Genomic DNA, 72,089 nt, shown 5'->3' on the forward strand with positions numbered 1-72,089 from the left:
CAAAGTCTTCATCTTAAAACTATCTTTCCGGTGCTTCTTTCGGATTAGAAAAATACCTCCGTATGCAAAAGTTATGGCCAAAAAACAAAGGTAGCTCCAAAATGACCCTAGGAGAGGTGCAAGGCAGGGTCTGATGACATCATGCTGATGTCATGATGACGTTAGCAATCCGTTAGCTTAAATTTGATGGCTAAACTGTTGTCGCAGCAAAAAAAGGTTCCACATGGTAGTGCCACATGGACGCCATGTGGCGAGTGGTTGACGTGGCAAGTGCCACATGGCAATGTGCCACGTGGCGCCCGTGCCACGTGTCAAGTGCAAAGATGTTGTGACTGTGTAGGAGTGTAGAGTTGGTGTTGCTGACTTGTCAGGCGGCAGACTAGACAGGTAGAGGTGGCCACAGTGGCAGAGATTGGGCGGCAAAAACTGGCGAACCGTTGGAGACAATGAACACAAGCGGAGACCTCAAGATGCACCGTCAGGAGAAGTGGCAGATGAGCTACAGAACCCGCGGCGGCGGTGGAAGGAGAAGCGTCGCTGGGCGGGTAGAGGTTACCGGGTGGAGCGTGAGCCGGGTGCAGGCGACCCCACAGTGGCCGCTGGGCGGTGCCATGGTGGTGCGCTTGTTAAAAAAAAAATTTAATTTTTCAGCTCAGAAATCATCTGTATGACCGTACGGCACTCTGTAGGGCTAAAAAAATTTTGCCTCCCAGAGCTTTGTCTCCAAAATTGAAAAGTTTTATATGAATCCTGACTGCAAATGGCCTTCTAGATCCAATGGTGATGTCTGCTTGGGCCCAAAGTGCTCCGAAAAATTGTTGATCCCCTAATTTGAAGAAAAAATGCATAAACAAACTAGGGTTTGTGACTTCAAATCACGGCTTCAAAATTTCTTCAACGAAGCTGCAGCAGGAAGGCTCTGATACCATATTGGAGTTGAGGAAAGCCAACTCTGAAGATGCCCAAGATCACCTGCATGCGAGAACCTATCAAAGAGAAGCCAAGAAGAGGAAGAGCATGGAGCAAGGAAAAACCCTAAACAGTCATGAGAGACAATATGTGCAAACACAAGAAGAAATGTATTTACAATATGCACAATGTCTTATGTGATGATAATACAATGAGAGAGAGGTCGCTTATAAAAATCTCAAGGAAGCTTGTAGAACAAGTTGGAAGGTGGTAGAAGATAAGGATGACAACTCAGCACATATTTACAAAAGGTGGAACATGCTAGAAGGGAATAAACTCTCCTGTTGTCATCAACTAACCACTACATGCATTAAATACAAAATATTAAATAATTGCATTTACCTAAGTAAGCTTAAGTAAATAGAATAAATAATTAACAATTAATTATTTACTCTAACATATATAGGCAAGTTTATATTTTTTTCACTTGTGTGTTTGTATCTATAGGCATATACATATATATAGATGCACTGATGTGTATATGTATATAGATGGATATGTATGTATGTATGTATGTATGTGCATGTGTGTGTGTGTGTGTGTGTGTGTGTGTGTGTGTGTGTGTGTGTGTGTATTTTTTATTTTATTTTTTTAATTTTTTTTTTCATTGGTTGATAATTTACGTGGTTATATATTAGGGTTATGGTTATATACATATAGCATATTATTACTATTATCTAAAAGGGATTTTGATCTCATTTCTTTAATCATTCTCTTTTTATTTCTTTTTATTTTTTGGTTATTTGTTTTATTTTTATATTTAGGTGAGTGTTTCTATATTTTTAGAACTTTGGGTAGTTATTTGACATGTGGTATTTTTTTTCTTAACTATTTCTTAACTTTATTTCTTCTTGTTGTTATACATACATATATATGTATGTATGTATGTATGTATAACAAGAAGAAGAAATAAAGTTAAGAATATATATATATATATATTGGTGTTCCTCCACTTTTCTTTAATTAGCTCTCTAGTTATTAATTTTGAGTTGTCCTTTAGTTCTTTTTCTTTATCCTTTTTTTCCTCTCCTCACTCCTTGACCTTGATCATTGAGCCCTTGGTCCTTCCCTTCTTTTTAACCCCCATTACCCCCACCAAGGTTTGCAATCTATTCTTACTCATCCTTCAGCTCTCTTTGTCCTAATGATGGATCACAGGGTATGATCTAAAATGTTGACACAAAAACTCTAACACAATCTCTTCTAGAAACTACTGCTATACATGATGGATTGTGGAAAATTGATGTGTTTAATTCTTTCCTTTGTCCTATCAACATTGTAAACTAGGTTACCAACTTCATATCACACAATAAAACCTTAGCAATGAAGTTTCCTTCACCTTCGCTCTACTTTGCTTATCTTCACATTTCGCTCTTCGTGCTTCTTGCAATCATTAATCCATTACATACATGATAAAATAAAATGTTCTTCCTTTATATTGAATTCATAAAACAATTCCCTGAGTAAGCTATTCCACCTTCTCAATTAATTATTATAGGACCTCATTAAGAACATGTTACACTTAGCGATAATATTAATTTTTTGCCTTGTAACTTGAACAAATTTTCATATGTGTAGCATTATGATTAGTGATCTTAGCTATGTCATCTCTATGATGTCTTCTTTACATCTTTAACTTTGACTTCTCAGAATAACAAATCTACTAAGAAATATAACAAGTTTATCATAACATGCCTTTGTAAACTCTATCTCAAAATAGTCTTCATCAAAACCTGGATAACTTCTTCCACAATTAATATCTTATGTTTCTGAAGTTAGCTGCATATACTAGACACTTAGTAGTATCTCCCTTTAACCTTTCTTAGTAAAAATGCTCAATTGTTTATCCATACCAACTTGTTCTTTACCAATGTTCTTCTGTCAAATACCATAGAAAATTGCTATGTTGACATCAATGACAAACACAGTCATGAATGTAATGTATCATCATGATAATGATATCATATTTTTTCTACAATACTCCCCCATAGAAGTATCATCAGCATTCATGCTTTGAAAAATCTCCCCCCTTGGCATTGATGGCAACATAGATGAAAAAGATCTAGTTCCAAAAATACCAATTGTAAAGACTGTTAACCTTTCTTTTCAAATCCTCTTCATCAATCAATCTCCCTCATTCATTGATATACCTCAGTGTGCTCTGTATCAAACTATTTTTCCATGCTTAAACTATTTTTCATCTTGTAAATTCTCTCCAATGATATCAATGTCAAAGGTTTTAGCAACCATTAATCTCTACAACAACTGTCTCTAACTTGCTCAAATGTCCAAAGACACTATTCAAAAAAACCATCCAACAAGTTTCCTAAATGACTTTGTCCATCACAGATACTCCCCCATGAGGAAGCATCAACATTCAGTCTAGACAAATGATAGTGCTCTATTACACTGGACTGATGCACTTTTGCATCATCTACTTTGATGTAGGAAGGGGCATAACCCCTAGCATACCGTGCAAATACTCAAAAGTCTCTTTGGGAAGAGGCTTAGTGAAAATATCTACAATCTTCTCTTTGGTGTTTACATACTCCAATCTAATTTCCTTTTCTACAACTTTCTCTCTCAACATGTGGTATTTGATAGAAATGTGCTTAGTCTTAGAATGCAACACTAGATTCTCAGACATATTCATTATGCTTGTGTTGTTACAATGTATGACAAAAGGTTCACTAAATTATATCCTTATAACCTTCATCATCTACTTCATCCAAACAACTTGATTACAATTATTTGTTGCTACAACATATTATACTTTTTTTGTACTTTGTGAGGTATAGTCTTGCTTCTTGCTTAGCCAAGAAACCAATCTTCCTCCAAGAAAGACGGCTCAACCACTAGTTCTCTTTTTATCATCCATACTGCTTGTCTAATTAGCATCAGTATAAGCATATAAAGTAAAATTATTAGATTTTCTAGACCACAATTTGAACTCTAGTGTTCCTTTTTGGTATCTAAATATTCTTTTAATTGTTGCATAATGTGCTTCTTTGGGATTAGCTTGAAATCTTCTAATAATTCTAATTGCATTTGTTATATCTGGCCTTGTGTGATTCAAATATTGCAATCCTTTGATCATAGGTCTATACTTCTTCTGCTCAATAGTAGGTTTCTCATACTTTGTAGATAACTTGTGTCCAGTTATCATAGGTGTTCCAATGGGTTTACATGTTTCCAAACCAAACCTTTTCAGTAGATCTTTCAAATACTTAGTTTAAGAAATAAAGATTCCTTCTTTGTCCTACAAAATTTGTAATCCTAGGAAATGTTTCATTTCTCCTATCATGCTCATTTCAAAGTCCTTCATTTCTTCTACAAACTTGTCACTTTCATCATCATTTCCTCCAAATATGATATTGTTAGATTGTGGTGACTAATCAGGAAAGTACTGTACATACTTCATAAATAGTGGGGTTTGGGGCATCGCCCCGAAAAAAAAAATTTGGGCAGTGGCCGACATGGTAGCCGACATATTATGGCCGACATATGGCCAATATGTTATAACCCTAAAGTGGTTTAATACTTGTATAAAAAGGGCTTAGGGTTGGGTATTTTTTTCATTATGTTGTGATGCGAAATTGGTTCTTGCGGTGGTATTGAGCTGTAAGGGATTACGGATTGTAATCAGGTTGTAATCACTGGATTGTAATAAGATCGGACTTGCTATTTGGTGGACGTAGCCTAGGGATTGGGTGAACCACATTAAATCTTTGTGCCTTGTGTTCATTTCTGTGTGATCTATTATTTTTTCTGTTATTGGTTATATTTGCATGTAGGTTTTTTATTTCTGTCTGTAGTTTATCCTAACAAGTGGTATCAGAGCAAGGTTGTCTTTCAGTTATCCTCTGCAGGAAAGTCTCACGGTTAAGTGGGAGTCTCACAGTTGAGTGGAAGCAATGGCAGATGAGGGTAAGTTGAGGGTTGACAGGTTTAATGGGCAGAACTTCCAGTTATGGAAGATGCAAATGGAAGACTATTTATATCAGAAGGATTTATGGAAGCCGTTGGAAGGAAAAGCCAAGAATCAAGGAACTATGTCAGAGGCTGAATGGGATCTTTTGGACAGAAAGGCACTCGGAAGCATTCTGATATGCTTGGCACCATTGGTGGCATTTAATATTACAAAAGCAAACGACAGAAGATTTGATGAAAACCCTAGTGACACTATGAAAAGCCCTCTGCTTCAAATAAGGTATTTCTCATGAAGCGTTTATTTAATATGAAAATGGCAGAAGCTAGATCTGTTGCAGATCATTTAAATGAGTTTAATACTATTACTAGTCAATTATCTTCTGTGGGTATCAATTTTGATGAAGAAATTAGGGCTCTCTTGATTTTGTGTTCTTTGCCTGAAAACTGGAATGGCTTGGTAATGGTGGTGAGTAATTCTGTTCCTGGATCTAGTACCCTAAAATATGATGATGTGATCGGTGTTATTTAAGTGAGGAAACTCATAGAAAATCCTCAGGTGGATCTACATCAGGAAGTGCTTTAAATGCACGAAGCAGGGTCAGAACAACTGAAAGAGGAAGTAACTCTGGAAATCGTGGGAAATCAAGAGGAAAGTCAAAGGGGAGGAGGTTTCAATCGAGAGGACCAAATGATTTCTGGTACTGTGGGAAACCAGGGCATAAAAAGAAAGATTGCTGAAATCGAAAGAAAAATGAAGGAGATAAATCAGATGGAGACAAGGAGGCAAATGTGGTAAGTAAAAAATCCGAAGAGGATGCTTTGCTTCTATCTTTAGAGAGTGTTGATGATTCATGGGTTTTAGATTCTAGTGCTTCATTTCATGCTACACCTCATAGAGGTTATTTCATTGATTATGTCCAAGGAGATTTTGGGCTTGTTTATTTGGGGGATAATGAACCCTGTCAGATTATTGGAAAGGGAAAAATTAAGATTAAGTTGTAGAATGGGAATCATTGGCTACTACGTGAGGTAAGACATGTTCCAAAACTAAGTAGGAATTTAATTTCAGCAGGGCAACTCGGTGATGAGGGTTGTGTAGTTACTTTTAATGATAAAAATTGGAAGGTTTCAAAAGGTTCCCTTGTAGTAGCAAAAGGTGTGAAAGTAGGCACCTTATATCTTTGTACAGGTCATATTGTTCCTTCTACTTTGATTGTTTCAGAGAAAAATGAATGTTCAGGAACAATTGATGCAGTTGAGCAGGGAGAACAAATAGCTGTTGTAGATTCTGATACAGCGTTGTGGCACAATAGACTTGGGCACATGAGTGAGAAAGGTATGAAAGTACTTCATTCAAAGAAAGCTTTACCAGGTCTGAAATGTGTGAATATGGATTTCTGTGAAAGTTGTGTGTATGGAAAACAAAAGAGAGTGAGTTTTGTAAAGACTGGGAAGGAAAACAAAAAGGATAAATTAGAGCTTGTGCATACAGATGTATGGGGACTGGCTCAGATATCTTCCCTTGGTGGCTCCCATTATTATGTTACATTTATTGATGATGCAACTAGAAAAGTATGGGTTTATTTCCTTAGACAGAAATCTGATGTATTTCAAATTTTTAAGAAATGAAAATGCTTGGTTGAAAATGAGACTGGTAAGAAATTAAAATGTCTCAGATCTGATAATGGTGGTGAGTATTGTAGTCATGAATTTGAAGATTATTGCTCCACTAATGGTATTCGTAGACAAAAAACTATTCCAAGGACTCCACAGGAAAATGGAGTGGTTGAACACATGAACAAGACTATAATGGAGCGCGCAAGGAGCATGAGGTTGCATGTTGGGTTGCCCTTACACATGTGGGCAAAGGCTATCAATACTATAGTATATTTGATTAATAGAGGTCCCTCTACTCCTTTGGGCTGTGGTATTCTAGAGGAAGCATGGACTGGGAAGAAGGTGAGTTATTCTTTTCTCAAGACCTTCGGTTGTGAAGCTTTTGCTCATATAGACTCTGAAAATAGAACCAAGCTCGAAGATAAATCAAAAAAATGTGTCTTTGTTGGATATGGCATTAATGAATTTGGTTATAGGCTTTGGAATTTTGAAAATCATAAAATTATAAGAAGTCGAGATGTCATATTCAATGAAAAAGTGTTGTACAAAGATCTGTTGCAGCAACATGAGAAGAAAGAAGATGATTATGTAGTGTTGGATGATACTACAAAAGCTGATGTTCCAGCCATTCCTCATGATGTGCAACAACCGCAACAACAAATACCACACACACCAGTGAATGTTAGACGGTCAACAAGGCAAATTAGACCTCCACAAAGGTTTTCTCCCTCTTTGTATTCTATTTTACTTACTGATGTTGGTGAACCTAAAAGTTATGATGAAGCTGTGCAGGTGGATACTAAGATTCAGTGGGAGTCTGCAATGAAAGATGAAATGGACTCTTTGCTGAAAAATAAGACATGGGATTTGTGCAAGTTGCCTGCAGGTAAAAAGGCTTTACAGAATAAGTGGGTTTACAGGTTGAAAGAAGAGGAAGGAGGTAAGAAAAGATTTAAGGCCAGGTTAGTTGTAAAAGGATTTGCACAGAAAAAGGGAATTGATTTTGATGAGATCTTTTCTCCTGTTGTTAAAATGACTTCTATTCGTACTGTTTTAAGTCTTGTGGCTACTGAAGATTTGCATTTAGAGCAGATGGATGTTAAAACAGCCTTTCTTCATGCTGATTTGGATGAAGAAATATATATGGCTCAGCCACAGGGTTTTGAGGTCAAAGGTAAGGAGAACTTAGTGTGCAAATTGACGAAAAGTTTATATGGCTTGAAGCAAGCACCTCAACAATGGTATCTAAAATTTGATAGTTTTATGCATGAGCATGGATATAATAGGTGTCATTCAGATTACTGTGTTTATTTTAAGAGGTTGGATGATGATAGCTACATTATTTTATGTTTATATGTTGATGATATGCTTGTAGCTGGGTCTAACATGGATCATATTAAGGGGCTAAAACGCCAATTAGCACATGCATTTTCTATGAAGGATTTGGGGGCAGCAAAACAAATCCTTGGTACGAAGATTTACAGAGATAGGAAGAACAAAATATTGACGCTATCTCAAGCTGATTATGTTGAGAAGGTGTTGCAACGTTTCTCTATGGAGAACGCTAAATCTGTCAGCACACCTTTACCTGGTCATTTTAAATTGACTAAGGAGATGTGTCCCAAGACACAAGAAGAGGAGGATAAGATGTCCAAGGTACCCTATGCTTCAGCTGTAGGAAGTTTGATGTATGCTATGGTATGCACTAGGCCAGATATTGCACATGCAGTGGGAGTCGTTAGCAGGTATATGAGTCATCCAAGATTTGAGCATTGGAATGTTGTCAAGTGGATTCTCAGATATTTGAGAGGAACATCCAATAAGTGTTTACACTTTGGGGGCTCTACTACTGATTTACAGGGCTATGTTGACTCAAATTTGGCAGGGGATATTGATACCAAGCATAGTACTATAGGTTATGTCTTTACTGTTGGTGGGGCAGCTGTGAGTTGGGTTCTAGGTTACAGAAGATTAATGCTTTATCCACTACAGAGGCAGAGTATGTTACTGCTACAGAGGCAGCCAAGGAGATGATATGGCTTCAATTCTTCTTGGAAGAATCGAGACATCCTCGGAAGGATAATTATTTTTTTACAGATAGTCAGAGTGCCATTCATATTGCTAAGAATTCAGCTCTGCATTCTAAGACCAAACACATACAGTTGCGGTACCATTTCATTCAGTCAGTTTTGGAGGATGGACAGATAAAGCTAGAGAAGATACATACCAATGACAATCCAGCAGATATGTTGACAAAGGTTGTAACAAGGGAGAAGCTGAACTCCTCTTCAGCTTCGGTTGGTCTTTTAGACTGAACATGAATAAAAGAACAGTAGAGTCTAGGATGGTTTGATCCAGTGGGAGCCCCATGTGGTAGTGGTATTGCTACAGGATTAGTCCCCAAGTGGAAGATTGTTGTTTAGTGTGGAGCCTGATCAGTCCCCAAGTGGGAGATTGTTAGATTGTGGTGACTGATCAAGAAAGTACTATACATACTTCATAAATAGTGGGGTTCAAAAAAAAATTTGGGCAGTGGCTGACATGGTACCCAACATATTATGGCCGACATGTTATAACCCTAAAGCGGTTTAATACTTGTATAAAAAGGGCTTAGGGTTGGGTATTTTTTTCATTATGTTGTGATGCGAAATTGGTTCTTGCGGCGGTATTGAGCTGTGAGGGATTACAGATAGTAATCAAGTTGTAATCATGGGATTGTAATAAGATCGAACTTTCTGTTTGGTGGACGTAGCCCAGGGATTGGGTGAACCACGTTAAATCTTGGTGCCTTGTGTTCATTTCTGTGTGATCTATTATTTTTTCTGTTATTGGTTATATTTGCATGTAGGTTTTTTATTTCTGTCCATAGTTTATCCTAACAGATATCATCAAATAATATCACCAAAATCATCAATCCTATTGGAAATATAGATAGAGTAACTGAGAGGGGGGGTGAATCAGTTACCACAAAAAAAAATTCATAGATCCCTCAAATGTCTTATAAACTTACTTACTATCGTCACTTAGTAGCCACATAGAAAAATGTTGTAACTTAGTAGATGTTAACTTATTACTGATTCTTTAAGCATTCATAGAAATTTAGCATGCATGCATAAAAGAAATAACATCAACACAAGAGACACCAAATTTAACATGGAAACCCAATATGGGAAAAACCACCAAGTAACTAGCTACCAATTTTCACTCTTCTGAAGTGAGCCCTGTTAGGAGCCAACCTTGTTAAAGGTTACAAAATACACTGTGAGGTGTGACCTTGTTAAAGGATTTAATCACCCTGCTAGGAGTGGCCTTGCTAAAGGACTTTAAAACAATTCAATGGGATTGTCCACCTTTTTAGAAGATTTACAAAATAGTTGTTAAACCAGCTCTATTAAGAGATTTAGGAATTATAGCTACAATGATGAGAAAGTAACAATAACTGACCTGAATGAGATGCAACTAATCTTTGTTGTTACAGATCTATGTTCTACTTCACTAGGTCCTCTCTGATCTAATGCACCTTTTCTACTCCTCAAGCATATCTAATCCTTCTTCTAAATTTTCTCACACTTTCCTCTTCACACACTTAACTCACTTGCATGCCCACTCATTACAACTTTGATTTCACAACTAGACCTTTTATTTATACCTTACAAATTGTTCAGTCAGCTCATTTACAAGTTATAATTACCAATAATCATTACATTAGTCAGCTACAAACATTACATGAAATAATTAAACTTTATTTCCCAAAATAATGAAATCCTTCATTGGCCGACCCTACTCGATAAACACTGCTCAAGAAATGATTTCCAATGTTAACAAACTGAAGCTCGGTAAACACTGAGAATTCTAAAAAATGCTTTGGAGACTGAGTGAACTTGGTAAACACTAACTTTCCTTCATTGACCTTGTGAGCTCGATAGAAATTGACTTTTGCTATAAAATTCTTCAACTCCTGAGTGAGCTTAGTACAAACTATCTCCATAGTGTAAGTACCAGGAATGCTCAGTAGACTCTGTAAATTACTTTGTTGACCATCTGAGCTCAATAGACTATGTCTAATAACTGATATGACATTTATGTAACATCAAATACAACACACAATTGAATAATTGTATCCAACAATCTCTCTCTTTATCATTGATGGCAACACAACATATCATAGCAGATGAAATTTGAGAACAAGTCTTTTTCTGACAGAATATTTCTCCCTCTTAGATTTTATTCTACAAACTTCTCAAATATAGTAATCTCCCTCTGTGAAAGAATTACATAGCTTCTTATCAAACATCAAACTCTCCACAAACAAATTCAAATTTTAGAAAGATATGACAATATACTCTCCCTCTTTCACAACACATGCCAAAGACAACACAAACCAAATGAGTAGCAATGCACCTTAAGTACTGATTCATATGCAATGTTCCCATTATGTTGCATCAACTGATAGATCTTCAACTTGATACCTATTGATGCATCACTAAAACTTCATTTTAGTGAGCTTTAGATAGGGGAATGACCCCTAACTTACCTCTTAGATACAAGAATTCATCCTTAGGTAGTGGTTGTGTGAATATGTCAGTAGTTTGTTCTTTTGTATGGACATATTCCAATCTAATCTCCTTATCTTGTACCAATTCTCTGACAAAGTGATGCTTTATTGCAATGTACTTGGTCTTTGAATGCATTACTGCATTCTTAGATATGTTGATTGCACTTGTATTGTCACAAAACATAACAATAGGTTCTTTAATTTCCACCTTCATGCCTTCTAATAATTGTTTGAACCAAATAATATTAGAATAGTTTATTGTTGTTGCAACACACTCTGCTTCTGCTATGGATTGGGATGTGCAATTTTTCTTTTTACTTGTCCAAGAAACCAACCTCTTTCCAAGAAAAAAGCTCCTCCACTTGTACTCTTTTTGTCATCAATGTTTCCTACCCAATCAACATCAGTAAACACTTTAAAATCTGGATTACCTCCAAATTTGTACCATAATCCGTAATCTTCAGTACCCTTCAAGTATCTCATGATCCTTTTAATTTCCATCATGTGATTTTCTCTTGGTTTTGCTGAAAATCTTGCTACAATACCAACTGCAAGAGCAATATCTGGCCTTGTATGAACTACATACTACAACTTTCCAATAATTGATCTATATAATGTCTGATCTACCTCCTTTGATTCATCATCCTTGGTAAGCTTTAGTCTAGTACATATAGGAGTTCCAACTGGTTTGCAATCTTCCATGCCAAACTTTTTGAGTATCTCTTTGATGTATTTAGACTAAGTGATGTAGATGTCATTCTTATTCTACTGAATTTGAAGACTAACAAAGAATTCAATCTCACCAAACATTGATATTTCAAATTCCTTGTTCATTTTCTTTGAAAATTCTTTGCATAGATCATCATTTCCTATAAACGAAGTGCCATCCACAAATATTTTTTCCAAAACAATCTTGTTATCTGGTCCTTCCTTGATATACAAGCTACTGTTATCATTAGTTCTTTGAAAACCAATCTGATTAAGATAGTTATGCAATCTTTCATACCATGCTTTAGGGGCTTGTTTCAAACCATACAATGCTTTTTATAATTTGCAGACCATGTCTGATGGGGACACAATCCAAGCACAGAATGGACACAACAGGAAAAGGGAAATTGTATTAACTATGAAAATAAGCTAGTACATTCAGTACAGAGAAAATAGACTTCAAAACATGCCCTAAGGGCTTACAATAGCACAAGATTGGAGATAATTTCTCCTTTTGGTACCTCCTCTCAAATTCCACTCCGAACTATCTTTTACAATGCCAAAAATGTCCTTAAATAGACCCCAGAGGGTTAAGGACTAGGAATACATTTTAGAAAGTGCTAGCAAGCATCCACCGACCAAGTAGAAGGCTCCAGAAGCCACGTTAGAAGTTGGTGCAAATCTAGAAGAATCCAAAAATGGTAATAACTTTTGAACTGTAGCTCCAATTGATGAACCGTTTACATTTCCAGAAAGCTCTTGAAGCGCTCTATAGCCTTATGGACCAACTTCACTTGTCCCCATTTTTTGGCCCTTTTCAAGGTCATTTAATGCCCCTAACCTGACTTTGAAGAATTCTTAGGAGGTCTCCAGAAACTGAAAAATTGCAATAACTTTCAAACCGTGGGGCCTTTTGACCTGATTCTTTTTCTGGAATGCTCTAAATTACAATTACATTTATCTGGCCATTTTACACCTCCTAGTTTACCAAAATGATGGCTCAATTACATACTCCTATTTTTTTTGCATTTACATGTATCCCAAGGTGTTCAAATACTCTATCCTAGAACACTAATAGTGGAACTATGAGAGTTGGAACCTTTATTTGACCCAAATAGGTATCCAAAAATGAAAACACATGAAATAGAAATTAAGTCTATGTACATTTTTTTGGGTGACACAGGATTGCCCTTATACTTCTCGATGCGCCTGCATCAATGTCCTTCTTGTCTGGGTCAACAAAACCTTCAAGTTATTCAATGTAGACTTCTTCATCCAAAATACCATTGAAAAATGTAGATTTGACATCCATTTGATATACCTTAAATTCTTTGTGTGCAGCATATGCAAGTAGGGTTCTGACACCTTCCAATCTTGCAATAGGAGCAAAAGTCTCTCTATAGTCTGTTTCTTCTTCTTGAGAGTATCCTTTACATACCAGTCTAGCTTTATTTTTTTGACACCTTACCATCTTCATTCAACTTATTTCTAAATACGCACTTAGTTCCAATCAAATTTTTATCTTTAGGTTGGTACAAGAGTCCATATTTTGTTCTTCTCTATTTATTCTATCTCTTCATTCATAGCCTCAATCCAACTTTCATTTTCTAATGCATCTTTGACATTTCTAGGTTCAAAATCAGCAAGTAAACAAGTACCTTTTAGCTTACTTATTGTCATAGTACCTTTAGATTTGTCTCCAATGACCTAATCTAGCGCATGATGTCTCCTGACATACTTGGCTAATATAGGTTCCTTGCCTTTTGAACAAATTGCATTGACATCCTCTTGCACTTCAACTTTAGGTTCTAGTTGTTCTAGCTGGTCTAACTGTTGCTCAGGTCCTTTAGACTTGGTAGGCATTGGTTTGATAGCATCTAAATGTGACTTGGGTTCTTGTAGCTCGATTTGAACTTCTTGTAACTCAGTGATTGAAGACTCGAGAGTAGAAGTTTCTTAATTGATAGATGTATTTGGCACTGTATCAAGTTCAATAAAAATAAATCTCCTATAATCTTCTGGTTTCTTTTTGCTTTCTTCTTCAGTCCTTTCTACAAACTCATCAACTTTCACATGTATGCTTTCTATGACTTTGTGAGTAAACAAATTCAAACATCTATATGCTTTACTCTTGCAAGAAAATCTCAAAAATATTCCTTCATCACCCTTCACATCAAATTTACCTTTTCTAGATTCTATCAAAATATAAAATTTACTTCCAAATACTTTTAGGTAACTTACATTAGGTTTATAGCCATACCATAAAAAATAGGTGGTTTTGAATGAGTCCTTCTTTAGCTGTACTTGATTCAAGGTATGAACTACAATACTGATAGCTTCCTTCTAGTATTTGATAGAAATATTTTTTTCAATCATTAAAGTTTTTGCATAGTCCACAATAGATCTATTCCTCCTTTTAGCTATTCCATTTTTCTTGAGAGTTCCAGGTGCTAATACCTGTCTTTTGATTCTCCTTTCAATGAAAAAGTTATTGAATTCATGGGAGATGAATTCACCACCTTTGTCTGACCTCAAGCATTTCAGTCTTTTCCTTATTTCCTTCTCTACTCTAGCCAAATACCATTTGAACTTCTCAAATGCTTTTGATTTCTCTTTCAAATACATGACAGTCATCATTCTAGAGTAATCATCAACAAAAAGAATGAAGAACTTTTTTCTAGTATATCTTTCAATTCCAATATGTCCACACAAATCAGTATGCATAATTTTCAAAACTTCTTCAGACTGATAGTTCTTACTTTTAAAGCTAGTCTTTCCCATCTTACTAATCTAACAATTCTTGCATAGACCAACATCAGGTTTCTTTATACTAGGAATACCTCTTATTTTCTTGAATTTTCTTATTTTCACCAAATTATCAAAGTTCACATGACATAACCTTCTGCGCCATAACCAACTTTCTTCAACTTGAGCAATAAAGCATGAACATTCACCAAGTTCAAGATAAAACAAGTTACCTTCTGTTTGTATGCCTTCTTTCCTTTGTCATCTAGCAATCTTCCTTTTCCATGCATGAATTCCACTTTGAATCCAATATTGAGTAGCTGTGCCACACTCAACAAATTATGTTTTAGACCTTCAACCCAAAAGGCATTATCACATATAAGATCTTTGGTTAGTGAGATTCTTCCTCTTCCTTTTATGCAACAAGGTTCATTATTTCCAAACCTCGCACTACCACCATCATAGCCTTGAAATTGTTCAAAGTTAGTTTTATCACTAGTCATATGATGAGAGCAACCACTATCTATGATCCATGTATCATTTTTGCTCATGTGAGAGATAAGTGCCATTTTATCTTCCTCATCATTATTAGATTCATCTTCACCATCATCAAAATCATTAGAATCCTTAGCAATGAAACATGTTTTCTTACCTTTGTGCTTGAATGATTTGAAGTCTTTCTTGCCATTGCACTTATGACCTTTCTTCCCATCCTTGTTTTTCTTGTTTGGGCACCTAGCAACAATATGACCAATTTTGTCACATGAAAAAAAAATTAGAGGAACCTTACCTTTGTATTTATCTTTACCTCTAGAATATTTTCTTGCCAGTAGAGCTTCAACCACCTCAAGATCACTGTCAAAACTTTGTTCTAATTCGTATTTACTTTCTGACTAAGATTCCTTTATCTTCTTGCCCTTCTCTTTAAGTGAAATCTTGGCTTCAAATGTTGATTCAATGTTCTTGGAAGCTGAAATATAGTTGTCATAGTTATCTAGCTCAAATGCAGTCAATCTTCCTACTATGTCCTCTAAATTTATCTTATGATTTTCTTCACATCTTCTTTCTTAAATTGCAGAAACTCTAATTGCATAAATGGGAAGTAATGTTCTAAGAACTTTACTGACAATTGTTTCCTCCTCAATGTCTCCCCTAGAAGCTTTGATTGCATTGATGACTACTTTAACTCTTTAAACATATTTGGCAATGTTTTCATCCTCTCTCATCCTCATCTGATCAAATTGTCCTCTTAGACTTTCTACTTTGGCTCTTCTCACATTATCATTGCCTCCATAGATATCTTTTAACTTGTTCCACATTTCAAAGGAAATTTTGCAGTCTTTTACATCATCAAATTCTTCATAGCTTAATGCAAATGCAATTTCTATCATCATGGCATTATGAGTCTTATTTTTAGCAATGTCATTGATAGATAGTGTACCAAAAGGACTTACATATTCTTCCTCAAGATATTTCAATCTTGTATCTCCAATGGAAGCTAGATGGAGTCTCATGAGACCTTGCCATGCAGAAAAGTTATCCCTATTAACCCTTGGAATTACCCTCTTGTAAGACATTCTGATCTTTAGCTTAGATCCTTTAAATCCTTCCTGTAAGCACCAAAAGCTTTGATACCAATTTTTGGAAATATAGATGGAGTAATTAAGAGGGGGGGTGAATCAGTTATCACAAAAACAAATCCACAGATCCTTTAGATATCTTATAAACTTAGTTACTATTGTCACTCGGTAGCCACACACAAAAATGTTGTAACTCGGTAGATGTTAACTTATTACTGATTTTTTAAGCATTCATACAAATTTAACATGCATGCATAAAATAAATAACATAAACACAAGAGACACCAGATTTAACGTGGAAACTCAATATGGGAAAAACCACCAAGTAACTAGCTACCAATTTTCACTCTTCTGAAGTGAGCCCTGTTAGGAGCCAACCTTGTTAAAGGTTACAAAACACACTATGAGGTGTGACCTTGTTAAAAGATTTAATCACCCTACTAGGAGTGGCCTTGCTAGAGGACTTTAGAACAATTCAATAGAACTATCCATCTTGTTAGAGGATTTACAAAATGGCTATTAAACCAATTCTATTAAGAGATTTAGGAATTACTGCTACAATGGTGAGAAAGTAACAATAAGTGACCTAAATGAGATGCAACTAATGTTTATTGTTACAGATCTTTGTTCTGCTTCACTAGGTCCTCTCTGATCAAATACACCTTTGCTACTCCTCAAGGATATCTAATCCTTCTTCTAAATTAGCTCACACTTTCCTCTTCACACACTTAACTCGCTTGCATGCTCACTCATTACAACTTAGATTTCACAACTAGACCTTTTTATTTATACCTTACAAATTGTTCAATCAGCTCATTTACAAGTTACAATTACCAATAATCATTACATCAGTTGGCTACAAACATTACATGAAACAATTAAACTTTATTTTCCAAAACAATGAAATCCTTCATTGGCCCACCCTGCTTGGTAAACACTGCTCCAGAAATGATTTCCAGTGTTAATCAACTAAAGCTTGGTAAACACTAAGAATTCTAAAAAATCCTTTGGAGACTGAGTGAACTTGGTAAGCACTTTCCTTCGCTGACTTTGTGAGCTCAGTAGAAACTGACTTCTGCCATAAAATTCTTCAATGCCTGAGTGAGCTCAGTAGAAACTATCTCCATAGTGTAAGTACCACGAATGCTCGGTAGACTCTATAAATCACTTTGATGACCATTTGAGCTCAGTAGACTCTATCTAATAATTGATATGACATTTGTGTAACATCAAAGACAACACACAATTGAAAAATTGTATCCAACACAATCCATCATCAATTTCATTCCAGTGTAGTTTACTTTCTTCCATACCTTTGCTAAATCCAATTTTTTTTAAATGTTTGTTCAACCTCGCATACCAAGTCCTAGGTGCTTGCTTTAAGCCATACAATGATTTCTTCAATCTACATATTATGTCCTTGTCATCTATTATAGGAAAACCTTTAGGTTGTTCTATGTATACCACTTCTTCAAGTTCTCCATTTAGAAATGTTGACTTGACATCCATCTGATGCACTTTGAATTTCTTATATGCTACATATGCTAAGAATAACCTTACTACTTCTATTCTTGCCATAGGAGCATAGGTTTTGTCATAGCCTATTCCTTCTTGTTGTGAGTAATCTTTACATACCAATCTTTCTTTGTTCCTTACAACTTCACCTTGTTCATTCATCTTGTCCCTGAATACCCATTTTGTTCCTATCACATTCTTATTTACTGGTTTGGGGACCAATTCTCATGTCTCATTCTTCACTATATGATCCAATTCTTCTTTCATAGCTTGTTTCTAGTAGTCATCTTTACATGCTTTATCTGCATTCTTTGGTTCAACTTGAGATATCAAACATATTTCTTCATTGATTTTGCTTCTTGTCATCACACCTTTGTCTCTATTTCCAGTGATGTATTCGGGTGGATGATTATTTTTCATATTATTACCAGAAGTAGGAGTTGTTATCTCAAATCTTAGCTCTATTTAAGGTTCGAAGCTTTGTTCCTACCTTACCTCTTCTTCATTCTGCAAATCATTATTAGTCTCAAAGAATACTTTATCATTCCTTGCTTTAGTAACAACATTTTCATCATCTGAATTGTAGTCAACTATTCTTTCTTGTATCCTAAATTTTTCTTCAACTCTTACATTTGAACTTTCAACAATAGTCACCAAAGTTGTATCTTCTATTACTTGCTCTTCATTTGTCAATCTAGGCTCATTATCACAGTCTTTCAAGAATCTTTCCATACTTGCTTTAAATTCTTCAACTTTATCAGAAAGTGAACTCTTTCTAGTTTTTCTTATTATCTTAGGACACCTAGTCAAAAAATGACCAAACTCTTTACATGTCCAAAAAACAAAAAATTTCATACCTTTTGGCTCTCTTTTTGTAAGTAGATCAATACCTTCCTTTATCTTTATTGTCTTCTTTAGATCTGGACTTATCTTTGCTTATGCTTCTATTCTTTTGTATACAACAAAAGGATTTTGGATCTGGAAACTCAATGCTTTGTACTTTACACAAATTTGATAACTCGCCAAGAATTTCTATCATCCAAGTGTCAAAATTTCCTCTATCAGATGTAGGACTATCTTTTTTTAATATGTTTGTCATGGATCTCCCAAAGTTGTTAAACTTTATCTTCAAGGACCTAATGCTCTAATACCAATTGTTAGAAACAATAGTCCACCAATATAACTAAGAGGGGGGGGGTGTGGAGGGGGTGAATCAGTTATATAATAATTATGAACCTTAAATAATCTTAACCATTTAATCAAAGTAAACAGCAACCATACTAAAATGCACATACACAAATACACCAAATTTGTTAACTAGGAAAACCCTTGATCAGAGGAAAAGCCCTAGTGGGAATGATGCCCATAAGATGATGTACTAATATAAATATTGATTGTTAGAGGATGAACCCTATTAAGAGTCTATTAAAACATTTAGTACATATGAGTCCCTGTTAGGAGAATTTGAATCCTTGTTAGAAGATTCCAACCTTGTTAGGAGTTATAGAAGGTAGAAGGACCCACTATCCAAATAGCTTTCGAGAAAGACCACTAAACTCACTGTTTGATTGATCTCTCAACTATTCCTTGCTAAATAACTATCTATACTATAATTTAACTTATTTCCTCTATCCTATCAACTAAACCAATCACCATCAGACCTTTTAGACTAGGTCATGAACCTTGAACCCAAATATCAAACTTTAGATCACACAATAAAACCTTGGCAATGAAGTTTATTTCACCTTTTCTCTTCTCTTCTTATCTTCACATTATTCTCTTCCTACTTCTTGCAATCATTAATCAATTACATACATGATAAATGAAAATGTCCTTCCTTTATACCAAATCCATAAAATAATTTCCTAAGTTGGCTATTACACCTTCTCAATTAATTATTATAGGACCTCATTAAGAATGTGTTACACTTAGAAATAACATTAATCTTTCTCCTTGTAACTTGAATAACTTTCCATATGTGTAACATTATGACAAGTGAGCTTAGCTATGTCATCTCCATAATTTTTTCTTCACGTCTTTAACTTCAGCTTCTCAAAATAACAACTCTGCTAGGAGATATAACAAGTTTACCATAACATGCCTCGATAAACTCTATCTAAGAATAGTCTTCACTAAAACTTGCAAAACTTCTTCCAGACTTAATATCTTATGCTTCTAAGGTTAGCCGCATATACTAGACACTTAGTAGTATCTCCCTTTAACCTCTCTTAGTGAAAATGCTCAACTATCTATCCATACCAACTTGTTCTTTACTGTTATTCTTCTGTCAAATACCACAAAAGAATTGCTATATTTACATCAATGACAAACATATTCATGAATGTAATATATCATCATGTTAATGATCTAATCATGTTTCTACAATACTCCCCCATAGAAGTATCATCAGTATTCATGCTTCCAACAAGGTATCCAATGTGGATATTTTATAATCAATCAAAACATTTTTTTTGTAATGGTATGCAATCATATCTTTGTAATATCTATTGTGCAAGCTTGGTATGCAGAGTTGTAAAGATCAGAGTAGAGATTGGTGCAGTTGAGGCATGGTGAGTTTACAGGGAACTGTATTTGGCAAGATAAGTTGTTGGTTGGACTGTCGTTGTTTCACATTGTATTATTCAAAAGGAAAAGCACTAAGGTTATTTGGAGAGTGGATTTAGTGGTCTTCCTTTCAACTCCTAACATGGTTGGCATAACTCCTGACATGGTTATAATCTCCTAACAAGGATTTAAAGTCTCCTAAAAAAGGCTTGTATGTCCTAATTTTATTTCATTAACTCTTAATAAGGTCCATCCTCTAACAAGAAACTTTTATATTAGTACATCATTTTGTGGGTACTATCCCCATCAAGGTTTTTCCTCTGATCAATGGTTTTCCTAGTTAACATATATGGTGTTATTTTGCATGTTTATCTTTCTATGGTTTTTTGCATCTACTTTTTACATATTTCAGAATTAATAAAGATATTGAGAGTTGTTTTAAGTACATAACTTATTCACCCCTTCCCCACCCCCTCTAAATTAAATTGGTGGACTATACTTTCTAACAAAAACTATGGAGAAAGTTATTAGTAGACTTTTGGATTTACATTTTGTACAAAAGTGTCTTTGAATTTGTAAATATTCAAAAAGATAATGAAGAATACATTCAGTTGTATGTCTCAAAAGCATTCATGATTTGTTATTACTAAGTTTTTGTATGTCAATTTGATAATCTATTTATGTAGTGATGAAATCCAGTAGTCCTTTTTATTTATGTAATTGATTTGGCAAAATGTATTCATCTCCTAGTATCTTTATGTGAATGTATTAGAATAGCTTATATTTTTGTATATCAAGTTTCATTATTCTTATTTTGTCACCACGGCACTTGTGATTAAATCCCTTTGTAATCATTATCATTTGTGAATCTCAACTAGTATTCATATGTATACTTTTTAGAAAGTTATTATTTCTTTAAGCTCTATTTTGTCTCCTTTTTGTACATCCAAGTGAAAATTACACTAAAACTAAAAATACCCCCATTATATGAGGGAGGTTCACATCTCAATGCATAGGAAGGTTTCAATTTGGTCATGATTGGATTCAATCTCTCTAATTTTTTGTGAAGTTTTCGCTACTCCTTAGGCTACTAGGGTCATTTTTAAGAAGTTGTCACAGTGACAACTCTATTTACTAACAAACTTATATTTCAATTTAAATGAAAGTTAACTAAGACTTTAATATTTTACACTCAATATTTATATAAATTAATTTGTATTGTGGGATTTCACATTACAAATATAGCTTATGTATTCACTTAGTCTAGTCAGAGTATTGGAAATTTTTGTCAATTAAACAGTACTAATATCGGTTTGTATTTTTCTATGAATAAAAATTATATTGGTAGAGATCTTTTATTGAAAAATTGGATGAATGTTGGTGAAACTAGTTAGATAATAATACTTTACAAAAAAATTCTTACAATGATGCATAGCCGAGCAGTTTGCATATGTGACACTTAAAAAGATGTACATTTAGTTTCACACGGTGTAGAAGAAGTTTCACTTTAGGGGGTGATAGCAGTTATCACATTCCACTTTATGCATTGTCTCCAAGTTTCGTACTTTATAATACCTAACATTGTTTCACATATGTGCACATACTTTATTACACAATGATATTTGGTGGACATGTGGTTCCACCTTGTTTGGGTGATAAGTTGTCTCTTAGTTATCATGTTCATGTATTGTCTTGCCTATATAAGAAAATGCATCTATATTGTCCACGATTCAGCAAATTGAATTATTACACCTTGATGAGAATACAATTTTTAAATGTATATTTGTTTCTCTCTTTTGTGTTATTCATTGGCTTCTACACCTTGGGTTGTTTCTATTGACAATTCTCACATAGTATCAGAACCATTAGAGCATTGTTTGAATTCATAGGAGAGCATTTTAGTGATTGACAAAATAGTGATCTTCAAAAGTGTCTTAGGCCTAATCAAAGCTCACTATTGCATCTCGGAGGTTGGTTCAATGATATTTTCACTAATAAAATTCCAATATTAGGTGAAAGCTAAATTTGGAGTAAAAATATTAAATTTTCCAAAATTCTCAATTTTTTTGACAATAGTACCAATCCAATCCTTGTTTTTGCAACTTTAAAGATTTTGTCCAAGCTCAAAGGCACATTTTCCAAGCCATTTTTTTAATGCGCATGATTTTTTCTCTACTTGTTTTTGTTATTAGATTGTAAATTTTGGAAGTGGACATATCACTTTCATAATTTGGTTTATTTTAGCCTATTTTGGCACATGTGTTTTCTTAGATCTCATAAACATCTTGTGTGTTTCATTTGAATTTTCCATAGCATATTTTGGCACTTGTATTGCTTAGATCTCATAAAATCTTTTGTGTTATTAATTTGAGTCTATTATAGCCTATTTTGGCACTTCTATTTTGTAGATCTCATACAAAATAGCAAGATTATTGGGTCATCTCAATTGGTTTAGAAACCACATGTTTCTCTGGATCACCATAGCGTACTTCTACATATCCACTAAGGGGCAAGTTTTTTTGTAATGGATGACCCTAAAACATCTTATGCATTATTCATTTGAGTCTGGTATAGCCTATATGTAGTAGTTGCAATCAATGGAAATAGAAGTCCACTTTGTCTTGTTTGCAAGTGGTGATTATACACATATACATTCTAAAATTATCATTTCGTAGAGCGGTTCTTTGATTAAGTAAATTGGGGGGAAGGTAAGGGTGTCTTATTTGAGTGTGTGTCTCTTTGTGCTTTTTATTTTTTGCATTATGGATTCTCCCGAGTTCCTTCATAGTAACTCCACATAGCTATGCATCATGGAAAATACATGTTTAGATTAAATTAATGGAGAAAGGACTAATTTATTACATTGATGGAACTAATACTATATACAATCATAAAGTTGACCCAAATGCTCAAGTTAAACAAATCACTTAAAATATGGCTCTTGGAACATTGAGAGTATATTTTAGTTGATCTCATTTTTTACATTGATAGTTGAAAAATATATAAAGAGGATTGAGGAAAATTTGTTAATTTGTATAGCAAGATCAATTAGGTTAGAGGCTACAAATTAGACAATAATCCCACAAGTTTAGATTCTAGAAACTTGACACTATCCAACACTATGTAACCAAAGAAAATGAGCTTAGAGCACAACTAAAGGATTGTGGAATTGACAACAACAAAAAGATGTGTAGTTAATTCCTAATTTTTTGGACAAGCTTCCATCAAAATATGTATCCTTTTTCTCTAGTTTCAAAACCCAAAATTTGACTAGTAGTACATACACTACACAATCTTTTGATACACTCATATAAATGTTGATGCTTAAACAAGATAAATTGCTCACCATGGGGGTTCTCAAGTCATGTAAAGTGCATTCTTTGGTGGTTACTCAAGGAAATAAAAGGAAAAGCAAGAACCAATACTCATCCAAGTCGAAGCCACAAAAGTACAGAGCACAATCTTATTGTCCTATCAAAAGGATTCTACATTCTCTTTGAAGGGAAACTCATCAAGGATCTTAAGTTGCACGAGTATTTAGTAAAAAATAAACCCCATTTTGGAGATTTTATATGTTCTACTGGGGCATTCACGCAACAAGCAGAAGATCTCTTAAAACAAGTTATTCAAGAAAATCTCTAACTTTGTATTATGATTGAAATAGTATAAAAGAGCTTAGTAATCATTTTGTAACATTTAACAAAGCATAATGATGAATTATTATATCCAATAGGATTTGAACCTATACCTAAGGTTTAGAAGACCTCTATCCTATCCATTAGACGATGAACACCTTATTTTCATTATTCCTTGAAATACTTTATTGATTGAAAATAAAAAGGTATGATTTTTTCTCCATTTACAACGAGATCCAAGAATGAAAAAGAAGAATGGATAGGTAACATAGACATGAAAAATTGAATAAGAATAAGAAATATGAATGAGCAGGTAGTGGGAATCAAACCCGCATCATTATCTTGGAAGGCTAGGGGTTATAGTCGACATTGATTGATGCCTCTAATTCATAACCGAACATGAAAGTTTCATTTTAGTCGGCTCCTCCATGAGAGGTCTAATAAAAAAATATTCGTTCACATAATACATCAATTATGTATGCTCTACTCCATAACATCTATGTTAGTTGTATTTGTAGTTCTTTCTTCTTAACTTCAGGTGAACAACCTTAAATAGAAAATACCTATTCACTTGATAGATGATCCCTATAGAAAGATAAGATTAAAAATTTCTTAATATTGGACTCAAAAATCTTTCTAATTACTTCATTCCCTATTTCTATTGATTATGATCATAGAGGAAATCAAATTTCACTAAGCTCAAACAAAATCACAGTGACTAAAGTAAACCAAAGTCATTGTTATCCAACTTTTTCTATTCTAGTAGTTGAACATTTAGTTTAGTTACGATGAAAAATAATATTTTGATATCCATGGATCTTTGATTGATCTAATTAGATAGATCAGTCTAATCCTTGAAAATATTCTACATTCTGTTTCACCATCTTGACTGGAAAATATGGTCATTTTATCATTCTAAATTCAAATTACAAGTATGTTCACAATTCCTTTCCTAACCCATGATATTCATAGGAGAGGTTTAGAACCTATATAGTAAATAGAGTTTTTAATATAAAATAATATAAACGAGAGTTGAAAGATCCTTCAACTCTGTTGAATATAATAATTGAACGAATCACACTTTTATCACTAAACTATACTCACCACAATTTCATTGTGTCATACAGATTGATTTTTTGTCCAATAGGGAAAAGAAAAAGTAATTTTTAGATTCTAATAAGAATCTAATGCAAGTTTCAATCATCATATTTTCCTATTCTTGAAAATTCAATAACAGATAGTTTATTTTCACTTCTTCCATCCCTTACCTTATTGTTTTGTTTTGACTCTTACAAGAAATATCCTTAATCAATATTATAGGGAATACTCCATGACTAAGAATATGATTTTATTTATTAAATAGTCTAATTATAGATAGTGTCTATGATTATTAACATGTTCTTCAGGATAATTCTATAAGGGAACTCAGGTGCGGAAATAGCTTCCTACACTAATCCCTTAAGGAAAGTATTGTGCAAATTTCTATTAAATCCTTACAATTTTAGATTTGATATTATGTAAACAATAATATTGTATTCAACCATGGATATAGAAAATAGATAGAGAAAGAAAACACATATACACAAAGATATGCCGGTGGGGAAAAACCTTTCAGTAAAACCATCCCACCCCTCCAAAACCTGCACAATGTATTAGCTTCAACATAGAAGGTTACAACACACTTGCAATGCAAGTTCTTTCAAGAGAACAACAACATAGAAGACCCATCCAGTAGCAACATATCATACCAACAATACACTTTCTCACTCTCCAATCTACAATGCTAAAAACACTTATATCATGTGCTTTCCCTTTTTAGGGCAACTTCCAAAGAACAACTATATTAGGGTTTTACCATTCTCTGGAAAAATAGGAACCCAAAAAAAATTTTGGGGTGATGTCGAACCCCATGCGAGTTGGAGACTTGAGTGTATAGTACTCAATGATCAATTGCCACATGTCTTCACGTCTTCACCTGTCATCGAATCTTCCAGAGATAGCTCTTACGCGTCATAGGAATTCGTCATAACCATTTTAGCCATGATCTCCTTACACACAATTCAAGATGCCGACAAATATAAGTGGAGTGACACATCAACATGCCAACTAGACATGTACACTCACACTTAATTACATTATTTGCAAAAAAATACATTTACAAAACTTATAATAAGAATAGGAATTATCCAAGGTTGAGAGACCTTATTCCAAAGAAATTCAAGTAATTTTGAATTAGTTTTTCTTTATGACAGATATAGAAAATAAAAATGATCCACTCTTAGTCTTTGAAATCTCTTTTTTACCCTTCAATATGTTCTATCCATTTTCAATCCAATCTAGAACATCTCATCCATATTATAATCTGAAATAGTTGGAATTGGAATTCAAATATATATATATATAGAAGTGCTTATCTATTATCTTATAATAATAGATAATAATATAATACATAAAAGGAAATATAAGAAATAATATCACAAGGTCAAATTTAGATAGCCCTTTTAATTATTGTTACTTTTATAACAATGATTTTTTAGCTTTTAGATTAGGTAGAGTATTGTATTCTTCATAATTTAGTCAATCAATTCCTCATCTAGGAGAGATAATGGCCTGGAGAGATACTAGCAAGGCTAGAGAAAGTGAAAAATTGTTTGGAATGGAATTGAAAAATAAAATTGAATTCTCACAAATGTTGGTGTTTATTTAGTGAAATGCTATATTCATTTTAGATCTCTCATCTAGGAGAAAGGGTTGAGCGAACTAAAGCAGTGGATTGCTAATCCATTGTATGAACTATTTGCACTGAGATGACTCTTCAAAACCTATGAGGGATTTTTACAAAATCTACTTTCTAAACTTTTTTTCTTTTCTTTAAGCCCAGGATTTCATTTTGGATCATTTGATAGGAATCCAAAGATAAAGAGAGAAAGAAAAAAATCACTACTATGTAAATGAACAGCTTAAGAGTAAGCATTATGTAACCTTCGAGATTCTTCTTATTAGAAAATGGAATAAATCATCAATTTTTTGTATCATATATTGGCATTGGCTGAGCAAAGAAAAAATAATTAGATTCAAGAATGAATCTATTCTATTTCTCTTTTCTTCTTTGCTCGGGATTGAATAGGATAAATAGGAATTCAAATACTAATTAAACTATCCTAAACTTGTTTAAGACTATCACAATCAATGAATTGACCATATCAACTGAACAATAGAAACAAGTACAATCTGTGTCTAAAATAGAAGAAAAATTGGAATAGATAAATTATCATCCTTACTCATTCTCTAAATATAATAAATATGTTATTATAAAATAACATATTCTAATCACTAGCTAATCACCCAAACTGCAATTGTGATTTAGTTGATATTGACTAAAGGTATTTTGATTTGCTGAGAATAGATGTATCACAAAACAAACATCAGAACAAGGAAAAAGTGTTACATCAATTTAGTTAATGAAAATGATCCAATTAGAAATAGTTAAATTGTAACAACTAACTAATAATAATAAAATGATAGAAAAAATATATATATGTTTTTTCCATATCAAGTGAATACAAACAAAAACCAATAAAAACTTAGATTATCATTATCAAAAACTCATGGCAGCTTGCCAAGAAAAGGCTAATAAAATGGATAATTGGCATTACATTAACAATTGGATCAAAAATTGCATAAGCTTCAGACAATTTGGCAAAAAAGGGATTATTCAAATGAAAAGCGACATCGTCTAGACAAATATGGAAGTTGAGGATAACTAACATTTTGATACTCCAATGAATAATGTAAAGATCTAAAAGTATTTGGCCAATCAATTGAATTGTTTGACAAGATTAGACTTTTAGTCTTCTATTTGGAAGGGATCATTTATTTGTACAACATGTTACCTATTCTGATAGGGAATGACCAATCAATGTATATTCTTGACTTTGTGCCATGGTCGAGACAAAATCTAAGACCCATTTCCTTTTCAAATGCCCCATATACTATGAGATTAGAGGGAGATTCTCTTGTTTGTTTAGAGAGTGCAAATATCTCTCAAACTTCTTCAAGTACACAGATCAACGTTGCCTTGCGCTCTATCTTTGTAAATCCATATAGCTTCATGACCACACTTTGCATCTATCTTTTCCCATGGGCCAAACCCAGGTACAACTTATCATGACCTTCTTCTTGCCCTTATCTCCTATTTGGGGTACAAAGCAACCATATAGTTTCCTTAACACCAACCACTCCAATTAGTAAAACCCCATGGTGTTCCTCTTCACCAACGACATTCCTCCCGCAACACTCAACAACAAAATAGAGCCCCTGGTTGCCCCCATCCATCTCATTCATTGTTTTCCTTCTTCCCTTCAAGGAAGGATCCCTAAGCCCTAATCTTTTCTGGGTTGACTTTTGCTCTCTTCTTCATCTTCTATTTTAGTTTTGTGCTTGCTCTTTTGTCAACACCATTTGGTGTTTCGTTTGTTACTATCTTCTTGGTTGTAAGCTTCCAATCCCATAGACCTGTGTTGTGGTCTCTTGTTGGACATTAATATTATATTATCTTATCTTATCTTATCTTATTTTGTTTCTTTTTATGTTCTCCTATAGTTAGATATCTCATTAACTCAAGAATCTATGCCCCTCTAGTTTTTCTATGCAAAATTGCATAGAGAATCAAATTATAATAATGCACTTTAGATTTAAATATATTTTATCATATAGGATCCTTTTTCTCAGAATTAGGCCCATAATTCATTTTCTTCAGCACAATTTTAGGAGATGAATTAAGAAACTATATTATGTTGATATCAAATATATATAGAAACTAATATTATTATTAAATATATTACATATTTTTAAAATAATCATAAAACTATATAGTATTTTGATGAAGTTGATGAAAGATCAACCACACTACTCTGAAAAATCACTTGCATTCAAACACCTGTCATAGAAAGAGGGAAGCAAAATCTATGGAGGATGAAATTCTCAAATCCATAGATGAAACATTCTTGATGAGCAAAAAGAGAAATTGCTATTATCAAAAGTGAATGAATGAATTACAAAGAGATCAATCCTTATAAAAGGAGATCAAAACCCTAACACGTAACTAGCCTAGGCTGCATGATAATAATTAATAAAAGAATTAATTATTATATATCCAAAGTTTAGCTTAAGTAACCTAGAGATAATAAGTGACTTAATAATTAAATCAATATGATTTTATTAATAAAAAAATACTTTATTACTCTAACATCCCCCTTAAGATAAACGTAAGGAGTAGCTAAAAATCTAAAAACTACTACTGAAAAAAAAAAATTGAGTCTTAGCAATGAAGCCTGATGAGGTACCCAAGCACAACCAAATATCTGAAAAGAGGAGAAATAGAGAAACTCGCATGGGAAAACCCTACTCCAAAAAGAGATAGAAATAATGTTGAAAGAACTAGTGAAGGATTGAAGAAGCCTCCAAACTAGGGGATGTTCCAGAAGATAGGAACAAAAGATGATCATGAAAAACACCACTGAAGTATGAAGCTACAAACATTGTCAAACTGTTGATCTAAAGATCCTCCACAGTATAGAACATGACCAGGTAGAGAAGACTAAGTCTAAAGAGCTGATCAATCAAAGATGAAAGGTATCTTTATGGCCTCCAAAAATAGGAATGAAAGAATGTTTATATGGTAAATGATCTATTTTACTGAAATGCATAGGTATCTAGCCACTGCAATTGTCTAGTACATAAGATCAAATATTGAATACATAGCTCACTCCATCAAACCAAGAAAGCAATAGAACCAACATAACCCCCCTATATTGTTGTGAGGTAAGACATGAACATTGAAACTAAATGCAATATCTCCTATAGAAAGAAGAACTAGGAACATCAAGAGTGTAAAAGAAGTACAAACACCTATAATGGCAAGTGTCATCGACACATCATGAGGTTAATGTAGTTGAAGGAGCACTCACTTGACAAAAGAAGATGGAAAATATGGCCAACATGAAACACCCCAAGGCACTTTATAATGTAGTGCAAATACAAAAAATCACAAAGATGTGCAAGATCCCAAAATGCAATAGAGTGGTACTTTATCTTACTGTGTTTGCAAAACGACTACAAAAGGATCTCAACAAATATCAAAAGAGACATAATTTTGATACAAGAGATAGTACAACCCATGAAAAATCACCTAAAGCAACAAAATTGATCCCTAGACTTGAAACAACCAAGATATCCACCAAAATGCAAAAAATCAAAAAACTAAACAGAATGTGCTTGGAGTAGAATCTGGAAAATAGAATGTCTCAAGTTATGTCTCCCGAAGTGCAAAATAGAACCTCTGACTTTTATTGCATAAACTAATAACCAAACATAATCAAAAGTTGAAATAAACTTTCCCATCACAATGGGCTCAGAATTAGCTTTTTGACGAAATCTCATTTGCGAAAAATAGTCTGGATGAACAAGTTACGACCAAAAAACCACAAGTAGGTTAAAAAAAGAGTCGAAACGGCAAAATAAAAAATCATTGCATTGGGAAGCATGCATATTAGTAGTAGAAATCACCTCGAGAAGCATGTCAGTTCATACTAGAAATTATCTCGCGAAGCATGTAGGTCTTGTACCAAAATTGCATCTATATATGCATCAGTTCATACTAAAATTACCTCAGGAAGCATGACAAAAAATCACATTTTTGTACCAGAAAACCTTGATCTGCGCCAAAAATCTCAATTTTCATGCCAAAAAATGTTGATTTTTGTGCCAAAATTTTTTATTTTCACAATGAAAAATGTTGATTTTTGTGCCAAAAATTTTGATTTTCACGATGAAAAATCTCGATTTTCATGCCAAAAAATGTTGAATTTTCAAAAAATAAAATAAAAAACCTCAAATTTTGTGCCGAAAATCATAAAATCATTGCCTTGAGAGATGTGCTCAATCTGAAAACAATATTTTTTTGCCTCAAAATCCAACTATCCAAATTGGACAAATTTTATATGAAAATAGGAGTTTTGGAGCGCTCTAAGCTCAATGGTGAGGTCCATTTGGGCTCAAAGTGCACCGAAAATGGTGACCCTAGATCTAGTACAAAAAAAATTTAAAAAATGGAACCCTTTGAAAGAAAAAGTATAGATCTGAAAGCCAAGTCAAACCTCTCATAAACATAACTAAGGCATGAAGATCTAGAGCTCTAATACCATGTTGCAATTGATGAAAGATCAACCCCACAGCTCCCAAGGATCACCTACATACAAACACCTTTCACGGAAAGAGAAACAAAAGCTATGGAGGCTGAAATTCTCATATCCATATATGAGAAGTTCTTGATGAGCCAAAAGAGAAATTGCTATTATCAAAAGTGAATGAATGAATTACAAAGTGATCAATCCTTATAAAAGGAGATCAAAACCCTAACATATAACTAACCTAAATTGCATGATAATAAATAATAAAAGAATTAATTATTATATGTTCAAAGTTCAGCTTAAGTAAACTAGAGATAATAAGTGACTTAATAATTAAATCAATATGATTTAAAATAATAAGAAAATACTTTATGACTCTAACATATATTTTAATACATTCATGTTATTTTTTATCATTATAATATATATTACTTTTCTACTCAAAATGAACTTTTATATATCTTACTTTTCTTAGATGTGATATCTTTAGAAAATAAATAAATATATAAACAATATCTATATAGTATATCGTAAAAAAATGAAACTACTTTACTTTCAACTTCATTAATCTATTTTAGACAAATGGACTTTTTAAATAAACATATTAATGAGAATACTATCATTCGTTTATTTACTATTTCACGAACATTTGTAAAAAAATTATTTTTTAAATGGAGAAAAATTATAACTAAAATAAATTCTAAATTATTTTTTTATGAAATGATGTAAAATATATTTTTCAACAATCATATCAAAAAAAATTAGTCTTTATGAGAGGAGCATTTAATAAATGTATTGATGTTTTATGTTGTAATTAATCTTTATTTATCATATATAATTCTTTAATCTATTTTTTAATTTGCTTAATCTAATATTAACTCATTATAATCATCCTTATAAATTTAACTTTCAATTAGTCTTATTAACTTCTTTTTTTTAATATTTTTTAGAATTTACTACATTAATGATAATGTTTATATTTTTTATTACATGTTGATTGCCTCTAACTCTATCACCTTACTAGTTTTGCATTAATCTAAAACATATCTTATAATTATTATTATTTTTTACAATGACTGAATTATCTGAAGCTTGGTGCTGATAGATAGCAATAGTTTGGAAACTTGTCAAATTATCTTCAGTGGTCAATATCTTAATCAAATTAAGATAGATTCATATTGAAGGCATTAAAATTATTATATATACAATTAAGATGATTTGTTAAGATATTTTAAAATTATTTTGGTATTATTATTATTATCATATTATTATCTTAGTTACCAGGGTTTGCCACTTTGCCCTCTAGATCATGTATTGGTTCGAATTACTATCTAGTTTGGGTCCCATTCACCAAAAATTCGGCCAAGGTTCCATTTTTGGGACCAGTGTTCAAACCTAGGCGAATTTCCCCAAGCCAGAAACAAACCCAGGTGAATTTTCCTTAAACAAGTCAAATTTCATGCGAACCCCATCGAGTTTTGCCCCGAAGTCGATATTTAAGTAAATTTTTTGAGCTTACTTTATTATTTTTTTAGTTCTACAACTCTAAAGAGTGAATGCAAATGGCTTATGTTGGCTTCTAACACTCATTTGTGGTGTGAAAAATAGGTTATTTTGTCTTGAGCAAGAGCAAATATGTGGTTGAGCAAGAGTTTGTTTGTGCAAGGAGTTGGAAGATTGGTTTGTGAGTTATCTTCAAGTGTTAGTTGTGCTTCATTCATGCACCTTTGCAAGCTTACAATGGTAGGAAGAGGTAAATTATTGTTCCATTTTCCTTTTGTTGTGTTTGAGTTTTTCATTTTTCCAAAAAAAATTCATTGCCAATAAGATCTTAGCCATTTTTTTCCCTAAAATTGTATTCTCAACATGTATACAATTTCTTGTCATAGGAAAAGGAACTTCAATGGGATCTACCTCTTTCTTAGTAGGCAATGTCAATACCCCACAAAGAATAGACTCCCCATTTGGTTCTCTTTTGTGTAAGTATGTGGATATTATATGTCCTCTTCTAAGAGGTGGTAGTTTCCGTTGTAAATGTTGAGGTTGTGATGTAGAAAGAAATAGTTCATATTATTGATTATTGTGTGGTGGGTCATTTGTGCAGATACCCTAGAAGAGGTGTGAAAAAATGTCTTGGTAAAAACAATACACTTGCCAAATTCATTAGTATTAAAATATATTCAAGAGCATGAGGAAGCAGAAGACAGATGAAAGGCAAAATACCATTAAGGGCAATAAAACTTTTTTTTTAAAGCAAAGGGAATGAAATCCACCCCAGATGTTGTGATAAAAGATCACCCCTTCTATACTACCTAAGTTGGCCCCAATTCTCAAAATCAAGCACCTCTTTGACACAAAAGAAAGGGATCACTAGAAACTGCATTTCAAAACCAGTGTAGCGAAATTGCTAACATTAATGCAGCAAGATGCTTGTATGCAAATGGGTTGTCTTTCAATCTCATTCACTTTTTATATTTCAAGAGAATGTTAAGTGATAATGAAGCACCTACATGGTATTCAGGTCCTAGTTTTGAGAGAGTATGAACCACCTTGTTAGATCAAGAGGCCAAGTTGATTAATGAACAATCGAAGTCCATCAAGGATTCATTGATTGAAACAGGGGTGACAATTGTTTCAGAAGGGTAGAAAGATGCTAGAAATCATCCATTGATCAATGTGTTGGCAATGTCCCCTAAAGGGGCAATGTTTTTTAAAGTAATGCATTGTGAGGGGCAAGTTTAAGAAGGGCAATTTATTGCTAGAATTTTAATCTCTATCATTGAAGAAGTAGGTGGTAGAAAAATTGTCCAAGTTGTAACGGACAATGCAAAGAATTGTAGAGTTGTTTTTTTGGTTGAAGAGAGACACAAACATATTTTTTAGAGACCTTGTGCAGTTCATTCACTCAATCTTATGCTACAAAAGATTGGTAAGAGCGTTGAGTGGGTCAAGAATGTGCATGCAAAAGCTGAGGACATCCAAATGTTCATCAGAAACCACCACATGACTCCAGGGATATTCATAATGTTCTTACATTCAAAGTTGCTAAACGTAAGTGAACTTGAACTGAAATTAGTTATTTACTTTTTTAAGTACCTTATAATTTCTAATATTGTTATCGTGTAATGTGTTTTCTTTTTTGTAAGTATGTATCTAATAGTTGTATTTCTTTTGCTCTATTTTATGTTATAGGTTGTTGAGACACATTTTGCATCAAAGTAATCATCTTGAGATGACTTGTGAAAGTGAAAGAGACACTTCCAATATGGTAACCAACAACAATTGGGCTAAATGGAGGCAAAGCAACAATGAGAGGGCATCTAACATGAAGCTTAGGATATTGGATGACTTATGGTGAGAACATGTGAAATATCTCATTAAGTTCACCAAGCTCTCATTATGATCATGCTTAGGTACAGAGACATGGATAGATCATGCCTTGGAGAGATGTATGATGGCATAAACTCAATGCTTGAGAAGATCAAACAAATTGTAAATTAAAAAGAGCAAGATCCTCAAGAGACCTTCAAACAATTGCTTGTCAAACAATTGCAAGCAATTGTTGTAGAAAGATCGAACATAATGACCACTCTACATTTGCTTGCCTATGCATTGACGCTCAAATACTATAGCACTTAATATATTGATCTACTAGGAAGGCTACTGCCCTATAGAGATTTATAAGTGTTTAATGAATACAAGGCAACATTTCAAATACTCTTTCCTTATGATGATATGCGAGATTTGATTATGGATGAGTTCATGCAATTTGTGGATGTAAAAACTCAAGTAATGATGGTCTTCATCATTTTTTTAAGAAGGATGCTCATAGTTGGTGGTACTTCTATGGCCAAAGATTCCAAACATTGTAGCCCCTTGCAATCAAAGTGATGTCACAAGTACATTTTCTTCTTTTTTTAATACTATTAGTTTACTTTGTCTTCATGAACTATTAGAAATTCTAAAATTCAAGTTATATTATTTAAATTTTATTTTACTTGTTTACCTGGTCATGTCTTCATAGGTTGCTAGTTTGTCTACTTCAAAAGGAAATTGGAGCGCATACTCTTTCATCCACTTAGTGAATCGCAATAGGTTGCAATCACAAAGAGTGGAGATCTTGGTATTTGTGCATTACAACTTTGTCTCCTCTCACACAAGACTAAATAATACAAAGGGGAGACAAAAGTGGGATGTAAATGTAGAGTTGGCAGACTTAAAATGCTTCTACATCCCGGCTTACAATTAAAGATTTTGAAGATTTTGATCCCCGTACTATTATTGTTATTGTTGATCCCATTGGCCTTAGCTCTATTGTGAGTCAACTAATGTCGAAGAACTAAGAGTAGATGATGATGGTGATGAATATTAATCAATGCATTAGTTGAAACTTGAACTTGTTGTTATGATTCATTAAACAATGATACTTTAAACTATTGTTATGATTCATCAATCATGATATAATTTTAATATTTTGAATCTTTGATGTTGAACTTGAAATATATTATGGTATGATCATGACCCATGATGCTATGATTACAGGTTTGAAATTCATAGTGTTTTTGTTCTTCAAATGATTAAATCATATGATTTTACAATGCTATGTGGCATTCAAATTTTAACTTATACTTCTAGGATTCATAAATATGTACGTATATTTTTCTTTATAATTTTTATGTAATTTTTATATGAACAAACTCCCTTTTCCAAAACTTTGTCATACCGACAAAACCAATTCTTCAAACTCGTATTTCAAATCAAACTCAATCTGGCAACTAAGTTATTAATTGTTGGTTATTTATTTTTATATTTTAGTATATTTAATATTTCTCTTATTTAATTCTCATTTGTTATAAACTTTGTTTTGATGGAAGCATTACATCCAACCTGAAGCATCTACCATTAATTTCACATCATACACAAAAAGAGGGCTACTTGGTCTCTCTTCTCTTATGAATGGCATTTACCTCACATGGGGCTCTATCTTTCTCATTCTACTTTAAGAATTCTTATGTGTACATCTCTTTTGGAGGGTAGTTGTCTCCCATTGAGTTCTCTCTATCTCCATGTGCAAGAGATTGCATTCCATTAGTGCATAGGTGCTTAACATACCCCAATAGTCAAGACACATCTTGCATTATTAACTTCAAACTTCATTCCCCTAGGTGTAAGACTCATCTTGCATTGTTGGCTTCAGCCTTAGTTCCCTTGAATTGCATTAAAGAGGGTATTAGTGTGATTAATTATTCAAACAATTACACTTAAAATTTGCTTGGGATAATAAATAACATGATAATTTGCATGTAACAATTCACAAAATGCATATTTAGTTGCACATGGTGCAAGAAAAATTACACTTGAGGTATGATAGTAATTATCACATTCCACTTTGTCTTGTCGCCAATGCACTTATCACTTTATAATCATCCACATCGCACATGTTTGTTCGCACATCAATTGCCAATAGAGGATTATCCACCTTTAGGAGACATCCATTTACACATTGTATGGGTGATAAGCTATCTCATAAATATCATATTCACTTATTATCTTGCATGTATAAACACACACATCTACATTGTACTCTATTCAATTAATTAAGTTACTCCATCTTAATAATAATATAGTTTGTTTTCTCCATTTAACTGTCTCTTTTATACTACTCATTGGCATCTAAATCTAGGGGTTTTGCTATTAGCAAACTCTTAGGCTAATAAAGTGTAAAAGATCAAACAGTCTATGGGACCCACCGATAACCAACAAACATATAAAAAATGCAAAACCCAAAACAAAAATGCCCACTATATTGCATCAAAAGATTAAGAAAAATAACCAACAAGTGAAACTCAAATTCATTGAAGCAGCCCCACCTTTAGGAGCTTCTGGCTCACGGGGGAAATGCTCCATGTACAGTGACCAAGGTGTCGCCTAATTCTGCCTTTGGAGATTGTATGCCGCAGATCTGTTGCTCGCCACTCTCACACCCCCAAGTAGCAGCCTCCTCGCCACTCTCCCAGTGGTGGTTTTGGAGGTTGCCGATGCTTAGTGTCTCCTCCCACAAGGCATGGTTCTGGTTGGTCCCTAGTGACTCTTCCTATTACTCCTGCTCCTAAGTGGCCTTCCTCCAATATAGATCCTAAGTGGTCTTCCCGACTAGACTTGGCGATTTCTCCTGCCAAGCCGGAGGGAGATGAAGAAAAAGAAAACATCAATGATGTTCCTAATGAGTAGACTCCTCCTGAGCCATCCACTAACCTCATTGATGTATGGGGTTCTAACGATCGTGATCCTCCTCCTTCGTTTGGCACTACTCTTGCAGCCAGACGCTTCATATGTTTTTTTAATGAGTAGCTAAGTTTCTGGCCTCTGGCCATTTGAAATTCCCTAACACCTTTTCTTTGTGAATATGTAACTTCATAATTTTATATTAATAGAATTCATTGCCGACAGCATTCACAAAGTTTTCAGCTACATATTTAAGGTTTAAAAATATGAATTCAAATTCTATCAACACAGATAACTTACAATAAACTGTCATTTTCAATTTTAGCAAGACAAAATATCAACACAGATAGCAACTTACAATAACTGTGATTTTCAATTAACAAATTACTGATCTAGAGAATTATAATGGCTCTCGCTCCTATTCGAAATGTCAGGTCTCCTGCTCCTATTCGAAATGGATCTCCCGCTCATGGCGTTCACGCCTCCTCTCCTACTACGAGATTTGGTTCCCTCGCTATAGGCATTCTTGCATCCTCATCCTTCATTGTAGTGTCTACTCCTACCGGTCGTGCAGGTGGAAGTGATGTTGGGCGATCTGCGGAAGGGGCTGCCCTGCATTTAGCCTTTGTTGCGAGTGGGGATAGTACTTCTTTTGCCCCTCGCTCGGCTCTTGGGTCACCTCCTTGTTTGGGGGGTAGGTCTTTTGCAAATGTGGCTGCCTTCGAAGCCGGCTTACATGACGCTCCCCCTCATGCAGTTTCATCTAAACCCCCTCTTGTGACGCCTGTAAGTGCTTTAAAACCCATCAAGGTTTCTCTGGACCCAGATTCTGTTGAAGATATTTTTCATACAATTGAAGAGCTTTCCTCTTTGGCTGCCATATTTCGCTTCTGAGGTTACTATCCCTCTCTTGCTGATCTACATGTCTGGATCTCCAAGAACTGGATGCCACTTATAGATAATAATGTCCACATCTTCCCGTGTGCAAAAAAAAAAATTATAGCTAAGTTTCAAAGTTCCAATGAGAGGAAGATTATTTTATGTCAATAATTTTTCTTGGCTGGGCAGATCTCCACTTATGGCCAAACTGTGGCATATGAATTTTGATCCACTCTCAAAATCTTTTAATAAGTTCCCTATCTGGGTCCAGCTTCCTAATCTTTCGTTACATCTTTGGCAAGATTCAATTTTTGAAACTATTGGAAATGCTATTGGCGATTTCTTATATGTGGATGCTGACACTTCGAATATTCTCCATTCGACCTGTGCACGCTTTCTTGTTGACTTGGATGTTTCTAAGGGCCTTCCTGAAGCGATTTGCTTGGATTCCCTGAGGGGTTCTTGGACACAATTGTTGGATTTCGAGGGTATCCCTTTTCGTTGCAAGAATTGTCTCTTGACGAGTCACATTGCTGCTCGGTGTGGTGCTGGGAGATCCAAATCTAGGTGACCACCTTATTGGTGGTCAAGGGCCTCCTCTGAGCACTACACGGTAAAATAGCCCCGAGTTGCTCCTACAAATTCTGTGACTAAGGCTTAATCTATTTTGAGCCAATGGTTGAGGTGGTTGCTTTGGTGGAACATTCCTTGGATGCTCCTGAGGATTCTGTGGCTAAAGATTGTGTTCATTCTGAGCTGGTGGTTGAGGTGGATGCTTTGGTCTCTTCCCCTGTTTCGGATGTTCCTCGTAGGGGCCAAAAGTTGTCTAATTCTCACAGGGAGTTTGCTGCGGTTTCAACATCCCCTGGGTTCCATGGGTCTCTGTCTTCTGAGGAATGGGTTGCTGAGGCAACAAAGTTTGAAGATGGTTGGATTGCGGTTAAAAGGAAGAACACTAAGTCTTCTGCTCCCCCTTTAGATATGATCCTTCGATCGCGAAAGAGAAACTTCAATCAAAAAGAAAATCCCATGTTCCCTTATGTTGACTAGTTTTTTTGTGATGGTAAACTGGATGCGTATCTAGTTTGTTGGATACTGAATTGGGTGGTTTTTCAAGCTGCTTTGCTCCAGTCTGTGGACTATCCAAGTTTCAATGTTTTTATGGTTGTTTTTTCTGGTCACATCTGTTGGTCACAATTCCCTGTAAAACCTGGTTTAGTTGTTTAGCTGGTTTCAGGTCCTTTTAAAACTTGGTCGTGCTTAATAGTTTATCTTTCTTTTTGATGTAAAGGGTTTCGGGGCCCCTTTAAAACCTACTTTTAACTTAATCTAAAACTGTTATTTTCAATTTTAGGACAGATGCACACTCATTTTGGCAAAACAAAAGAAATGGTCAAACACAGGCATTAAACATAAGGAAAAGTTAAACTCAATGTGCAGAAGCATAGTACTTTCATAACCAGCTTGGAAAGAGACAATTACAACCAAAATACAATGTGCCCTCTTTTGTACTTCGAGTGTCAAAGGTTAAGCTAAAAGAGTTGTAAACATAGAGACGAAAACCTAGATGTTCTTCCCAAATTTAATATATTTTCCACCACAAGTTATTGTTCTTGAAGTGACCTTGGTTATAGCTTAAAACACATCTGAATTCCTGTTTTGAATCAATGGGCTTAGACAAAAATCAACACCGTGTTTGTACCAAAGTGATCCAAACACTTCCACTGAACAAATAGACAAGAGTATGATAACATTCTTGAATTTGAACAAAATCACTTTATAACAAAATATTTCTCTACAGGACTACTTCAGATGCAGAAGCCTCAGGGTTCCATGTGAACATAGACGGGATGAAGAAGACACATTTGGAATTCCATTTTAGGAAATCTATGTAGCCACATGTCTACATTAAATGATTGCCTAGGTTATCCACAACCTATCAGAAATCTTTTTAGACAGCATTTTCCCACATCCTTTTTCTCCATCATAGCAGGTGGCTTGTTGCAAACAGTTAGGATTTTGCCAGAGGTTGGTATAAACTAGATAGATTTATTTATTTTAAAATATAAATATGAACTTCATTACACAAAACTATAGACCACATAAGAAGGAATTTTGCATGGGGTAAAGGAATACATTGCTACTGTATACAGTCAAGTAGCCATGTGGGACCAATAATAAAATATGATTTGAATAAAGATCATTATTCGTGACCTTTCAAAAACGTAGTCTTTTGTAAATTGATAGAGACAGTTAAAATGTACTGTTGGCATAAATATTTACTTTGGTTAAAAATGGAACTACCAAAACTTTCGACAAAAATTCAAATTATTGTTATCACTTAGTCTCTGCCTCCACCGTTTAAGTTCACCAAGAATGACATTGAGCACTTCAAAAAGATACCAAGTAAAACAGTGCATTTCATCTGTACAAGACTATGGAACCCACAGAAAGGGCTTAAACTGCTGGGGCACTAGAATCAAATGAAAAAATAAATTAAACCCAACAATGTCAAAGAAAAAATGTAATAAGTTTATCTATCAGAGAGAGTGAAAAGCTTCTTTTTTTTCCCATGCAAACTAACCGAATATTCAAGTTACAATTATTATACCAAAGTCTCAAAAAGCAAGCAGTGATAGTTGAGAAAGTTGTTACGTAAATGAAAACTCAAATTGTGTCAAAAATGGTATAGACTTTAAAAGTTGCAAACTTAAAAGTACTATGAAAAGTGTATTTCAACCATATGCTCCCTTTATCTGCATCTGCACCATTGTTTTTAAGTTACAGTCATAACCTACAAGGAATGACTATAGATCTCCACTGAAATCATAGACATGCCTCAATACCCTAATGTAGCAGCCAGTCAGCATTGTTTAAAAAACACCATTATAATATCAATGTTTTTACCTTCCTCAGAAAAGTGGAATTGAAAAGAGCTAAATTGGGATCATTGAGATCCAGGAGGCCAATTTGTGGGATCAACTGGAGCTGCCTCCCAACTTGGTGCAGCCAATCCAGAAAGCGGTGGCATTGGAGCTGCATCCCACCCTCCAGCTGAGGCTATTACTGGAGGGGCTGTCACATCCCATTGAACACCATCAACAGGTTCTGAAACAGATCAGAGAACCATTAAACAATTAAACACCCCAACATTCGAGAAGCGTTATAACAGGTAAACAAAATTCCAATCATGTGGTACTGCAATATTTGGTGAAATAAATCACGACAAAACTATAGATCATTTTTGCTTCTCTTGGAAAAATGGAGACTAACCAGGAGCAGGCATCCAATCAGCACCAACTGCAGGTATTACAGCAGGGACTGCAGCAATAGTAGCCTCCCCCCACTGAGCCTCACCAGCATCTGCACCCCATTGATCTGCACCAAGAGTAAAACCAGGAGTATACTCAGGCTGGGCAACCTCCTCTTCTTCACGTTCCTTAGCTTCCTCTGGCTCCCGGTAAAAGAACAAGTCAACCTGCAGTAGTAGAGAAAACATCAACCCATTGCAGTAATAGAGTAAATGAGTCATATTAGAAGTGAAAAACAAATGAATGATTTTTGAAAACACATGTGACTTAGTTTATTAAACTAGCTTGAATAATCCCAATTGCAGCTAGTTTCACTTTATGAAGTGGTGGCTGTGCAACTGCTTGAATCTTGATGCATACTGAAATGGCAATATTACAAACAGAATAAAGCTATTCAAAAGTGAAAAATAATTTTGAAGTATCCTGGTTGACAAGGGAGTGAAGAAATGATTTTTGAATTAGTTAATGCTTACTGAAACAGCAAAATTACATGCAGAGGGACAGCAAAATTACATGTAGTGGAAACGTGAAGAACAACCATATAATTTCATTTTTGAAGTGATTCTAGTTGATAAGGAGAATGATCTGCATGCACTTGAGACTTAATAGTGTAGTGTATTTGAGCGTCAGATAAAAACTGCAGTGTATTGCCATGAACCACATGTTATTAATAAAGCTTACCATGACATCCCAAGGATGGCCGGGGAGAATCGTCCCTCGCATTTGCAAAACCATCCTTGCCAACATCCAAAATAGACAACCAATGCTGTGCTTTCCCTTGTTATTCGCAGGAATTCCAATGTCAACATGTTTCATTGGGGAGTCAGTGTCACAGAATGCAATGGTGGGGATATTACCAAGTGCTGCTTCTCTTATAGGCTACAAGCATCAACATGAAAATGGTAAAAAATAAGGGGCATAAACTAAAAAATGATTAAAGATGTAGAGAAGCTTAACATAATTTGAGTATAATGCATTGTGCAAGAAGAAAATTGTATTGCCAAGAGGTCAAAGTTCACCTGATGGTCGGTTCTTGGATCAGTAAGAATCAGAAGACGTGGCTCATTAAATGATGTCTGAAGCTGATTTGTAAATGTTCCAGGTGTGTGCCTGCCAGCAATTGCCTGTGCTCCAGTATACTGGGCAAACTTCAGAATTGCTCTCTGGCCATACGGTCTTGCAGACTGCACAATTATATCCTGGGGGTTCTCAATTGCTACAATTATTCTTGCAGCAAGCTGTAGCTTTTCCCAAGTTTTACCCAAGTTGATAATAAAGATGCCTGCATCATAATCATTTTATACAAATCACCGTGCAACACAAAAGAAAATACAACTGCATTCAACGAAAAAGCTACTAAAGAGCTAAATTTTGGTTTTAGTTTTTGAGTTTATGCATTTGTTATAACTATCATGTAATCAGCTCAGAAACCAAGCACAAATTATAACTTTTTAATTAGCTTGGTTGTTTAACTAACTAGATAATCTCTATTCAAGCAGTGTAGCAGCACAATTTAATAAATAAATGCCTTTTGGCACCTTCAACACTAACAGGTTATGAAAGTGTCATGAATGATCAATTAAATGGAAGGCAAAATATAAGTGTAGACGGGGATAAAAATTGTAGGTTAACTTTTCACCATTAAGCCTGAATCTTCCTTAAAAAAAAACATTCATATTGCAATTTAAACCATCTAAGTGTGGAACAAGTTGCACTTGAGACAAGTGCACAATAAACATACAGGATTTTACTTTTTAGCATTGATGTTGAAATTCCAAATTTTAGGTCCAGACAGCACATTGAAGTTTTCTTATATAGACAAATCTGAGAGACAATTGAATGCAAGAACCACACAGACATATTATTTGTGAGTTAAACAGAAATTATAGTCCACAATTTGTATAGAGAACAGTTAAAGACTCCAAAGTTTTCACCCCTAACCTAATCACCATTCCGTAAACAGCAATTAATTTTCCTCCAAGTCATTTTTTCTACTATGCCCCCATCTCACTAGAGCCTATCATTTTTTACAGAAGGAAATGTTCTGACGAATGGGACTTCTAGATCACTGCTCATTTCACTTTAGGATGGTAAATTTACAGAATCTAACATAATAGAACTTCTTTGTTGTCAAACAACAGGGTAAACTAAAGTAGTCCATTATTAACAAACTAAAGCAATATCCATTAATATGAAACCTTGTCCAAACATAGAAGCAAAATGTAGGAACGTGATTAATCATGTCTAATCAGCACCCAGTGCCAAGGCCACCATTCCAAGTCAAACCAGTGTAGCTTATTATTTCTTCACATTTTTTTATAGAGACTTCTGGTTTTATGGGTTAGGAAAAAATTGCTGGTTTTTCCTATTTTCCCATGTAATAAAATTCCATTTACACTTACTATTTGCCATGTCAATGTCATGTACTGTAACACGACTAAGCATTAAAAGACACAGGTCAAAATTGAAAATTAATGCTAGTTTAAACTGTGCTACTTATTCAACATAAGTGGATAGTCAAGAAGCAAAAGTGGCCCTGTCTCTTCTGGTTGGCAGTGTAAGTCTAAAGATCAAAAATTTACTTGATGCCACTATTTTTTGGGAACCCATGTACTCTCATCTCACTCTAGAAAGTAAAGTTACCACATGCACCCATATCTGTGTTGAAATTGACCTTTACAAACCCCTTTCTGATTCTCTCAAAATCAGATAGAATGACATGTTATAAATCCAACAAATAGACTGTAGGCTTTACCTTTTCCATGTCATGCTTGTAATGTGTTTAGCCATCAATGACACAACTACCCATAATGTGTGACAATTCCTACTTCATCGCAGCCAAATAGGCCTGCAGTGAAAGCTTCAGCTAGAGGTAATGTACATAAAATTGACTCAAAAGGGTTTTAGTCAGGTGAAGAAGCTTTTTATCATCCAAGAGGTAATGCTACAAGAGACAAAATTAGCAGTAGATTTGAAGCCTTGCAACTCTTTGAAGAACCGAAGTCTATCATTGTCGAAACCTCCAAAGGTCAAAGGAGTGGATCAAGTTAGACCTACAGGCTACAACACAAGAGTTGTAAAATGAGTGCCTTGAACAAATACTCTAAGGAGGGGAAGGAAGAAAGATCAGGGAGACGTGACGATGATAGGGGAATCAAGTGTTACTCCAAAACTCATGTCCACTTTTCCAATCCTCAAAAATGACTGTTATTTCATGAAACTAGGGATTTGGATAACATCCTCATCAAAGAGTTGTTTAAGATCTAATTTGAAGGAATAAACCTAATAGTATCTTTCCTAGAAAAATGGAATTGTGTTGAATATATGGTTGTCCAATATTTGAATCTTTGGTAAGGTGGAAAGGGCTATGCCAATGCATTTGTGCCCATGAATTTGATAATGGATTGCCACATTTCTGGGACCCTTGCCAGTTTATGACTTCCCTTTGGCTTGCAGATAGACATTCTCCTTGTCACTAATGTATGTGCACTCATAGACTTTCAAGGTAAAAAAATCTTTGATCTCAATTGTCAACTAAAATTTGTTTGATCTGGTTTTCCTTCCTTTCCTCGGTTTGTGTCAAAAGAACATAATGCAATCCTCTGTTTAGAGGTAAAGTTAGAATAATCAAATCCTCTTCTCTTTCACGTGAGAGTTTTAGACCCTCGATATGACTGATGCTAAACCAAGATTATAATCTCTTTACTTGGAAAAATAGATGGGGAAAAATTCTATTTCATCATCTTGATAGATTCTTGACCTCCAATTGCAGGTTTGGTGATTCTATGGTGTTCTCAAATATTCTTCATTGGAAGGGCTGCAGTTACTAGCCTATTAAGTTCTCAACCTCCTACTTTTTCCTTGTAAACAAACCACCCTTCAAGTTTCACTTGATGCATCTCAAAGATTAATCAATCTATGCTTGCATTGCATGTTGATCCCTAGAGAACAACCATCCTTTAATACATTTATATGCTTCTTTTGAGAAGCTTCCATTGGCGAAATTTAAACTAAAGCAACGGAATAGATTCCTTTTTTATAACATTTTAGGATGAAAAAAAACAGGTGTATGATGAGGATTCAACCTACGTCTTCTTCAACAAAAAAGGAGTGTTGGAAGCCCCCAGAAGAAACATGTTAAAATCATTTTTGACAATGCCTCAAAAGGCAATCCTGAATCATCATGAGCAGGTTATGTTGTGAGGGATGATAGAGGCAATATTGAGATGATAGGAGCATGAATATTACTAGTGGGAATCAATAATGAAGCAAAAAGTATGGCGGCTTGCTAGATATTAGAATGGCAATGAAGCTGCATGCAAGAAAGCTTCACCTGGAAGGAGATTCATACATCATAATAATGATATCATCAAAGGCGAATCCAGAGTTTGGTATCTGAATAAACACATACGCAGGATAAAATTACTGCTTGAAACATTTGCGGCCTTCAGAAACACACATGTAAGGAGGAAGGCAAATGAAGTAGCAGATAAATTGTCAAAAATCGGGATCTCTGTCAGAACGGCAAAAGGAATTGGTGGAAGACTTTAAGGACATCCAAGCAGAAACATTGGACACATGGAGTGAAAAGGATCAATGGGGGGGTATAGTGCGGACCTCTTGGGTGGCCTGGCAATCCAATTAACTAAAGGAGAAAATTGAAATTACAAAGTGGAAAGGGATCAAAATGAATTGAGAAATGGAAAAGACACTTGAGCGTATTAAGGATAGGTGTATGGTATTAAAGTGTAATGAGCAACATGAGCAGATGAAGGATGACACGGCAATGATGGGTGTCATCGAGCCCACATTACATGGCACAGTGAGGATTACTAGTCACGGCGAAGGATTTGGAAGTTTCCAGATTGGAGTAGGGCTATATTTGAATCAAATTGGAAGAAACAAAACAAAAAAAAGCCATTGTGAAAAGTTCAAAAAGTGAAGTGCAAAAAATGGAGGCAAATTTTTCAATTGAACATGCCGAACCAGCCACCAGCTTTCAGAGGCAAAGTTACTGTGAGGAGATTGAGGGCTATTTTCAAATTTGATGGCTCTAGCTTCTAGCACTGTGTGCAGACAGTGCTCAAGGAAGAATTCCGGAAGACTGATCTTTGTCCGAGCACAACCCTTTGACATATCTTCCATTTTCTTTGTGTGGGTACTTCAGTTGGGAAGCAGAGAAGAGGCAATGAAGGTAATGAGACAAGATGTGCACCCACGGTGGGCTAGAGGAATGATTTCCATTTTGGGGAAAGCTGAGCCAGGCATAGGAATTGCAACAGGGGTCAGACCGTGGAGGGTTATGGAGTAGTTAAACCACAATTTCCAAACATTATTGGTGGAGTACCTCAAATCAGAAGGAGAAACAGATAGAGGCACGGGGTGGTGGGAGGAACTTCTGGTCTATTTGCAAACAAAGGAGGAGGAGCAAGAATGCTAGGGTGAAGCAGGCCAGATGATGATGAAGAAAATGACGAGGAAAACAAAGGTTGAAGGCCAGAGTGCAGGTAAGAGATACAATTGGACTGATGTTGGCCAGAAAGCCCAAGAGAGGACGAGTTGACACCGGGGCAAAATGTTCATTCAAAATGAAAGCAGAGAGGAAATGTTGAAGAAATCAATGGAGTAATTAACTTCCAGGTTTTCTTTAATATATGCTATGTTCAGTAGATAGTGTATCATGACAGACTGCCCAATTCTAAATGTAGAATGGGCTTAGAAGCTTAATTGTAATGGTGTCTAGTTAGCACATATGACAAAAGATTGCCTAATTTTAACCATATACTGGGTTTAGATGTGAATTTTGTAGCAGCTCCCTGAAACAGTGAAATAGATGGATGACAGTGATAGCCTACAAGGCTGAAACTATAGATGATCTAGCTGTTTAGAACATAGAATGAGGTGTATGTAAATGATGAAGGAAAAAACTGCCAAAAGTTACAGTGGACAAGCTATGCAATTTTGACTTCTATTATAATCAATAAAAAACATATTACCAATAAAAATAAAAAAATCTCCATCCATAGGGTTGAGAATTATATCAATTGACAGCAATTCAACCGACAATTGCCACAACTGAATGCATGAATCAAAGTCTTCTGCTCAAACCAGTGGTCAGAACTCCTCCAATAAACTGTCATGTCCCCGACATGGAACAACCAAACGAGAATCAGAAAATCATCTTACGTGTAAGACTTCACAACTTCTGCTAATATCAGACCCAAGCAGTAACATGGCCAGATCAATAACCAGCACTCTGTCGATGATTATGAGTAAACCATACACTCGGGAGAGTTGCTTGAGACACAATCTAGAAGTGCCGGCAACAACACTGCCAACAGCTACAACCCATGAGAATGAATCCACATCAGGAGATACTTGCATCTGAGGAATGTCTCGCACCATATCAACATAGCTCTGCACGTTATGAGAGAATCCTCATGCCTAACATATTCAGCAAAACCCGCACCATTGTGCGGAAAATCTGCACAGAAACAAGTATCATATGTTCTATTTACGCCCTTCAATTATTATGCTCAAGGATGAGTCCATTACTGGAAATCCTAATGTTTTCATCGCTATCCATTTCTCACAGTTTCTGAAGTCTAAACTCCACACGGGATTACCAATTGTAATGACTCAAACTACTAGAGACACATTGCAGATTGTCCATTCCTCATCTTCACAGTCGTCATAAAATACAAAGTGATTAATTTATATTCTTGGGAGCTGATAATACACAGTTATGATTAGAACACAACTATTGGACCACCGTAATTAGCAGCATTATTAACATATTAATCGACTAAAACAATAAATATTAATCACCTTCATCTACAGAAGAGCAATCATAAGATTAGTGCACCCAATACCATGTGATACACATTCGAGTGATTCCAGATCATTGTCAGCAGTCATTGCATATGCCATGATACCTTCAATCTTACACTATACAAGACCATTGATCAACAGCATCCAGCGATAAACATAATATTATATATTAATCAGCACCATGGAAAAAATATCATGCATAACTAATCATGGACTAATTAATATTTGGGGTGTTGTTACCTTCGAGAAGCCCAATATTATAAGGTTTGTCTCTATTAGGAAATTGCTTATTAAGGGACGAAGTTCCTTGACTAGGTGTCTCACTCCATAAATTCTAGCACTCTCCAAATGTATGAGAAGATATAAAAGAAGATCAATTAGGGTAGTCAAAATCATCCCTGAATGAGATAGAAGGACATCATCAAAAGGGAAGACAAGACATAATAGATAGTAGCAGAATATTATAATAATTTGGCCCTGCAATCTGGGATCTCTATGACTGTCATTATTAAATTATGCATGTAGTTCTCAATTATGATATTGTGTGATTGTTTATATATATGGATACATATACAGGCACGCATAAAGATGATTTATTTGACTCCGGTTTATATTACATTGATGAGTCAGGAAAATTTTATTGTGTGAAATACTATATGTACTTTCTGACTGCTGTGACTAGCCATGATGGGGGAAATTAAAGAATGACAGTTAGGAAAACGGTGATGAGGTCACCTTCTAAACACACCACCTCATGGTATATGTCATATGACTAACGAGTCCCATGGGGCCAAAGGGTGGGGCCAAAGGGGGACAAAGGGACTGCTTTTGGGCTTAGGAAGAAGGTACTATCTGGGCACCCAGTGTGAATGTTCCTCGTGACCTCTACTATGGTGAATAAATAAGCATGCTTGATCATCTTATTAGGGAAGAAAGAAGTGACAAGACAGGAAAACGATGATAGGACACCAACTTAGGTAACCACCTCATACCTATGGTATGGGCCACGAGGCCAAAGAGGGATGATATATCTGATATTGGGCCTAGGGTAGGGGCATCTCACCAAGTCATCCTACCTTATCACTTCTATAGTTGAGGCATCTTAAATCTGATTCAAGTAATCTATTGATCTGATCTACATTTCCAATATAGGTTCAATTCTAACTCAAGAATGTGTAATTTTGATTATGACTATAAATGATTCCTAAGTTGCTTGCAAGATCTCAATCAATGGAAAAAGATATTGATAAACCCAACTTGTTTTAAATATAGAAATTGTAACCTAGGGCAAAATCTGGGTATGCATAATTTGGGGCTATTACGTAGTTATCAGCTCAAAACACGACAGTGTGAACTCTATTAATTGACAAAAACCCAATATTTTAAGAATTCAGAATAATAATACACATCAGTTGGGCTCAAAATCAGTTCGACCAGAATCCCATTCCTCATCAAGAGCCCAAAAAGAAGCTTAAAACTGCTAAAAAATAGTGGTCAGAACTCAAACTAAAAGAGAACCCCCAGCACATACAAGAATACCACACTCAACTGAAACCCACAATTCGCCGGAACCTCGTCAAATTGATAGAAATCCAGAAGTATGAAGTATGACCATCAAAAAGCAAGTTTTCAGCTCAAATCCACAATTTCAAAGTAAAACATGCCGTGCCCACTTCCTCTAATTATAACAAAAATGGTTTACAATGCAAATTAGAACAAGAAAAACTTAAAAACTGAGAAGATCGAACCACAGAAACCCAAATCAAGCAGGTCTCATGTCTTCCGTGTAAAGATGCAATGCTGAAGTAAAATGTTACAAACACAATTCTTAACATTCTAACAAAAATAACTTACAATACAAATTCGACCCAGTAATCCTTGAGAACAGAGTCGCTCAGTTCACAGAAACCCACAACCAACATGATAGTCATTTTTAGCTCAAATCTAAAATGCTTAACAAAGGTAAGACATACCCACCACTTAAAATTTTAAACAAAAATGCAACGTCGATCATTACTTCCTTGGAAAAATACAATACAAACCTGACACTTACAAAAAAAAAAGCTTGTGAACAGAATCTGTCATCAGACGAGAAAGACACAGGCATCCAGCGCTTACCGTCTGAGCGCCTCTTGAAAACGTATCGCTCCATCTGAAAATCACAGTTCTTGGTGCCAAGATGGACATCAGCTGCAAGCATCATCTGAATGTCTGCTTCCCTCTGCGTTAAAACCTTATTGGCTGCCATTTTCTCGTCCCCAAGGGAAAGAAGTACGATTCCTTTCCCTCTTCAGCTGTTTGTTTCCGCCGCAGACCAGTTCTGCATAGACCAACACTAATGTCAGGGAAAACCCCTTCTTCCTAAACCCTAGGACGAATGGTTTATGGCGCGTGGTCATATGGGTCTATTCGTTCGTGCCGCGTTAGCCGGGGAGGCTATGTTTTGAGGCCCCAATTTGATTTCTCTCATAAACTTCATTAATTAGTGGAATAATGTCATCAAATAACAAGGGACGCTAGCGTCAAAGTTCTTGTCTTCATGATTTTATGGTTGATTGAAGTAGGTTTTGGTTAAAATATAATGTATTTAGTTTAATAAAATAACAAATAAATAGAGTATAGTCAGTATATTATTAAATTATATAACTGCAATGATATATATTAATTAAAATAGTAAAAAAATATATAAATAAATATTATAGTATCATGATAAATTAAAATTAGATCACATCGTAAAGAACATTTATGATACCAAAGATATTTATGAACTAATTATATATAAGATATAGATAAAATTATATAATTTTTTTTAAAAAGAGTTAAATTGATTAATTTTAATGATGAAATTGTTTGATATATCTTGTTTAAGCGATAAATTCATCTAATTGAAAAAAGTGGACAATATTCTTAAGCTTAAATCTAATGCATAAAAATAAATAAACATAAATTAATTTAAAAATAACATTTATGCTTTAAAAAAACCAAACACACTTATCATAAATAAAGTTGATAATATACAAAGCTAAACAATTTGAACTTTATTAAAATTGATACAAAATTAGTATTATGTATTTTAAAGTATAAATTAAAAATATCAATATAATAAAAAATATATATATAAATAAAAAATAAACAATAAATCTATTAAAAGCATTGGTTTAGATATGTCAAAATAAAAGAAACTAAATTCTAATTTAAACTTATATATAAATTAAAATTAAAATTAATATGAAATTTAAGCTATATAAAAAATAATTTTTGAAAATTGACAATTTAAAAAGTTAAAATGTCTATATTTGATTAAAATACCTATACTTGATTAAAATACCTATATTTAATAGCATTTTACAAATTACAAAAATAAACATCAATTAAAAGTGATTGTCTTTTTTTTTTAAAGTTTGTCCACTAGTCACAAATGTGAAAAAGATAAAATTGAAATTAATGCATTCATGAGGTGTTAGGAAAATGATTTTTTTCAAATAAAATTTATCCACTTGTCACAAAAAAAAAAAGATAAAGTTGCAATTAATGCTTGCATTAATAGAGGTGTTGGAAAAAATAGTTGTATTTTTGTTGAAGAAAATTAAATTTTTTCATTACCTTTTTCATCATGAGCCAATAAGGTTTTCAAAAAATTGTATTTTTCAATTCCAAAAAATCATGCAAATTACAAAACTTTTTGCAAACATTGCTATATGAATGAAATCTAAAATCTGATTGGTGCAGCTATTAATACAATGGACTAAGCGAAAGCATAAGTTACCTGCCGTTGGCAGGAACTAAAAACTAGCACTTGCATGATCATGCAATGGTGAGTTGAAAAGAAATTAGATATTCTTAAATGTAAAATCCTCGGTCTATTGGGGAAGTTGAATGGCTCTCAAAGAGTCCACCATAGATAAAGTATTGCTAAGTGCAAGGTCCAAAGACATCATAAGAGATGAGGCAAGGATCGTTTCCTAGCAACCCGTATCGAGTACCTAAAACTTGTTTGTGGATGACCTCCATCAAAAAATAATAATAATAATCAAATATTGAGAGAAAATTAGACTTTTAAAAATATTTTCAAATTCTTTCAAACATTTTAAAATCTAAAATACAAAGAATTATTATTTGGTTGCTTATATATATATATATATATATATATATATATATATATATATATATATATATATATATATATATATATATATATATATATATATATATATAAGTTATTCATTTAATGTGAATAAATTAAATTATATATTTTCAATTTAAGTAAAATAAAATTTAAAAAATTAATTTAAATATATTGAAAATTAATAATTTAGCTGATAGGCTATTTGTGGGAACTTTGTTCCGAAAATTAATTTTTTGACGGAAAATTTGCAAGTTGGCCAGAAAAGTTGCAAATTGGCTAGAAAATTGAAAATCCTTCCCATTAATTATTTGCTTTTAACTCTTGTGTTCATATTTATTAGTTGTTATCTCCTGTTTTAACTATTTTTTATTTTCTAGTTATTAGTTGTGATCTCCATATTAGCTTATGTTGTGATCTATTCATTTAACTTTTGATTTTTAAAATTAATTTAAATTTTAGTTTTTAAATTATTATTTTTTTTAATATTAGTGTAATTTTTCTTTAAATATTATTTTTTAGTTTCTATTATTTATTTAATTAATAGAATATTTGTTAGACATATTATATTTTTGTTTTTTTTTTATTAATTTTTCATAATAGATTTTTTGATGGTTTTTTAAATGATATTTGATCAATTTAATTTAAATAAATAATATTTATTAATCTATTTAAAAGATTTTAGTAAATATTATGTTATTTAAATTAAAAATTAATAATAATCTAATTTGTTCACATAAGATTATATTTTAAATATTCACTTTTAACTATTGTTTTTCTTTTCTTATTTATTTTTAAAATAGTAAATTGTGATCTCCACATTAGATTATGTTGTGATCTCTATTTATTAAACTTTTGATTATTTAAATTGATTTAGATTTTAGTTTTTAAATTACTTTAAATTATTATTTTTATATTAGTTTAGTTTTTCTTTAAATATTATTTTTTCAGTTTCTATAATTTATTTAGTCAATAGAATAATTGTTAGAGATGTCACTATTTTTCATATTTTTTTTTGTATTTCTTCATAATAATTTTTTGATGGGTTTTTTTTTATAAATGATTTTATTTTCATATTTGATAAATTGAATTTAATTGAAAAATCTTGAAATTATTAAACATGTTTCTTAAGCAATATTCAAATTTCTTAAATATTGTAAATTTTATATCTATGTTTTACTAATCAACTTTTTTATTTTTGTATTTTTATTTTTGAAAAACTTATATTTACATTATTTAATGTTCATTCTACATTTTTCTCTTAATTCTCATCTCCTATCGGCGCACTCGTTGCATGTACAAAAGCATGCGACTGCTAGTTATTTATATTTAATTTATTACATATGAACAATATGATCATTTAAGGCAAGAGCTTATATTACAATAGTAATTTATGCTCTTTTCATGTGGGAGGTCTTGGGTTCTAGTCTACTCAAGCATAACACACAATAATTTTTTATTTTTTTAAATCAATTAACGGCAAAGCCTTTAATTTTTATCAATATATATGTATAATTTAGATTTTTGACCCCATTCAAAGTGCAGCACCGAGAAAAAAGAATGGGCAAGAAAACCACTGGTCTAGCTTGCCGCAATAATGCCCTCTATACTAAGAAAATGCATTTGCCTCGTTTAGTGAGGTTTTAGAAGGGTATTCTCCCTTTACAATATATTTCTCAGCTTTTCAACTTAATAAGTGCATACCCTTAACTATATATCTTTCTTAATGACAAATTTGGAATCAGAAGCAATACAAATGCCTCACACTCTAGAGATCTTAGGAGGGCATCCCGTCCTTTACAATAACCAACACCAATTGATCCTTATCAAATGAGATATTAAAATAACCCTAGATGTTGGGACAATTGCCATTGCTTTGACTATTCCATTGAAAACATTGTTGTTGAAGAGTTCTTAACCAATTCAAGTACCATTTCTTGCTGAAAGTTTTTAGATTTGTCTATTGATATGATATACATTGTCCTACAACATTGTTAGTTTGCAAAAAAAGGTAAAGAGTCCTGATGAATCTCAATCTAGAAATTAGATTTTAATAAAACATTACTTAGTGGAGGTAATCCAAAGCAAAGAGAACATGCATACACTCCAATTATCTCTACAGCTAACAATAAATGTGTGGCTACCAATATATAATGGTCAAAACCCCTATAGACACTTAAAATCATCCTAAACACTATATTAATTAATTTTAATATCTCCCTTGACACTATAATTGATTACTCATTAATTAATTATATTGATCATATTCTTCTACTTATTTAATTAAATATATTCATTTTCCTAAGGTATTTAAATTTAATTTAAATACATCCCTCTAATGTATTAAATTTATTTAATGCATAGTGCTCCATAAATCTCATTTTCAATAAATTTCAATTTATTTAAATCCCTCCACTTTATTAAATTCTCTAATCCTGTGATTAAATTAAATCTCATCTAATTTAATCTTAATCCCACCTAAACCTAGCCTACCACCCATCACTCTCATCCTCCTAAGCCTACCCACTAGCTAATCCCACTTTATTATCCTAAATACTCTTGTAAATGCCTTTTAGCCCCTAAGTGGTTGCTCACATATGTGTGAGCAACTCAATCCATAGGAGCCCCTCTTTCATTAAATTCTCCAAAAATGAATCTTGCATTTTTGTCCCCCACTCCTTTCCCCAATGTTGCTCACACGTATGTGAGCAAATCTTGAGTCACTCAAATCATAAATGCTCTTTTTGACTTTTGCATGGCTTGTTCTTTAGCCCATGTGTCTCCCTTGTGGCATTTATGTGAATGCCAAATAGATGCCACCTCCCCAAGGTCTCTCTCAAGCCTATAAATAGAGTCATTGTCTCAAGGATTTCTCATCTCCTTCATTGCATTGTTATCATGCTAGTTTAGTTCTAGAGTTTTTTAGAGATTTTATGCTTAGAGCTAACATTTGGTAGTTGTTTGCATTTTAGTCTTAGATCTTGCATTCTCATTCTAGATTTGCATTGTTAGTTTGATTATTTGCATCCACATTCACCTCCTTTGAATGCTCTCAAGAATGGTTGCTTAAATAGCCATCTCTTGAAAGTACTCTTGATCATTTAGCATAGGTTCATAGTCATCATTGCACGTCACGTATCATCTTGGGATTCAATAGTTGTGTTTGAGGAGAGCACATCCAAATCCCTCAATCTCGAACACACCAACAAGGTCTCATTTGGGTGCCCTTGTTGAGCTACTCCAAGGTTGCATGGAGATTATTTCTTTTGGTTGCATTAGTGTAATGAAACACAATGCTAGTTAGTAGTTCTTTGTTTGATTCAAATCTTTATGTGTGTGTGTGCGCGCGCTACTAACATTTGTTTGTTTGTATGTGCTCCCAACATATTAGGTTTTTCACATATATATTTTGGCATGCCTGGTGGGACCCATGTCCCTTTTTCACACCTAAAGATTGTTAAAATTCACAACTTTCTAGAAAAACCCGCAGATTATCATTTGCATTTTTATGTAGTGTTGTCTATGTAGATGAATTGTCGTCTCTGCATTTTGGTGTCTTCACTTCTAAATTGTTGTATGCATTTCTAAATTGCCTTACGGTTCTAAACTATCATCTTTGCTTGCTAAATTGTTGTCTCTGCATTTTGGCATCTGCACTTCTAAACTGTTGTCTCTGCTTGATAAACTATCTCTTTGCATTTTGGAGTCTCTGTGTTTTGGCATCTCCACATTTTGGCATCTACATTTTTTTTCATTTGCAACCTATTTGAGTTATGATTTGATATTTAGTCTTTCTTATACCATTTGAAGTCTTTACAAGTTATTTCAATGTTGGGTTTACACACACACACACACACATTTTAGGATGTTTGAGAGAGAGAGAGAGAGAGAGAGAGAGTGTGTGTGTGTGTATATATATATATATATATATTTAAGTATAAGAATTCTTGTACTCTAAGTTATATTTTATATATGTACATTTTAGGATGTTTGAGAGTGGTTTTAGCTTCATAGGAGTTTAAATAAAGATTCTAGTTTTTGACAATTTTTAGAAAATTTTAGACTTAGATTTTGGGAAATCAACACGTTGCCTCAAACATCATTATAGTAGACTATTGATTGTAACTTCTCTTGGTCATAGTGAAAATTTTATTTTGGAGAATTTGGTGATACTAATCAAGTTATTTTGTTTACAACATTACAGATTAGAGCATTCCAAAAACAACTAACCATGTGTCTTGCAGGTTTTTTATTCCTGGGAGTGAACTTGAATGCTTAAACACTTGTCTTGGAATGTATGTTGAAATTAATTTGATAAATCCAACACACTCTTGAATGTCTTGTGTTAGGATTAAACCACATACAGAAACAACAATTACATGCAAATATAACCAATAATAGAAAAATAATAGATCACAAGAAAAGAACACAAGACACCAAGATTTAACGTGGTTCACCCAATCCCTGGACTACATCCACCAAATAGCAAGTCCAATATTATTATGATCTAGTGATTATAACTTGATTACAATCCGTAATCCCTTACAACTCAATACCGCTACAAGAACCAATTTTGCATCACAACTTTTTTTTAAACAATCTAACAATCTCCCACTTGGGGACTAATTAGGCTCCACACTAAACAACAATCTCCCAATTGGAGACTAATCCTATAGCAATACTACTACCACATGAGGTTCCCACTGGATCAAACCACCCTGGACTCTACTGTTCTTTTATTTATATTTAGTCTAGAAGACCAACCAAAGCTAAAGAGGAGTTCAGTTTCTCCCTTGTTACTACCTTTGTCAACATATCTGTTGGATTGTCATCAGTATGTATCTTCTCCAGCTTTAACTGTCCATCCTCCAAAACTGACCAAATAAAATGATACCATAACTGTATGTGTTTGGTCTTGGAATGCAGAACTAAATTCTTTGCAAGATGAATGGCACTCTAACTATTTGTGAACAAATAATTATCCTTCTTAAGATGTCCCAATTCTTGCAAGAAGAACTGAAGCCATATCATCTCCTTGGCTACCTCTATAGTAGCTACATACTCTGCCTCGATAGTGGATAAAGCATTAACCTTTTGTAATCTAGAAACCCAGCTCACAGCTACCCCACCAATAGTAAAGATGTAACCTATAGTACTTGCCCTGGTATCAATATCCCCTACCAAATCTGCGTCAACATAGCCCTACAAATCAGTAGTAGAGCCCCCAAAGTGTAAACACGTATTGGATGTTGCTCTCAAATATCTGAGAATCCATTTGACTGCATTCCAATGCTCAATGCCTGGATGACTCATATACCTGCTAACAACTCCCACTGCATGTGCAATATCTAGCCTAGTACATACCATAGCATTCATCAACCTTCCTACAGCTAAAGCATAGGATACCTTGGACATCTTATCCTCCTCTTCTTGTGTCTTAGGACACATCTCCTTAGTCAATTTCTAATGACCAGGTAAAGGTGTGCTAACAGCTTTAGCATTCTCCATAAAGAAATGTTGCAACACCACCTCAACATAATCAGCTTGAGATAGTGTCAATGTTTTGTTCTTCCTATCTCTACAAATCTTCATACCAAGGATTTGTTTTGCTGCCCCCAAATCCTTCATAGCAAATGCATGTGCTAATTGGCTTTCCAGCCCCTTCATATGATCCATGTTAGACCCAACTACAAGCATATCATCAACATATAAATATAAAATAATGTAGCTATCATCATCCAACCTCTTAAAATAAACACAATAATCTGAATGACACCTGTTATAGCCATGCTCATGCATAAACCTATCAAATTTTAGATACCATTGCCGAGGTGCTTGCTTCAAGCCATATAATTTTTTATTTAATTTGCACACTAAGTTCTGCTTACCTTTGACCACAAATCCCTGTGGTTGAGCCATATATATCTCTTCATCCAAATCACCGTGAAGGAAGGTTGTTTTAACATCCAGCTACTCTAAATGAAAATCTTCAGTAGCCACAAGACTTAAAATAGTATGGATAGAAGTCATTTTAACAACAGGAGGAAATATCTCATCAAAATCAATTCCCTTTTTCTATGCAAATCCTTTTACAACTAACCTAGCTTTAAATCTTTTCTTACCACCTTCCTCTTCTTTCAACTTGTAAACCCACTTATTCGGTAAAGCCCTTTTACCTGCAAGCAACTTGCACAAATCTCATATCTTATTCTTCAACAAAGAGTCCATTTCATCTTTCATTGCAGACTACTACTAAATCTTAGTAGCCACCTGCTTAGCTTCATCATAACTTTTAGGTTCACCAACATCTATTAATAAAATAGAATACAAAGAGGGAGAAAATCTTTGTGGAGGTCTAATTTGCCTTGTTCAGCGTCTAACATTCACTGGTGTGTGTGGTATTTGTTGTTGCATTTGTTACACACCATGAGGAATGGCTGGAACATCAACTTTTGGAGTATCATCCAACACTACATAATCATCTTCTTTCTTCTCATGTTGCTACAATAGATCTTTGTACAACACTTTCTCATTGAATATGACATCTTGACTTCTTAAAATTTTATAATTTTCAAAATCCCAAAGCCTATAACCAAATTCATTAATGCCATATCCAACAAATACACATTTCTTTGACTTAGCTTCCAGCTTGGTTCTATTTTCAGAATCTATGTGAGCAAAAGCTTCACAACCGAAGGTCTTGAGAAAAGAATAACTCGCCCTCTTACTAGTCCAAGCTTCCTCTAGAATACCACAACCCAAAGGAGTAGAGAGACCTCTATTAATCAAATATACAGTAGTATTGATAGCCTCTACCCACATGTGTAAGGGCAATCTAACATGCAACCTCATGCTCCTTGCACGCTCCATTATAGTCCTATTCATGCATTCAGCCACTCCATTTTCCTGTGGAGTCCTTGCAACAGTTTTTTGTCTATGAATACCATTTGTGGAGCAATAATCTTCAAATTCATGACTGCAATACTCACCACCATTATCAAATCTAAGACATTTTAATTTTTTACCAGTCTCATTTTCAACCAAGCATTTCCATTTCTTAAAAGTTTGAAATACATTAGATTTCTATCTAAAGAAATAAACCCATACTTTTCTAGTTATGTCATCAATAAATGTAATATAGTAATGAGAGCCACCAAAGGAAGATACCTGAGCCAGTTCCCATACATCGGTATTCACAAGCTCTAATTTCTCCCTTTTATTTTCCTTCCCAATCTTTGCAAAACTCACTCTCTTTTGTTTTCCATACACACAACTTTCACAAAAATCCATATCAACACATTTTAGACCTAGTAAAAGTTTTTTTGAATGAAGTACTTTCATACCTTTCTTACTCATGTGCCCAAGTTTGTTGTGCCATAGCACTGTATTAGAATCTACAGTAGCTATTTATTCTCCCTACTCAACTGCAGCAATTGTTCTTGAACATTCATTCTCCTCTAAAACAATTAAAGTAGAAGGAACAATATAACCTATACAAAGATATAAGGTGTCTACTTTCACACCTTTTGCTACTACAAGGGAACCTTTTGAAACCTTCCAATTTTTATTATTAAAAGTAACTACACAACCCTCATCACCGAATTGCTGTGCTGAAATTAAATTCCTACTCAGCCTTGGAACATGTCTTACCTCATGTAGTAGCCAATGATTCCATTCTGCAACTTAATTTTAATTTTTCCCTTTCCAACAATCTAACAAGGTTCATTATCCCCCAAATAAACAAGTCCAAAATCCCCTTGGACATAATCAATGAAATAACCTCTATGAGGTGTAGCATGAAATGAAGCACCAGAATCTAAAACTCATGAATCATCAACACTTTCTAAAGACAGAAGCAAAACATCCTCTTCGGATTTGTTACTTACCACATTTGCCTCCTTGTCTCCATCTGATTTATCTCCTTCATTTTTCTTTCGATTCCAACAATCTTTCTTTTTGTGTCCTAGTTTCCCACAGTACTAGTAGTCATTTGGTCCTCTTGATTGAGACCTCCTCCCCTTTGACTTTCCTCTTGATTTTCCACGATTTCCAAAATTACTTCCTCTTCCAGTTGTTCTGCCTCTGCTTTGTACATTCAAAGGACTTCCTGATGTAGATCCACTGAGGTTTTCCTACGAGTTTCCTAACTCAATAACACCAATCACATCATCATATTTTAGAGTACTAGATCTAGGAATAGAATTACTCACAACCATTACCAAGCCATTCCAACTTTCAGGCAAAGAACACAAAATCAAGAGGCCTAATTTCTTCTTCAAAATTGATACCCATAGAAGATAACTGACTAGTAACAATATTAAACTCATTTAAATGATCTGCAATAGATCCACCTTCTATCATTTTCATATTAAATAAGCGCTTCATGAGAAATACCTTGTTTTAAGCGGAGGGCTTTTCATACGATGTCACTAGGGTTTTCATCAATTCTTATGTTGTCTTTGCTTTTGTAATATTAAATGCACTGATGGTGCCAGGCATAATTGAATGCTTCCAAGTGCCTTTCTATCCAACAAATCCCATTCATCATTTGACATAGATCCCTGATTCTTGGCTTTGCCTTCCAATGACTTCCATAAATCCTTCTGATAAAGATAGTCTTCCATTTACATCTTCCATAACTAGAAGTTCTGCCCATTAAACCTATCAACCCTCATCTACCATTGCTCCCACTCAATTGTGAGACTCCCACTCAACTGTGAGACTTTCCTGTAGAGGATAACTGAAAAAACAATCTCACTCTGATACCACTTGTCAGGATTAAACTATAGACATAAATAACAATTACATGCAAATATAACCAATAATAGAAAAATAATAGATCACACAAAAAAGAACACAAGACACCAAGATTTAACGTGGTTCACCCAATCCCTGGGCTATGTCCACCAAACAGCAAGTTTGATATTATTATGATCTAGTGATTATAACCTAATTACAATCTGTAATCCCTTATAGCTCAATATCACTGTAAGAACCAATTTCACATCACAACTTTTTTTTAAACAATCCCTAACCCTAAGCCCTTTTATACAAGTATTTTAACTGCTTTAGGGTTATAATTAATAATTACATGTTGACCCAAAATCTCAATAAAATAGGGCCCAAAAATATATATTTTTGGGGCGATGCCTCAAACCCCAAACAATTTATGAAGTATGTACAGTACTTTCTTGATCAGTCACCACAATCTAACATCTTGAAGCTAAAAAAATCCAAATTCAATCTTGAATGTCTTAAAGAAATTCACAAATATTTTTTAGAATGAATCTTAGAAGTCAAATACACTCTTGAATGCATAAAGGTCAAAGAACAATGTTATGATACACATTTCAATTTGGGTTGAAAATGAATCTCATAAAGTCTTTAATGCTTAAGGGATAAATAAAATGAAAAATGAACATTTAGACTTTGTGCTTAAAATGAACACAATCAATCTTGAATGACTTAAGGTCATTCACTCTTATCCCTACTGTTTTACTATGTTGGCCAACGATCGATTTACTATGTTGACCTATGATTTCTTATGCTAACAACTTTGTCAAGTTGGAAAGAACATTGTATGCTATAAACATGAGTGTTTTCAAGAATTAGATAGAAAACTTTAAAGCTTCAATTTAGAATGAGCAAGTGTCTTTTAAACCCCAAGGCCACTTATGTATTCCCTCCTCTCATGCCTTTAGGTGATCTTGAGTGCACAAGAAATAAGTGGTCTTGTTTTTCTTCTTTTAGGAGGCCTACTTGGGGATTTCATCAACTCAAGGGATGACCTGAACTCCCATGTTCTGGTAGAGTATAAATAGCAGGAGGTGAATCCAAAGACACCTCTCTTGGAAGTAGATTCTTGTCAGTCTTGGCTAAGCCCAAAAGAACTTTATACCTTTGGCAAGTGAAGGTGGAGATTTGGGTTACCATCTCCTCTTGGCTGTGTGGCATTATTCTCTTTGATCTACATATTTTGGCCTCACATACCTTGCTTATATCAAGGACTCCCCTAGTTGAACTTGTATATCCTAGTTGAATCTTTATAGGGTTGTTGGTGTGTTTGACATTCTTGAGTGTTTAAAACCTTCCCCAATTTGAAGGGGACACACTAGCCAAAATTTTCTTTTATATATTTCATTATATGCTTTACATCCTATATTTCAAAAAATATCGCCCAAAAAAAACAATGTAAAACTTAAAAAATCCAAAAACATTATAAAAGTTCAAAAATCAAAAAAATCTCAACAACAACAAAAACCAATATCTTGTTTTAATTCCTCTTAGTCAAGTTGTCCACCTCAATTTCACATCAGTTCTTCTATCCATCAAATTCATTATCAACATACATCTCTTGTCTTAATCATTCAAATCACTCCTCAAAATCTCAAATCCTCCTAATTATTTCCTTATCTTCTTAATAATTGAATCAAATTCCTAATCTTTATTCTACTCATGTTTCATTATCCACATCAAGATCCAATTTCCTTATCCAATCTCATAATTCATCCTTAATCCAATATTTCAAATCATCGTCATTCTAATCCAATCCCTTGTCAAATCCATTTATTTCTAATAAATTCCTAATTCAATCCATTTACATCTTTCTTCATAAATCTATCTTTTAGCTTTCATATATTCTCTTCTAATTCAAGATTTCATAAAACCTTCTACTTTAGACTTAGGAGCACCATCATACTCTTTGGACTTTAATCCTAGTTATCTTGAATGACCCACATCTGATCATATTCAAGGTTGACTCAAATCAAAATCATCAATCCTCTTTATCCTTCCTCAAGATTCAATCTAATCTTTAGGTAGAAAGATCTTTCTGAAGTGTGATATTAGACCTTCATCCTTAAGCAAATTTATCATAGTTGCACTCTCTCACTTGGGATCATTTGTCCATCGCCAAGTATTGAGTCATTTATTGTGTATCCTATTCTAACTTGGGATCATTTGTCCATCTCCAAGTGGAAGAAGATATCATCATCCAACACCCAACATTTAATTTTTTTGCAATATCATAAGGTCTTTGTCTACATCAAGGTTACCTCAAACCTTCATCCAAATCAAATCCAATCTAAATCAAATCAACACCAAGTCCAAGGTTTCTCCTATTCCTAAGGTCATATTTCATCCATCATCAAATATTTCATCTCTCCTCATCTAAGTTCATGGATAAGAATTGGCTTAACCAAATAGGTGAGGATCTTCAAATGCAATATGGAATTATACCTCCCACCCAACTCATGTACCAAATCAATCCTCAAAATTGCATATCCAATCCTAATCCATCTCACATTCCTTATTCTTCTACCTTTGACAAGGGAAATCCACCTCATTATCCTTCATCCACATATGATTCCCTTCACAACCCACATAATTTCTCAAACATAAATTCTATTTCCCAAGAATTTGAGGAACTCAAGAATTATGTCTTTAGCCTATCAAATGGTGGTCAAAAGAAAACATATACCTTTCAAAACATATTTTCCCTTCCCCATGTTTCAAAGTCCATAATCCTAATGTACCATCCAACCCAAATCCTCGAAGTAATTCCCTACACTTTGAGCTTAGTGTCCAAAACCATCATCCCAATCCCCTACCTAATCCTCAATCCCCACATAATCCTAATCCTCCTAAATCAATATCATCCCCACCTTGTAATAAGTATGTCTTTGTCCCACACTTATTGGTAGAAAGGTTATCTAAATCCAAAACTAATAATAAAGTGATCTAATCACCCAAATTCATACACCCAAGGCCATGTCAACTCCTTGCTCCAAAGCATGCCATTATGGATTCCTCTTTGTAGACACCTAAAAACCTTTAGAAAATAAAGTATTTTTATTTTCTGAAAAATTCCTGATGACATCATCATTTATTAATTATTTATTTAATTAATTAGTTAATTTATTTTTATGCCATTAAATCCCTTTATCTTAATTAAAAATATTTAATTAAGGAATCCCTCCCAAAAATGTTTAAATCTTATTTAAACATTATTTCCTTATTTATTAATTATTTAATTAATAAATTGACCAAAAAACTCAAAATAAATAAATAAATTATTTTTTGCCCAAAACTTAGCCAATTTTCTTAAGACCACTAACCTCTTCCAAAATCTTCTAATCCTTCTTTAATTTTGATTAAAGGCTAATCCCATCATTTCCTACCCTAATCCCAACTCAAAATATTTAATTAAGATTAAATATTAATCCTCATGTTTATTAAAAAAGTTTTAATAAATATCTCCTCAACCCAAACCCTTGAAATAAATAAAACTTTATTTATTTCCTAAAAATCTAATTTATCCTCATCCTAAGAAGTTCTAGACTCTTCTAGAAAGTCTTCATCCTCATCCTAGGAAGTTCTAGACTATTCTAGAAAGTCTTTATCCTCATCCAAAGTCTAGACTCTTCTAGAAGATGTCTTTAAACCTAATCCTAATCCCCTCCTAACCTTGTCACATTCCCTAAACATGGGTTAAAACTTACTAACCCAAGCCAAAGTTAACAAATATCTCCTCCTTCACCCACCCTCATTAAATGCCATCCACTTGCCTATCCCTAAGCTAATCCTAAACCATCCTAATCCATCCTCTAATCATTTGCACAATCCTAAGCAAGCTTAAAACCTTCCTAATCAAGCCCAAGTTGAAATTCCTCTCATCTCCCTCAAAATATCCCAACCATAAAACTTTATGAAGCCCACTAGGCCATAAATGACTCTTCCAAGCCCTTTTATTGCTCTTACAAGCCATTATGAGGATCTTTATGAAGATTTTATCCCTTGAGCCTCCTTTGTTGACTCATCCTTCCCCTTTCCTCCATCCTCTCACCCTGTGACATGTGTCACTCCCTGATTGGCTGTAAGGAAGCACAATCCATGTGCTGTCCTCTCATGCAATCTGAGCCTTCCATAAGCTTTTTCCCATCCTTGCATCTTAGCCCTTGATCCCTCAAGCCTCTTGCCTATAAATTGGATCCTTCCCCTTTTCAAAACAACACAATCCATGAAGTAAAGTCATAATGCCATTTTAAAGAAGCCATTTTACATCAAAACCATACACTCACACCCAAATTCCAACTCCATTTGAAGCCCTTTTTGAAGCATAAGCTTGAGCATACATCCTATCTATTTAGACAAAGCTACTCAACAAGAGAGCTTCTCATTGAGAGAGTCCATTAATGGCTCATATTTTCAATTGAGAGTTCATCTTAGTCTATCTTGAAGTTTATGAATTTTGTTTAGTTTGTAGAAGCTTTACTTAAATTTAGTTTCTATTAGCATACTAACATTTCTCATATACATTTTGGCACGCTCGGTGGGACCCCGCATGGATCATTTTCATTAGCTTTTTTAGTCAAGTTTTGTATGTCATTTGCTAATTTTGGCTAATTTTGTTTGTTTTTGTGATTGGTAGGATTGCATAAATTGATTTTGTAGGTCCACATGAGCATGAAAAGGACAAAGGAACTCATAATCTATCTCATAGTGTTTGTAGATTTTTCAAGCTTATAGGTGGACAAAGCACTTGGAATTCTTCTTCCTCTTCTTGTCTATATTCTTCTTATTCCATCTACTTCTTCTTCTTCTTCTTGTGGGAGATCTTGACCATCTTTTTTTGAAGGAAGCAAAATCATACACTTCTTTTTAGTGCTTAAAATGAACCCCTAAATCATACTTAAATCCATTAAAAAACTAAAAATTTGCAAAAAAAAAAAAAGTCTTTTAACAAGTGAAACTAAACCAATTCAATCATTTGCATCCTTGCAACATCAAGGTTTTAGATGCATTCATGCAAAGTTAGGAACACTTCATTTTTGGAAATTAAAAAAGAACTTCAAGTTTCCATTTCAAAAGGTTCAAAATCAACACTAAGTGCACACTAAAATCTAAATCAAACTCAAAGCATCAATCAAGGATAAAATGAACCTCATTTGCAAATATTTTAAAGTTCTTTTAAAAATCTCATGAAAACTAAGAGTCCTAAATGGTTGCCAAAAATTGTCCTAAAAGCTTTGTTATTTGTTCCAAACAAATGTCTTGTTGCAAAATCTTGAATGTTTCTTAGGTTTTTCATGCATCAAAACAATCTAGGAATATCATTTTTGGGCTTAAAATATGCAAACTAGAACACAAAATCTTGAATGAAGACCAAAGTCCAAAGAGTCATTTCCACTTTTGAGTCCAAAACAATCTTGAATGATCTAAGGTTAAAACAAAGCACTTCAAAGTTCTTAAAACAACACACAAAATCTCAATCTTGAATGCTCAAAGGAAAAAACTGGAATGTTTAATCACTTGTCTTTGAATGCATGTTGTTAAACACACTCTTGAATGCCATGGATTAAAATCAAATTTTCCTTGAATGCATGATTAAAACAACAAATCCAATCTTGAATGCCAAGGATCAATTAACCATTGCAATATCAAACACTTTATTTGGAGCTTCTAAAATTGAACAAAACAAATCTCTTTTCCACATGCAATTTAGGTAAAGTTTGATTTTTGGACATTTAAGAAACTTTGTTAAGTTAAATAAAAATTTGCAAAAATCAATTTGAGTAGTTCCTTGGACTCACCTCTTTTCTAATCACCCATCAATTCAACCATTGGTTGCAATCTCAGTGCCATTTATGGGGATGGGTCTACTTGAAAAAGGTGTTAAATGTTCCACAATCTAACTCACTCACTTGGTCTTTGAACTTTTGCTTTAACTTTATCAAAAATTTTAAATGACCAAAAATTTAGATTAAATCGATCACACTTCAAGTTTGGGCACTAAAATTGAACAACTATTGACGTGGAGGGCCTCCGGGCGCATGCTTGACAAATTGAGTCTCACACATCTTTGCTTTGGGCTTAAAAAAAAATCACATCAACTCTTGAATGCTTTAAAGGAAATTAATTGATACTTGACGTGGAGGGCCTCCGAGCGCACGAGTTTGCTTTTGTTGACCCTAACTCTTCTTCTTGTTTGCATTCTTCGATCGATTTACTTTTGTTGGCGCTTCAAGTTGGAATTGAACATTGTCTCTTAAACATGAGTGCTTGCAAAGTCTAGATTAGCACACATAAGAGTCAGTTGGTAAAAGAACAAGCATGTTTTTTTTTTCTTTTAGCCCAAGGTCATCCAAGTCTTCTCTCCCCTTGTCGTCTTTCGAGGCCATCTTGGGTGCATAAGATTAGGATCCAAAACCTTGTTTCTTTTTAGGAGGCCTGCTTGAGGATTTCATCACCCCTTGGACGACCTCAACTCCAATGTTCTAGCGGAGTATAAGAATCGGGAGGTGAATCGAAAGACACCTCTCTTGGAATCAAGATTTTTGTCACTCGAGCTAAGCCTCAAGGAACTTTATACCCTTGAGAAGTGAAAGAGGAGAAGTGGGTTACCGCTCCTCTCGGCTGTGTGACATCTTGTTGGTTTCATCTATGAATTTGGGCCTCACGTACCTTTGGGTATATCGAGGACTCCCTAGCTAAACCAACTGTCAGCCTTGTAGATAACCATCTAAAGTGTTAATGTGTTTGAAGTGGCTGATCGAAACATTTGTAAAACATACACACTCCTCAGCGCAAGTATCACATTCTGAGAATCAAAAACTTCTATCTGGTTGTTCCTATCTATTGCTTGCTTTTTTATTTGTTGAATGAATGTTTGCCAAACTTGGTCAATCCTAGCTTAGGGTACACTTAGTGTAGTCACTACCTATTCCAGAAGTTGAACAAGTTGAAGCAAAATAACCAAGGTCTCTCAAAGCCAAGCAGATTCAAGAATTGATGTCAGAGCAACACAAACCCAAACAGAAGTTCCACAAAGTTAAACTCAAACCATCTCAGGCATACCAAGAACTTTCAGCCAAGAGAAAGGAACTAACACCAAGTCCTCGAATTGCCAAACTCCACAAAGCAGAGGATAAAGCTGTCGATGAAGCACTTCAAGAGGCCTAGTTAGAGCGCACCATCAAATTTAGCCAACATCCAAGAGTTAATCCTGCTTATGCCTTACCAACTAGGCATGATTTCTATGATTAGACACCCTTGTTTCTCCACACCTTCTTGGATAAGCTTCACCTTAAAGTCATCTTTGTAGAAAATTCAGCCATCTTAGGTTATCCCCGTAAGCATTATTAGCTCATCCATCTCATTTAGAACCAAACCATCTAGCCAGCAATCCAAAATCTGCACATCTAAGCTTTCAAAATTGTTGTCACCTTGCAAAAAGTTTTCCATTCCTAAAATCTTCCAAATCCACCAATCTCACCAAGGTTATCCCTTTGACAAAGCTTTGTCTAGGGTAATCTAGCTTTGTCACTTGTTATCCCTCATCACCTTGAGCTAAAGGTCAAGATCCACAAGTGGTCAATCTCGTGTCATGCCCATAGGATCATTAGTCTATCCTTAAGTTGACACAATCTCCACCAATCCAGTGCATAGGAAAGCAAAACTCTCACTTTTTGATAGCATACCCTCGAAGTCTTCCATCCACAGGAAAGCCAAAAATCTCCAACCAATCCTCCTTATGTTTGTCATACAGCTTTGAATCTCCCTAGGAAATCCTTCATCAGCTAATCCAAAATCTGTGCTTAATCCAAATTAAACCATGAGCTTCCGTGTTCATCCATATGCAAGACCCCATCCCCATCTGACTCATCATCAAAACATGAAATCCCAAACCTATCATGATGTGTTCAGTCATATTGTCCTTGTTCTCGCCACCTCTTATTCCAATGATGATGAAAATCTTATTGACTATGACGGGTATATTGAAAGCCTTAGAAACATTCCCCCAAGCATCCCACAAAATCCATGCATTCTTCCAAACTATCTAGTCATGCCATCTGATATCCTAGCTTCTCCTCCCATCACCCAATCAACCAAGCTTCCAATCTTCCACCCCCATCACACTAGCTATTCCTGTCAATCCACCTCCACCTCCGACACACGAGTCTCCAAGGAATCTCCTAGAGAAAATATAAGAAAAGTCGCCTCCAGCAGTCGATAAGCCATGTCATCTAATCCAACCATGTGAAGTAGTCAGTAATGAAGCTTCCCCATCTATAATATCACCTCCATCTCCCATAGCTATCATCCCCATACCATCCATCAAATTGCTTAAAATCCTTCCACTTCCTGCAAGCATCAAAATCCCACCATCTGTCAAAACCCTCCAAATCCTATCAACATCACCTCCAAGCATTTCCCAAATCTCCCATAATGACCCTTATGCATCCATCTTCTACTCACCCATCTCCACTATTGAATCTCCCATCTATCCATCCGCTGCCTTTGAAGAGTCCATCCCTTCACCTCGTATTGCACCATCCACTCCAAACCAATCCTATCAAGATCCTGCCCAAAAGCATGTTGACATCCCCCAAAGCATAAAAAAAGATATCATCGTACCATGTCTTCCATCCATAGTGCAGTCACTATCCCCTCCATCTCCAAAACCTCAAGCCATACCTCCTCTACTACAGGATATCTTTTCATCCCATCAGCTAAATCAAGATCCTATCCTACCATCTCCTCCACTCCATGCTTCCATCCTACTACCTATCAAAGCTATTTCACCATCTATAATATACCCTCTTGGTTCACTTACATTCATCCATAGTGGCCTCCTCTCAGCAGAAGAATTAAGAATAGTATCTCCCTATTGCAGTACATCTGATAAAGCACTTCCACCATTTTTTGCAAGCAAAAAGTATCCTCAGCTAGTTCAAATGCTCAATCGATGGCATTATCAAGGTCAAGGTTTAGGACCACAAGAGCAAGGAATCGGAAAGCCTATTATTGCACAAAAAAATCTAGGATTTCATGGTCTTGGATATGTATCCAAAGGTTCACCATCTAAAGGTGTTGGTACACCACACCCCCAAACCAAGCCTATCTCCAAACCCTCCATGCCAGCCTCCCATCACTCCTTCAATAAATCTTATGTCATCCCCCCTCCACCATCTTTGCAAACTAAAACAACCTACCATATCCCCCCTTCATCCACTAAATCCATTTTGGGTCCCTATGTCCCAAAATCTACCATCCTCCATCCTCCTATCAGCCATCATTCAAATCCTATTCCCTCCATTCCTATGCAAGATCAGCAAAGGCACATATTGAGGCACATCATCCATCATCATCCCCCTACACGCTCTCCCATATCCTCTCCATCTCACAAAGCTTCTCCTAACCATCTTCCCAAAGCTTACCACAGCAATGTAAATGCCTACTTCAAAATGCATAAAGCTAAAAATCCACATCCTAGGCAATCATATGTCTATTCTAATAGACATACTCCAAAAAGGAAAAATCCAATCAAAGAATGCAAAATAATGCAAAAGCCTATGAAAAGAAAATTCAAAACCATGTGGATCCCAAAGAAAAAAGTTGAAACCCAATGCATAATGGCATCCACCATTGCTAATCCTCCATCCAGTGACTCATGTCCCCCATCTCCTAACTCCATCTTGGGTGCCTATATCCCCAAGCACGCTTCCACAAATCCTCCATCACGCCCGCATCTACCATCTATCCCCCATATACTCTTTTCACACCTATCCCAACATGTGCCAATGTTGATCCTGCACGCATCCCCATCTCATGCTCCTTTCCAACCTTTTCATCCCTCCATCTCCTACCATCAATCCCATCTAATCCAATCTATTGCATAAATCACACATCCAGTGTACCAACAACTAGCAACAAAATTGAACATTCCAACAGCCAGTGAAAAATCCTAAAAAAGCCAAAATAGCTGAAGAAAGCCAAAACCATTCCAGCTAAGTCCAAAGTCAAAAAGTCAAAAAAAAGAAAATAAAAATAAAGCGTCCACTGGTGAAAACTTGGCAATTCAAGCGCCTTGGACAAGTACCATTATGACAACTTGGCAAACAAGCATCGTGCGTAATCTCGCCATCCCCAACTTAGCCTATCACCCTCATCCTTTTGGTCATCTCTTGACATCCAACTCCATCTTCCAATCTATCCACCTATCCTCCACCCTCCATCTTCCATCTCACACCATCCACTTATCTCCTACAGCTTCAGCCAACCATCCTAGCTATCATCCATCTCCCTAGCCCCTTCAGCTTTTTCCATCCTAGCTTCAATCCTATCACATCCATCATAAGACCTCCTTCCACATGTTATCTTCTAATTGGGGGCACTATATTCCTTGGAGATCTTATCTTGTCCATCCTCCCTTGTCATTGGTATCTAGCTCTAGGCTATCCTCATGCAAACCCAATGTCATCTCTTTATATCCATCATAATCCTAGCTATCTACCATCCTATCCAGCCATCTCATCCTGCTCCTCTAGCTATCCTTGGTCACAAAATCTCTCATCATCATTGGATGCATCCTGCCAAATCCATATCTTTCGCTATCACCCCACCCTTAGCTTTCACATCTTGCACAACATCGAACCATCCCGCTATCCTCTCATCCTGAGCTTTTTATCCATCTATATCATACCTATCATTGGTCCGTTAGCTTGTACCATATCTTGATTAGCCCACTTGTAAATATCTTGGTCCATCAGCTTGTACATCCTCTTTAGCTTAGTACCATTGTATCTATCCAGCTTTCATGTCAGTTCCTCCTTGATCAGCATCTTGCACACATCGCACAACCCTTGGTTAGCTATTCCAATGCATCCTTTACCTAGATTTCCTGTCACTAAAGTGTTATCTTTCTTAGTTC

The 72,089-nt window shown here is 34.6% G+C and overlaps 2 protein-coding genes across 2 annotated transcripts; one reads left to right on the forward strand and one right to left on the reverse strand.

Moving 5' to 3' along the window:
• Positions 1–38,312: 38,312 nt before the first annotated feature.
• On the forward strand, positions 38,313–38,684 carry LOC149528325 (uncharacterized). Its single transcript, XM_089808029.1, has one exon. The coding sequence runs from the start codon at positions 38,313–38,315 to the stop codon at positions 38,682–38,684; it is 372 nt and encodes a 123-aa protein (XP_089664155.1).
• Positions 38,685–40,785: 2,101 nt separating this feature from the next.
• On the reverse strand, positions 40,786–50,625 carry LOC149528326 (small ribosomal subunit protein uS2y-like). The gene is made up of 5 exons (XM_089809959.1): positions 50,374–50,625; positions 42,444–42,706; positions 42,106–42,303; positions 41,387–41,591; positions 40,786–41,221 (listed from the first exon to the last, which is right to left on the reverse strand). The coding sequence occupies exons 1-5, from the start codon at positions 50,501–50,503 to the stop codon at positions 41,061–41,063; spliced, it is 957 nt and encodes a 318-aa protein (XP_089666085.1). The 5' UTR covers positions 50,504–50,625; the 3' UTR covers positions 40,786–41,060.
• Positions 50,626–72,089: the final 21,464 nt, after the last annotated feature.

This window comes from Cupressus sempervirens, chromosome 11 (assembly GCF_028749045.1).
Source record: "Cupressus sempervirens isolate cs-2001-9-10 chromosome 11, ASM2874904v1, whole genome shotgun sequence".
Lineage (NCBI taxonomy): Eukaryota > Viridiplantae > Streptophyta > Pinopsida > Cupressales > Cupressaceae > Cupressus > Cupressus sempervirens.

Bases quoted from the DNA above. Each gene is read 5' to 3' on its own strand.
- LOC149528325 (XM_089808029.1), top strand. From the start codon at position 38,313: ATGGCCAAACTGTGGCATATGAATTTTGATCCACTCTCAAAATCTTTT.
- LOC149528326 (XM_089809959.1), bottom strand. From the start codon at position 50,503: ATGGCAGCCAATAAGGTTTTAACGCAGAGGGAAGCAGACATTCAGATG. The intron at 42,304-42,443 runs GTGAACTTTGAC...TGATGCTTGTAG, and splicing joins ATCCAAGAACCGACCATCAG to CCTATAAGAGAAGCAGCACT. The intron at 41,222-41,386 runs GTTAGTCTCCAT...GATCTGTTTCAG, and splicing joins TGATTGGATGCCTGCTCCTG to AACCTGTTGATGGTGTTCAA.